Consider the following 72089-nt stretch of genomic DNA (forward strand, 5'->3'; position numbering starts at 1 on the left):
TCTAACAAATATACTATACTAGCCTTTGGGCATATCCACGTGCACGTAGGAATAGTAATAACGATGTTGATTGTATAGAGATTACTTTACATCAGTTAAGGTTATCGACGTTGAGTGATTGAGCAAAATGGCTCTCCCTCAACTAAGACACGAGGATGATAGTTTTTCAAGTGGTTTGATGACATTGAGTTTTCTATGATTTTCAAAGTATTTACAGAAATTTTTATTCTTTATGTTTTATAACTATTTCTTAACCCTGAGACTTAGTAATGCATGATTATTCAGTAACTATGTTTTTATGTTATGCTTTTAGCATATGCAACTTTTAAAGGAAGTCACTCACTAGCCATAATTAGCTCACCTTTTCCAAAAGTTTTCTTACCCCTCAAATAGTGGTCAATTCCCCATAGCCTAGTTGATCTCAGTCTACCTATGCTCAAAGTTTCTAGAGAAGTTGAAGAAGTTTAGTTGGTTCATTCTATTTTTTTAAGTAACAAACTATCATGTACATATTAGGGGGCAAGGGTAAAATCCTAGATAAAATCGCTGTTGAATAAACTTATGTGAATTGTTTTGACTTGTATATATTTGGTGTGTGCATTTGTATTAGTTGCTTTGGTCTGTTGGAAATCTAGGTGAATGTATGTATATCAATTGTATACCAAGTACAACAGATGTCATGAAGACAAGTTCTATAAGTGAGGTAGGGCAGTAGGTGTCATAAAGGGTTGACATCTGTTGTTTTCATACTTCTTCTTAGGTTAAGGAGAGGATTTAGGAAGGGGTGTGACTTCTATTTCTTCTCACCAATGAGCCTCCTCCAAGGACGATAGATTTGAGCGAACACTTAACCATCGTGCAACCTTAGACCACATTAGACCTATCTATTTAAGAGCATAGAGATTTTTTTTTCAAATTTTTCCTTCAAATTCATCCACATGTGAAGATGCTTTGAAGTTCGACTATTCTTCTTCTCAAAATCGATTTTGTTTTTAATTTTGCGTTTTATTTATCTATTTTAGTTCAATAAGATGAATTGAGACGGTATTTTGAAGATTTTATTTGATTGTTTCCTTGAAGATTCTTCTTAGTTCAATTTTCTTTTTTCAAAATCTATCTCATCGATTTTGTATAGAAATCAGTTTTTTGATTTTCAATGTTCATCCTCTATAATTTCAATGGATTGTTTCAATTTTTCATAAAGCTTAATTTCTCTTCTAAATGATCATCCTCTATAATGGAAATCTAGCTATAAATCTCTTGTATTCAATTGAAAATTGTTATGCATATTTTGTAAATAATTCACATTTTTTATCTTAATAAATTATAGTGAAATTACATATTAAAATGTGAAATAAAAAGAAAAAAGAATGTAATCAGATGACAATCAAAAGAAAATCATATGGCAACATTAGAAACTACTAACCAATTGACAAAAAATATAAGATACAAAATGTGTAAAAGTAAAAGAGAAGAACTAATGTTCAGGTAATCAAAAGTGAAATAAAAATAAGATAATAATCAATATAATTGCCAATTAGTATCAAATCAAACAACAATCAGATAGCAATCTATATCATTAGCAATCATATAACAATCAAATAAAAATAAAAATAAAATAGCAATCACATAGCAATCAAATTCTATATGGTCAGTGAACAGTGAGGGCATTTTTTACTTTCACTTTCAATGCCTCACTTAAATTGGGTTTGATTGACTGATTTTGCTATTTTTGCAAAATTTATATTGTGTGGATATGAGCCTAATTTTTATAACTTATTTTGGTATTCTTGCAAGTTGCAACTGGCCAAGTGACAAAAACTTTAACACATGTCATTAAAAACTTACTTTTGTCAACGTTATATAGGTGGCATCAACAAAAGGTAACTCTTCATATGTTCAATTATTTTTGGCGTTGGGAGTAGGGTTCTATGTCACCGCCTATTTAGTTTGGTGTCGGAAAAGACTCTCCTAATAACCTTTTACCGATGACTATCACAATTATGATTGAGCATGATAGAACGAAAAACTAAGCTGACTGGCCGAACTGAAGGCGGTCGGGCAGAGAAGAGAAGGGGCTTGAGTGGTGTTGGTTTGAGAAAAATCCAAACTGACATTTTTTTAAAAAGTTTTAAAGTGACTAACTGACTGACCAATGGCTGGTTTTGCACTCCTCCACAGTCGAGGTTAGCTCGAACATTTACTAGATCGACCATAGTTGGTTAGGAGGCGATTTGGTCGAAAAATCGACTCCAACCAACCGCTGCACACCCCTAATCACGCCACGCACATCTTGGCGTGTCGGGAAAGACTTTTCCGATTCATTTTAAACTTTTTTCGACAAATTTGTATATTGGAAAAAGCCTCTTTTCTTGTAGTGTTATAGTCACATAGAACATCCTTCTTCAACTTATGATCATGTTATATTTTCATCTTCATTTTAACGAAAGTCGACAAAAGTTTAGGAATATTTAGAAAATTTAACCTAATTTTTTCTAGTCAGTACGGTTAATAAATCATATGAACAAGTGGGTAAGAATGTCTATTCCATCAAATACATAAAACATATGATATTTTAAAATCGATTAGCAAAATGTATTTTGATGTCACATCATTATTATTTTGCCAATGATGAGATTTTATAACATTTCAAAAAATAGAGAAACCATTGGAACTTCAAAAGAATAGAGACAAACAAAAAATATAGGGAAATTCTTATTTTAGTCGATGAAGAGAGTACTGTTATCTATATTTTTTTTCCTTACGCCATCGAATGTTATTTAACATGCATTCACATTACTATAGTAATTTACAATTATACGAAAAATCTTGAATATATTATATGTTTTTTCTTCATACTATGAGTCATAAATGGTTCAAATACCATTTTGGTCACTATATTTTGAAGTTTTTCAAATTCATACGATGTTTTTTTAATTATTCATTTTTAATTCATGTATTTTAAATAAATTTTAAATTTAGTTCCCACTACTAATTTAACTATTGTTGATTTTTTAGAAAGTTTTAGTTATCTATTAACATTATTACTATAAATTTTGAAAACATATTTACATGTATTTTCTTACATAAAAATTATTATTATTTTAATAAAAATTAACTTTGAGAGATTAAATTTAAGATTTATAGAAAATGCATGGACAAAAATTGGACAACTGAAAACGTAATGACTAAAATTGAGCAAATTTCAAAGATATAGACCAAAATGGTATTTTAACATTTTATTTAACTGTTTTAGTATGAGAAAAACCTAAAATTAAATGAAAATGTTTTTCTTTCTTTTGACTAAATTAGTAATAAATACATGCAATACAAGTGAAAATGAATTTTTTTTTAATAATGTTTTTCTAATAATTATTAACAAAAACAGGTTGGGTGGACAATCATGCAGCATTGACTAGGTAATTGTGGACGGGGTCCACGATTACTCAAAGTCGTGTACCGGGTACACGACTTAGTGGTCCCTTAAATCACTCGTGGCCCCTTCCTCTTCCTCCCATTCGAAACCTTTCTCCCTTTCTTCCTCCTCACTATCACTGGTCGCCAACTCCACCGCCGTCCCTCGTCTCCGATCTTGTTGCTGCTACCGCCGTGAGCCAATCTACCACCTGCCATCTCCAATATTTGTCGCTATCCGCCTTAAATAAAACCTTTTCTTTATTTTTTTTCTAAAATATGAATTTATATACTTTGGTTGATTTATAGATTTGTTTATATGATTTATTTTTTTCTAAGATTGTTTTATTTGGGCTGATTTATAGATTTGTTTATATGATTTTATATAGATTTGTATACTTGGGTTGATTTGAGTTGGTTTATGTATACTTTATATATTTGTTTATATGATTTTTTTTTCTTTATTTTTTTGTTTTTATTTGGGTTGATTTAAATATATACTTTATAGATTTGTTTATATGATTTTTTTTTGTTTTTTGTTTTTATTTGGGCTGATTTAAATATATATTTTATAGATCTTATAGATCTTAGATTTGGGTTGATTATTTTTTTTCATTGGACTGTTGAATTTTTGTAATGTATACTTTATAGATTTTGTTGGGCTGATTTTATTGGACTATTTTTGAGTGATTTTGTTTGGCTATTTATTCGGTTGATCTAAGAAAATATTTGGATTTCTTAAAAAGAAGAAACAATTTTTTTTGTCACATTAGTATATTTTTTTGTCAACTATAACTGTTGAAAAAATTTGAATAAATATGTCGATGCATCTTGAAGATTTAGTCATTCTTGAACCTGGAAATGATGGAGATAGTGATATTGATGTTGAACTTGATGAATTATTTGGAAACGATAGAAGTGAGGAACATGATCTTGAGTTGGTACCATCAGATATTTCACCTAAATAAATTAGAAAATTACTAATTCAACATGTGAAGGAGGGTCAACTTTGGAGGAAATGATTATATGTGTAGATAATTCTAGTTTAATACAGAAAGGAATGATATTTAATATCAAAAAAGATTCACAACTTGCTGTAAAAAAATTATGCGTGACGGAATGCTATGAGATTATTATAATGGAATCAAATCAAGATATTTGGTATGTGAGATGCAAACAACTGAATGATGGTTGTGATTAGAGGTTACGGGATGTCGGCGTAAAACTCATGGGATGTTCGAAATCACCAAACTTGAAGGAGAACACTCATGTTTGTATTCAGAATTGACACAAGAACATTTATTGCTTGATTCAAATTTTATGAGTATTGAAATCCAAAATTTGGTTAGAGCTGATTCTAGGTACTTGTGGCCCTACTCCAAGAAGCACATAAAAAACAATATGGCTATAATGTTAAATATAGATGGGTGTGTCAAGCCAAGAGAAAAGCATTGATTGTTGTGTTTGGTGATTGGGAGAAATCATATTTAGACCTTCCATATTGGTTGAATGCTCTTGTTCATTACAATCCAGGAACACGATCGGATTGGTATTTCCTTTCATCCGATGTGCTAGGTACGACTATTTTTGGACGAATTTTCTGGTCCTTCGGTTCTGCAAAAGAAGGGTTTAAATATTGTAGACCATTAATCCAGATCGATGGAACTCATCTCTACAAAAAGTATAAGGGAAAATTATTGACCTCTTTATCTATTGATGCAAACGGGCATATATTTTCCCTTGCTTTTGCTATTGTTGAAGGTGAAAATTCGTCCAGATGATCATGGTTTTTGTGGGCATTGCATGAATATGTTACCCATTGAGATGGATATGTTACCCAATGAGATGGTATTTGCTTGATTTCGGATAGACATAAGGGCATTTTTGCTGCAATTAATAATGAGAAAATTGGTTGGAGTGAATGTAGAGCGTACCATCGATATTGTCTTCGCCATGTTGCTAGTAATTTCAATACGAAATATAAATCAAAGCAATTAAAAGATTTGGTGTTTAAGGTAGGAAATCAACACCAAAGGCGCAAATTCATTCGGTGCATGAAAGAGTTGAAACAATTGAACTCTAAATGCCTTGAATATTTTTGTGATATTGACTTGGAAAAATGGACCCAATCACATGTTGGTGGGTACGGCTATAGGTGGATGACAAGCAATACAGTTGAATGTATAAATGGTGTTTTCAAATGTGCTAGAATAATACCAATTACTTCTTTTGTTAGGCTAACATTTTATCGCACAATACTGTATTTTGAAAGTCAAAGACAAGAGGTTAGTGAAGCACTCGACCATGGGGACATGTATACAGAATATGCCATGAGAAAGCTTAAGAGGTGGGAAAAACGAGCATCTGCACACATAGTGACATCTATTGGTAGAGAAACTCAAACTTTTGAAGTACAAACTGGTATAAGTATGATTTCTTCCTATAAAGGACAACACACACAAGTTTTGAGCTTGAAAAAAGAAACTTGTTCTTAAATAAGTGGCAGTCATTCAAGATTCCATGCTCTCATGTAATTGCAGTTTGTAATTACACGCATTTGACATACATACCTCTTATTGATGAATGATACAAATTGTCCCATTTCAAGCGATGTTATGAAGGTCGCTTCCATCCAATAGAACACTCAAATTATTGGCCAAAATTATCATTTACAAAAGTTCGTCCGAACAGGGTCGGCCAAAAAGTACGCGCATTCATAATGAAATGGGTTGGTGAGAGGCAAGCCAAAAAGTTTGATGTGTTGGGATTGATGTCCTAAATCTCCTGGTAGTCTCGTAGTTTGTAAACATTCTATAAACATATTGTTATTAATAAAATAAGTGTTAATTTATAAACATTTACTCAATCCATTAAACTAATATCCGTGGTTATTTTATATAACTTAAGCATGTATGTGGAGACATACAGGTGGATCATGCCTTAAGTAATAACCTAAATGGTCTGTAGTAGATGGATAAAGGAGGGAAACCTTATTCTGGTGACACTATGGATACGGCCTGCTTTGTAGATGTCACAAGTGTTGTAAAGTGCTACAAATGGTCTGATCTTGATCATTCATGTGGAGACATGCGAGCGGGGCTATTCTTTACAAAGAGTTTGTATAAGACCAGACACGAAATAATTAGTCTCTTTACATAACACCGTTGATAATTGAGGCTTACATTTCACTAGAATGACCATAGGTGATATGATCTTAATCTTTAGTGAGTTGAGAACTCCTGCCTATGAGGGCGGTCCTTTGATTTGTATGGGTGAGAGTAGTCAGATTGTCAACTCAACAAGCCTACCGTTTCGTGGATTCGTCTGATTGGGGAGTTAGGAACTCAGCTACACAAGATGGAATTCACTCCTTCCTCGAAGCAAAGGTAAGTAGATAAATTGCTCCCTTAAAGGCTGATTTCGGGTCTTAAACATAGTGGTCACACCCTCTCTTGGGAAGAGATGATTCAGTCATAGTGGGATTATGACTTATTGTTCATTAGAGGAATCAATGGCACCTAAAGAGTTAGATGTAACTACAGGGGCAAAATGGTAAATTGGTCCAACTGTACTTATGAGCGATTTGTGAAGGGTCATCACACTATTGATTGGTTATATGGACAAAGAAATATATTTGTAGTGTGAAGACTGCAACTGTCGATCTTTAGTGGAATGTCCGACAGTTAACGGATGGTAGATGTCGTGATTAAAGAGTTTAGTCATTCATTCACGTATAATTGGAGCTTCATGCTACAGATCTATAAGGTCCCCTTGGTAGCTCAATGGGTTCAAGTTGAGTATCAGATTTTGGGTTAGTTTGAAGTGTTCAAATTGACAAGAGAAAATTTGATTATATATTATATAATTCAATTAATTCAATTATATGTGATATAATTGATTTAAAGTATTTGATAGATTATTTGATTTGAGGAATTAATATAAATATGATTTATATTAAATGCCATAAAATAGAAAATGAACTATGGTTTATATGTTACATATGATGCAATATCAAAACTATAGGTTATAAATATAATATGATAAGTCAGTTATTATATTTATTTATAATATATTAATTATGTGATAATTAATTATTCTTTTTCTTAATAACCGAATTGATTGGGAGGTTATTTACGGTTTATGATAACTGTGAGATAAAAAGGAAAATAGTTTTCCAAATCACAAGATGATTCATTCATATCGTCTCACAAAATAAAAATTATCAAGTAAAAGAGGTTTACTAAACGATAGTATCTCACAATCTAAATGATCAAGTATCGAGTTTACTATACGATAGTTACTCGTTGCTATACAATCGAGTAGCAAGTCTATACGATAGGCTTCTTCTTACTACACAATCGAGTATTAAGTCTATACGATAGACTTCCTTCTTCTATCGCATACTCAATCATTTACTCGATCGTTTACTTCCTTCATTCCTCTTTCCAAAGTCATATAGAGCCCACAACTTCTGGATTCTCACACCGAGAATACCAAGGTAATCTTTGTAGTGATGTTCAGTTCTGTTCGAAGGTCGAGGATCAAGTTATACTCGATTGTGATCGAGGTTCATCTAGTTGCTCGTTGAAATCGAGTTCTGATCATTGCGTTCGAGTTCATGTTGATGGACGCATTGCTGAACGATCGAGGGATACTTAAAGAAAGGGTTTTTCAAAGGTATTGCATACTCTATCCCTTGTTTGTTCCTAAAAGAAGCATGTTGTAATTTACTTGTTATGCATAATCTGTTTTTCTAGACTGTAAATGTGTGTATTCTTTCTCAATGGAGTTTGGAACGATCCACTTCCGCTCACTGGTTCTCTATTTAGATTTCCTTCATGATGTACAATTTTCAAGGGAGAATGACATAACAAGCGTACTTGTCCACAACGTACATTAGGTGCTTCTTCTTCTAGTCATTGAATTTTTTATGTAATTGTATTTTTTATGTACTTGTGTTTTTAATGTAATTATGTTTTTTATGTAATGAATTTTTCATGTAATGAATTTATTTTATGCAATTCATTCTTAGGAAATAGATTTTGTTATGTAATAGAATTTTTTATATAATATAATTTGAACTTCTTAGGTAATGAAGCCCGGTCATTCTAATCTTATACAACTATATCAACAAAATACCATCGTTTACAATCAATATGGGATAGGTCTTCTACAGTAGTTTTGGATTATCGGAGAAGGGAGGTATCTACACAACATAATATCCCATTTGATCCACGTATTATTCCCTACGTTGAATAGGCTAATTTTCTTGAGGTTGCACATATCGGATTTATCCAACTTGATTGGCACCTCATTACTGCTTTAGTTGAGCATTGGAGACTAGAAACCCACACATTTCACCTGCCTAATGAGGAATGTATGATTACGTTGCAGTATGTTGCCATTCAGTTTGGGTTATGAGGGGACGGATAACCTTTGACAGGTACATTACAATATGATTGGTAAACTATTTGTGATGAGCTTTTGAGCGTTCTACCAGATGATATGAAAGACTCAAGATTGAGTATCCCGTGGCTGGCGTCCCAATTTTCAAAATTATCTCCCAATGTCGACGACATCAGCGTACGTAGGTATGCACGAGCATACATTATATAGCTTATTGGAGGATTTTTGTTCGCTGACAAGTCAAACACTCTAGTACATCTTATATTTCTCCCTCTACTATCTAATTTCGAGCATGCTGGTACGTACTCGTGAGGTGGTGCCTGTCTTTCATGGCTTTATAGAGAACTTTGTCGAGTTATCAATACACAAGCGTTGGAAATAGAGGAGCCGTTGATACTACTATAGGTATGGGCTTATGATAGATTTCAAATTATAGCACCACAAGTCCAGTTACAGGCTCCAGGTCATCATTCATTTAGTGCCAGGTATTATTTCATTTATATATTTATTCCATTATCATTTTATGTAAGAATATAAATCAATTGTATTTTTCTATAATTTTAGATGGAGTGATGTATTAGCTGTCTTTGAACAATTAACAAATATGTTGCTAGTATACCGAAAAATATTTGACAAATTGATGCATAATCAGGTAACAAATATATATATAAATGACTATTTAAAACATTTGGTTAGATTAATTAGGTGTATAATTATCTTCTTTTTCTGTCAGACTAATTGGACGTCATACACGCAAGAATATTTGGTCATTACTACCTAATTACTATCGTGATGGTCAAGACATCTGGTTGACCGTAGCCCTCTTATATGCTTCCATATAGTAGAGTGGCATCACCAGATCGTGTGTTGAGACAGTTCGGTCTGCGACAAACGATACGTTGTGCTATACACTCATAGACTACACCACATTGATTTGAGAGGTAAGCACGACCAAGACTAGCGTCGAATTCACGCAGAATATATATCCTACTGGAATGCACGACATGATCGTTGTGCAAAGGAAGAAATAACAAATAGATCAGCTGTATCAGATGACTACTTTTCTTGGTATGATCCAATCACGAGGCAATTTATCACACCCGACGATGCTTACTATTACTGCATGGTAAGAAATTTAAAATCAGACATTTTCCAAATATATGATATGAATATTGTTTAATATTAATTTTTTCATCGTATAGAATAATTTTATCGAAGAAGTACAACAATATCCAGTACAACACGATTTACCAGAGAAACTATTATTCAACAAATAAGACAACTCAATGTTGCTGACATTGATTGAAAATGTATTCATCGTAGACGAAAACGGCAACAGGGTGAAGCTAATTTAGAGGCACACGAATACAACCCCCATGTGGGGTAAGGGCCAGAGGGTCGTCTTAAATTTCATGTAAACTTCTATTTTCAAATTAAAGAGCTAATTGTAAATCATCTTTAGTATCATGATATATTTATTTATTTGTAGAGTGATGTTCTATTTAGTGAAGTTACAATTTTTTTTTAATATGAGCGTAGAATAATTAAGTTTTTATTGCAGATTAAATATATAATTAAGTTTAGTTAGGAAGGAATTTGTTACTTAAAAATTAGAAAAAGAACAGTTAAATTGATTTTAAAAAAGAAAAAGAAAAAAAAAAGGAATCGTGGACTGGGTCCACGAGAACGTGCTTGACCAGTCCACCGACTGTACTAACGTGGTGCTGGATTAATGCCTAATCGTGTACGAGGTACACAATTTCCCTTCCCCACAAAATTACCATATTTTTGTCAATACTTTCCATTCTCAACTATTTTTAAAAATTCTTTCCCATCTACCCCATTTTTGTCACTAATTTAAAAATGCACTATATTTTTAGACTTAGTCCATGAAAATGTCAAAATAATTTTAACTTAATATTTAAAAATAATATTTAATTTTACTATAACATATATTTAAATGTTTTCTTTTCTAAAACTAGAATGCAATAAGCAAAACAAAACGACTCATGAATTAATTTTGTTTTGAAAAAAAAAAACAATCTAAGACTGAATAAAGCATAAACTTTTTAAAAAAACATACTGTTCAGCATTATGAGAAAATTATTTGTGTATAATTCGGAGCATCATAAATTCCAAAACCCATAGATTAATGTGGAATATAAATAATATTTGAATTTATTCTTCCCTCTAGGTGAATTTTTTTAAATCTTTTACTTTTCTCTAGTTTTTCCTCTCTTTTCTTTTAATTATTTTGTCTTGTCTTTTTTCTTTAATTAACTTTTTTTCCTTTAAAATAATGTTTTTCCCCTTATAACTTGGTTTCTATCTCTAAAATTCACTTTCAAACTTTCATCCTATACAAAGTTTTTAATAATTTTTTCTCTCCAAAATATTTATTTTACTTTATTTCACTATATTCTCTATTATTTACAATTTTAGGAAGGAATTAGGAAGATACCAATTTGATATGTATCCATCTCCACCAAAGAGTACTCACTCACATCCCATTGACATCAATTATGCCAATTAGACTCAACAAGTAAATACATTTAAAGAATCACGTCTCTTTATTGAGAAGTTACATCTCATCGACATTAGTTGCACCTATTGGACTTAATAGACAATTATATCGAAGAGTAATGTCTCATCCAAAAATGATAAAATAGGAATTTACTAGAAAATAAAATATTATTTTAAATCTAAATATAAGAACAAGGCAAACATAAATGTCATGTAGCTCAACAACAAAAAGAAGTTCTAAAAATTAAGAAGGCAAACACATTGTATTGTCGTCAACTTTTTTCTTGCAAGATAATTTAAAAACAAATCTAAATTATTCGAAAAAAACCCTAATATTTATAATTCTTTAGTATCTATTGGGGTCCTGTTATTATATTATTGTTGTTTTGAAAACTTATTAGAAAAATAGGGTAGTTTTGAAACTTATTAGAGAAATGTTGTTGTTTTGTGTGATCGAGGTTAGAAGTCGAGGGTTGAGGATTCGATGAATATGGAGGTCGAAGGTTGAGAACTCAATAAGCAAAGAAAGAGTGGGAGTCTAGGTATGCATGGAGGGTTGTCGACGGTTGAAGTTTCGACATACATAAGTCGAAACTTCAACCTTCGAAAGTCGAGGGTTGAAGTTTCAACTTATGTATGTTGAAACTTCAACCCTCGATAAGCTATGTCAAGTCACATCCCTGCTGCAAAGTCTGCCTCTGTTGTTGACCAGATTCCCTACATGCATGCTACCCTCCACAGCTTTAACATGCATGCTCACTGCCACTCAACCACCTCTTTAAATTTCCAACCCGTAGGTCGAGTGTCAACACTCAACCTACGTCCTTTTAAACCCTCTTCTCCCCTTCATTTTTGCTCACTATCTCCTTCATTTTTGCTCACTGCCTCGTTCATTTTTTGTAGCCTCATTTCCCTTGCTCACTGCCTTCAAAAATCAGTCTTCGAAATCATCTTCCTCTCCTCCCATTTGCTTTCTGTTTCCATTTCTCTTCTTCTTAATATCTTTCTCCTCCCATTTTTTAACTCACTGCTTTCCATTTCCATTTCTCTTCTTGTATTTCGTTTAATACAAATTATTCTCACACAACCCTTGACCACAAACTATACTAGTTCGTTACTCTACTAAATTTTTATTTTTTAAGAATAATTATACATTTTATTTTTGTTCTTATATTTTTTTTATAGATTCTAATTTTTTTTTAATTTTTTTGTAGTTGTTGTCAGATAACAAATAACAGGAAAAAATGGTGAACGTTGTCACTTTGAAGGAAAAAAGAGAACTATTGTCGAATCTGTGAGTTGAACTTATGATATTTGAAAAGTTTAGTTTATTCTTATGATGTTTGGTTTCTTTATTAACTTTGATGTTTATAGTGTTAAAATGATTAGATTATTGTTATGTTTAAGAAGTTGATATTTATAGTTTAATACAAAATTATTGTGTTCGTTAACAAGTTTAGTATAGTTTCAAAAGTTTAATATAGTTTGAAAAGTTTAGTTTATTTATATGATATTTGATTTCTTTAGTATTAACTTTGATGTTTATAGTGTTAAAATGTTTAGTTTATTATTATGTTTAAAAAGTTTATATTTATAGTTTAATACAAAATTATTGTGATAGTTAACAAGTTTAGTATAGTTTAAAAAGTTTAGTATAGTTTGAAAATTTTAGTTTATTCATGCGATATTTGATTTCTTTAGTATTAACTTTGATGTTTATAGTGTTAAAATGTTTAGTTTGTTGTTATGTTTAAAAAGTTGATATTTATAGTTTCATACAAAATTATTATGATAGTTATTGTGATTTTTTTAATATATTTCTTATGATATTTGATTTTCTAGTATTAACTTTGAAAATATAGTTTAAAATAGTTTGAAAAAGTTTAATTTAATTTAATTTTTTATTTTGTATTAAATTTGAAAAAATAGTTTTAAAAAGTTTATCTCATGTAATTTGAAAAGTTTAATTTGTTGTTATGTTTAAAAATAGTTATAAAAAGTTTAATTTATTGTCATGTTTAAAAATAGTTATAAAAAGTTTAATTTATTGTTATGTTTAAAAAGTTGATATTCATAAAACTTATAAAGTTTATGTTTATAAACTAAAAACTTTAATATTTTTAGTTTAATATAAAATTATTGTTATTTTTTAATATACTTCTTATAAAAAGTAAAATTATTGTGATTTTTTTAAAAAGTTTAATATTTTTTAATATACTTCTTATAAAAAGTATAATACAAAAAATTGATGTTTGTCTTTTTTTTTTTTTTTTTTTTAGGAAATGGTAGACAAATGCTTGGGATTTTGGTGTTTACAAATGGTAATATGATTGATGGTATTGATGGAGTTGACTATGACCAATCACCAAGTGGGAGTTTTAGCATAATGTGAAAATTGTATTTGAACAATTCATTGAAATGATTGAGATGTTACTTAGTGTAGATAGATAGAAATAATATATAGACATTCTAATCTAGAACTATCAGGATCAATAAGGTTTATGTCATTCTCTATTTCGAATGCACAAGCTATGAACTTGATGTTCTCAATGGCAATGTCATTGCCAAATTTAGTGCATTTGTATGTAAATGTAAATAGGATAGGGGTGGATCCTAATACATCATTTAACCAGGATCCAACTCAATGTATCAATCCTGATCCGGAGTCAGTTGCATCGCCATGTGATAATGAAGATATGGCGGCAAACAACCTGTACAGAGACTTCATAATTGAAACGGATGATGAATTTGAAGAGTTGAATTTCGATGGTCGTGAACATGAGATGCTTTCAGATACATTCAATGATTTGGATATGAATGTACTGAATAGCATTCAAGAACATGACCCAATTGTAGCCCCTGTGGAGTTGACAATACCCAATTGTATAAAAGAATGATTTGTCAAGACAAGGAAATGTTACAACACACGGTCAAATGTTTTGTAATAAAATGTCACGCACCATATGAGGTTGTTGAATCTACACCAACGATTTGGACAATTCGGTGTAAGAAGTGGAAAGAAGATTGCAAGTGGAGACATCGTGCAATAAAGAAAAAATCGCATGGCTTGTTCGAGATCACTAAGTATGATGAGCAGCATACATGTTTTTATTCAGAACTAAGTCAAAGTCACGTGCGATTGGATTCATCAATGATTGCACTGGAGTTCTGTGACACCGTAAGAGAAAAACCATCTATCAGTGTTGCACAACTGCAGTCTGACATCAAATCAAAGTTTGGATATCATGTTCCTTACCATAAGATATGGGAGGGCAAAAGAAAAGTGTTGGCTAAAGTGTTCGGTGATTGGGATGAGTCTTACAAATTATTACCCAGGTGGTTTTATATGGTTAAGCAGACCAATCCCGAAACACGTGTAGAGTGGAGAGTTAAAGAAACGCTTACTAAAGGTCATATTATCCTAACTTCTGTATTTTGGGCATTTGGTCCTTATATAAAAGCTTTTAATAAATGTCAGGCGATTATTCAGATAAATGGTACACACTTGTACGAAAAATATAGAGAGAAATTGTTGATTGCTACATCAATTGACTCGAACGACCATCTTCTTCCACTTGCGTTTGTCGTTGCTGATGAAGAGTCTGCAGACTCATAAGGATGGTTCTTGAAACATCTGAGAGAAATTGTAACACATGAAGAGGTATGTTTAATTTCAGATCGACATGCCGGTATAATCACAGCAGTGAACAACCTAGCAAATGGTTGGACGGGACTAAAATGTCACCAACTTTCTGCTTACGACATATTGTCAGCAACTTCAATAAAAAGTATAAATTTAATTCATTGAAAAATTATGTTTATCGTGTCGGGTGTCAATTTCAAATTTGAAAGTTCAATAAAGCAATTGAAGATATCAAAGGAATAAATCGGAGCTGTCTGAGTTTTTTTGACAACATTAGCTTAGAGCAATGGACTCAAGTACATGATCGAGGATTCAGATATGGGTGGATGACGACAAATCTATCAGAGTGCATAAATGGAGTCCTCAAAAGAGCTCGAATGTTGCCTATAAATGCTCTTACTCAGATAACATTCTTCAAATGCATGAACTATTTCGAGAAAAGAAGAGAAGAAATAAGGGAGTCATTGGAGCGTCAAGATAAATACACCCAGTAAAATTATTTTTTATATTTATATATATGTTACTAACAATTTATTTCAAACATATTTTATAATACTAAGTGGAGTAAAAATCTAGGTACGCACACAAGAAAATAAATAAATGAGCTGCAAGATCTAGTAAACATAAAGTATAATCATACGATCGGTATAAAGGTGTATTTCATGTGAAGACCGGATGTCATAGTCTTAATGCCAAAAGAGGAAACGTTCAAATATTGAGGCTAAACAGGTCCGAACGGTTCTGTTTATGTAACAAGTGGCAAGCATTCAGCATTCCATGCTCGCATTTTATGACCGTTTGCTCACATTTTAACATGAACTACGAAGATTTTATTGAGGACTACTATAAATTGTCAACGTACGCTAAATGTTACTCTCCTCAATTTCAACCTGTATCGCATGAAGATTACTGGTCACGCACCCTAATATGCCCGTCTTACATCCTGATCCATCGTTGTTGAGAAAACCTGATAGACCGAAAAGTTCACGTTATCACAACGAGATGAATTGGACAGAACCAACCAATTTTGTAATGCCATAATCGAAGGAAGTGTCATTCGTTACTAAGATGAGCTCCAGATAGTTAGGGATTGAAAAATAAATAATTTTTTTATTATATCTTCATTTTATTGTATATTCAATTTTTTTATTATAATTTATTGTATATTCAATTTTTTTATTATAATTTATTATATATTCAATTTTTTTATAATAATTTATTGTATATTCAATTTTTTTATTGTAATCAATAAAGTTATACATTATTCTTTTAATTGAGAAATAAATACTTCTTTTATCATGTTTATTTAATTAAGTGTAGATACTTTTATTGTATATTCAATTTTTTTTATTATAAAGTTGTACATTATTCTTTTAATTAAGTTGTACATTATTCTTTTAATTAAGTTATACATTATTCTTCTAATTGGAAAAAAAAAACTTTATTTTAATTGAGAAATAAAGATTTTTTTTTTCTTTCAGATCATAGCTTTAAACCCAGGATCTATTGATCTTGATGTTTTGTATGACCAGTCCATTCATCGATCATCCGTTGTATGGCGAGATCGTACTATTGGAGAAATATCTTGCAGGCGTCGAGAGGCAGTTCTCCAGCGCAATATCCCCCTCCACCCTCGAATATTACCGCTACTGCGCACATCTGGATTCTATGGGGTTGCCAGATTGGGATTTATTCAGTTGGACAAGCATCTGATCATAGCCTTGGTCGAGAGATGGAGGCCCAAGACGCATACATTTCATATGTCTGTTAGAGAGTACACTATCACTCTACAAGACATAGAAGTGTTGTTGGGGTTACTTGTTGACAGTGAGCCGGTCACTGGAGTGATGTACGATGACTGGTCACAAGTTTGTCAACTGTACCTCGGTGCGACCCCACCTGCCAATAAGATTAAAGGATCGAGGTTAAGTTTGAGGTTAGGAACACAATTCCATGAGCTCACAGATGATGCAGACGAGGAAACCGTCATAAAATATGCGCGAGCATATATACTACAAATGATGGGTGAAAATTTATTTTCAGATAAATCAAGTCATTTTGTTCACTTGATGTTCCTACCACTATTAGCTAACCTCCATGATGCGGGGCGGTATTCATAGGGTGGAGCATGCTTGGCATGGTTGTATAAACAACTATGCAAAGCAACAAGACCTGAGGTTCGAGAGATAGTTGGGCCTCTCATACTTTTGCAACTATGGACTTGGGTGCGATTTCCAACAATGGCTCCACAGTTACAACATGTTAATGACGCTCAGTTAGTTGGACGAGCCTAGGTTCTCGATAGGTTATTTTAATTCAATTTAATTTTTATATCACTGATCTAGTTAATTTAGATTCTAAATTATTAATTTAAAAATTTAAGTGGAGAGACAAATTTTTGTGACTAGGATAGCCACACATGTAGTCTGCCAATATACATACATTTTTTATTTGTTTTAACCTAATCAGGTACATTACACTGAACCTAATTGATTATTTTATACACATTTTTATTGTATTTGTCTTTAAAGTTCTCTAATATAATATTTTGTGTTTCGGGTTATTTCGGTTCTCTAATATAATACATTACACTGAACAAAATTATTATGCATACTTTGCCTAATTTTTGTACGAATGGTCAAAACATATGGCGAACGATGAGTCCTCTCATATGTTTTCATAGTGGTGAGTGACATCTTCCTGACAGGGTGATGAGACAATTCGATTTTCAGCAGGATGTCCCATCGCCTTATAATACTGAACCCGTATTGCATGATATTGACCTAAGAACTGGAGATTGGTCCGAAAAAGCTACACATTTGGTAGTGCGATGGCACTATCGTGCAAGGTTTATTGCAGTGGGGTTTCTCTTGAACAGTTTGACACTAATGTCACTCCAGAATATATTCATTGGTATAATAATATCACAAGGCGCTACGTCACTCGTCCAGGAGAAACTGTGGGTCATCTGGTAAATGAAAGAATATTATCTAATTATTTTAAATTTAAATCTATTTTAAATATTGTCTAATTGTCTTATAATTAATAGAGATCGAACAATAGTAGACTCCGTGAGGTTGTGAATGATCCAAACCAGGTTCTTGCTATATGAGTGACAACCAAAGCTATATGGAGAAAATACATTATATGTACGATATACCTATTGTTCCTCCACCAGCTCCTAGACGTAGAGGACCTGTTCGGGAAGAGGATGAGTTTGATGAGGTTGCCCATAATATGGAAGAGTTGCTCCTTATGATGCAGACGCAAAGTCAAACTGATTATGTTAGTTCGATGATAATAATGATGTCAGCATTTGGTTCAGGATATTATGACTCAGAGGCTGGTCCTTCGTTTTCATACGTGCATGGACATGGTCGGGGTCGTAGAGAGCATAATGAATATTTATATTATAAAGCGCCTGCAGAGGTACCAGAGCAACATCAAGAAGAACCTGAGCAACCTCAAGTTTAAAGTCGACGACGACAACTATCTCGAAATCGACGACGTCCGCCTTGTGGGACACATTGATTTTTGTAATTATTTTTATATAAATGAGATATTTTAATTTACACTTTTTTATTTTATGAGATATTATTTTTTTAATTTATTCTTTTTAGAATTTAAATAAAATAATAAAATATAAAATATTTTTAAAAATTGTTTTTATAAAATAAAAAATTAAAAAAAAAAAAAGAAAGGAAGAAAAAAAGAAGAAGGTCGAAGGTCAAATTTTGAACCCTTGAGTTATTAAAAAAAAACAACAATATTTTTCTAAATAGTTTGAAAACAACCATATTTTTCTAAATTGTTTCTAAAGTACAATATCCTTTTAATTTTTCCATCTATTGGTTAGAACAAATAATATGAAAAAACATGTAAAAATAACTCACAAAAGCTTATTTGAAGTTTTTCCTTCTATTTTTTTTTTTTCAATTTTGTTTTTGAAGAACTTCCCTTCTAAAATTTTAGGTTGGATATATGTACTTTTTTTTTTTAAGGGTAGAAAGGACAACTTCAATATATAAAATAACGTTAAATTTGAAATTTGGATAGAAGATTTTTCGTGGGTGGCCACTTATATATCAAGAACATCAAGAATTTTGTCTAAACAATTTCCTTTTATTTCAATTTTTATTTTAAGAAGAAATAATTATTTATTAATAAGTTAGTTTTGATCTAATTACAAATTTGATCCCTACGATTTGAAAAATTTTAAAATTTAGTCTTTATGGTTTTAAAGTTAGAATTTAGTTCTTATGATTAGATAAAACCTCGTAAATAATTCTTAAAATTTTCATACAATAATTCCTAATTTAGGGACTACTTATGACAGTTTCATCAAATTATAAGGACTATATTCTAATTATGAACTATGGAGACTAAAGTATAACTTTCTCTTGGATTTATGAATCAAATTTGTAATTTAATCTTTAATTTTCAATTTAAATACATTATTAATGATTGTTTATAAAAGAGGTTGTCCTTTCATTAAGCTCAAATTTTAAAATAATTATCCTCCCCCCTCCTTATAATTTTAATGACAAAATAATTGTGTTCTTTTTTTTTTTCCTCCAAAGTTTACTGTCTTTTAGGCTAACAAAGAATTATCTATACGAGGTAAATAACTATCTTATCATATCACTTCTTTTTGAATTTTATGTCACATAATTTTTGTTTCAATCTCATTCTATGTATCCTAACTTTATATTCATCTTTATGTTATTTTTCATTTTATAACCTTAACTATTTTTAAATTTTAGGTCAAGTATTTACCATTTAATGAGTCTATTCATTATTCAAACATTTATAATTTAAACTTATAAGAAAAGCATATCCATTCACATTTTGTTATCATAGGTAGGATAGAAAATCGAATCCTAAATTCGAAGTCTATAATACCAAATTTTATTCACAAATTAGATTTTATCATAAAAACTTATGTTTTCATCTCAAACATTTAATATTTAAACTTAAGAGTAATGCATATTTCTTCAAAACTTAAATTTCACCATAATACTTTATGTTCTAAATTTTTTTTAACAATATTTATTACACTTCTCTTCTGACTAGTTTATAATCTATAACATATATAAATGAGTTATATACCTAATTTATCTTTCACATTTTTATGAAGGTGATTGTTCGAGTCAAGATGTTTATTAAAAGTATCAGTGTGTCTGTTTACATATATGAGTATGGTCGAGACTGTCAATGTAAAACATCACGATCTAACTTTTAAAATATGCTTACATGGACAATATCGAATTGAAACTCAAATTTAATTTCAATTAATAATAATATTTTAATAAACGAGGTGGTAACACGTGCATTTTCATTATATTTTAATAAGCAAATTGTTCGTGGATATTTTTATTTTTAATTATATATATACTTTTGACATTAGAGGAAATATGTTGGATATTATATAAACTTATTCAAATTGAGAAGCTGTAGGCAAAATGAACGAAGCGACAGGACAATTTGGTACTTTGCTTCCGGCCTGTACGAAGTTAAGCATTTCTTGATTCTATACGGTCTGCTACGAATCTTTTTCTTTATTTATTTTATTCAATTTGTTTATAATAATTTGACTTATTATTTTCTTTGAACTCTTAAACTTATTGTATTTATTTATTTAAAAAGTTTAGATATTATATTTTACGTTTCTAACTTTTAATTTTTTTTTTCTTATTTAAGTCAAATGGGAAGTTTACTAACTAAACAATTAAAATTCAGTCGGAAAGATCTTTGCAACCTAAAAAATATCTAATAAATAGTTGAAGTCCGTTTGATAATTATTTTGTTTTTTTAAAAAAAATTAAACCTATATCATTTATATTTCTTACAATGATTTGCATATTTTTTAAGTATAATAGTTGAATTCTTAGCCAAATTCTAAAAACAAAAACAACATTTTCAAAGCTACATTTTTTAGTTCTCGAAATTTGGTTTGGTTTTTTAAACCATTGGTGAAAACTATATAACAAAATGAAGAAATTTGGAGGTTGAAGTAGTATCATAAGCTTAATTAACAAAAACAAAATAGTTATCAAATGGGGTCTGAATATTTAATTTTTTTGTTTAAAAGTCTATGAATTTTCAAATTTTAATATGTTCTTGAACTTTCAATATTGCACTTAATAAACCTCTAGCATATGTCTAATACGACCATATCATTTCAATTAATTGTTTAGTAGTTCTTTGAATTTTAAAGAGTATCTAATTGTTCTCGTCCTTGACACAACATTAAAGTTACAAATACCTACTTGATACAATAAAATTAAAAGCTTAAAGAGTTTATTATAATTTTATTAAAATTTTAGAGATAAAATAGACACAAAACCTACAAATTTAACGTCATTTAGGGGACTTTGTTATATACTTTTTAAGACTTAGAGGACCAAATGGACATAAATATGGAAGTCCTTTATGAATTAAATTTGTCATTAACCTATTTAATATTTGATAACAAGAGGTTTAATATCAAGAGACTAAAAAAAACTACACTAATTATCTTAAACATTAATTTCTTTTTGTTGTTTTTTATATCAAGAATCCATCCTCTATTAAACTTCAAATCTCAATCAATTTTTCGAATTTCATCTCAATTAATTAAAATATTATATTTTTTTAATTAAAATATCAGATGTTCAAATTTTTATCCCATATATTAAAAAAAATTAACAAAAAAATAATAAGTTAGTATTAATTTTGGAATACTTAATTTACTACATGTATACTCAAGTTCAAACATCTACTTTTTTTAGTAAATATATAAAAACATGTGCAATTTGTTAGGTTCATACTACATATATAATTTACAAGAAATTAACAAGAGTGATGAAAAATAAATAGCAAATAGAGAATAAAAATATTATCAAATGAGGTTTGAGTGATGTAATCAATTTCAAATCCCACCAAACACATATATTATATGATTGATCAAATTAATTAGGCTAAATACTTATATCCATTACATAACTAGTGTCATTTATTTATTTTTTTAAATACAACCTAAATAGTTTTAAAATATGAATGTAAGCTCATGACAAAATAACACTATACACAAAGTTTGAGAACATTCAAATTCATATGATTGCAATGGAAGCATTGAGAAAGACAAGGAAATAATTATAAATATAAAAAAATATATATATATATATAAGCATTTAGATAGTGGTGGCTTGAAGATATAGTTGGAGCTTAGCATGAAACAGCTGTTTGTTTGACCTTTTTAAGATTATTTTTTATATTAAAACATTAATGAAGCAAATTAAGTTTTGGATACTAAATAAAAAAAAAGTGATTAATAATAAAATTAGGAATTGGAATCCAGAAAAGAAAAACTAATTGCTATATGAAAATTTAATGAAATGTCATTCTCTTCTCTTGTGCTTTATCCACCAACTCCAAGAAGAGTGATTAATTAGTTCCATACACTTTTCAACCCACTTAATGCACCTTACCAACTACATATGCTTCTCTTAAATTACACCCATTTTTGTGATTCTAATTTAAATTTTTAAATATGAAAACCATTGGATTTTGGGCATGTCTAAATACAAAATCTAATGAGTAGTATCTATATATTCTACTCTATAATAGGATTGCTTTTTTTTTTTTTTTTTAAAAGACCCTTTTCTTTATGTTTTTGAAAATATATATATACATTTTTCAAATTTATCTCAAATACTATCCAACAACGCTATAACTTTACATATCATTTAGTCTCCCAAATTTTTAAGTTTCGTCTTTCAACTTTCAAAAATGTCTATTTTGATATGTAAAATTTTTTTATTTATTCCATTTTCTTGAATTTGAAAAAAGTAATAATGTTCGTTCCTTGTTATATTTATTTTTTTTCTGTCTAATATTCACTTTTCAAAATGCATAAGATATATCTCACTCATATGACCTTGAAATTATATATTTATATCAATATTTTATTACACATATCTCAATTATATGTTTATATTAACATTTTAGTACACATACTTCAAAGGTAAGGGACCAATTATTTGTTTTTAAAAGTTCAAGGTCCAAAATAGAAATTTGAAAAGTTTAGAGATTGAAACAAAACAAGCTCGAAATTCGAAGAAGGATTTAAAAATCATAAAAAATAAATTGATATAAAGAAAATACTTGGATATTAAAAGTATAAATTGTTGAAACTAAAATCCAGAATCGAAAAATGTACGTGACTTTCACGTGATACCGATAATGAATTCATTTGAAAGGGAAAAAACGTGATCTACAAAATAAAAATAAAAAATCAACACACTGGTGTGATGCTTAACACAAACATACTGATGCTTAAGTTAGAGAGTAAAATAATGTGGAAGTTAGGGGAGTTTGAGAGTATGATTTAGGTTGCCTCGCTATGAGTTATAATGATGTATTTATAGAAAGAGTTGACCTAGATCTTCTCTCATCTCCTTTGTTTCAATTATGGGAATAGAAATGATATCAATAGAATATTTCATAATATGATAAGATAAATATACAATTTTATTTGACTGGTCAAGACATGTTGGACACACCTCATATGTCATTGGGCTCCTTTGAGGTCGAGTGGGTGGTTGGCCTTGAAGGTCGAGAATGAGCCGAGGGGTGGGTTGTCCCAAACGCTCAACACCCTTCTCTGGGTCAAATTCTTTTTTGTCTTGACTTCGTTCCACTTCGTTCAAAAATTTCCATGATATAAATGATTATTTTGGGTTCTTTTTTTTTAAAAAAAACTATTGTATCTGAAATATGTTTTGGAATCGTATAAATATCAATTCGATAAGTATATTTCTGTTTTAAACTTGAGATAATTTGTTGGTTTTCTCTTAAAAATCATTTACTTCTTTATTCTTGAAAAATGTATTAATTGCACAATTACATTTAATGAGAATCATATTATAGTTTATAATGTGATGAACATCAAAATTGTAAGGTTAAAATTGACTGACCTAGGTAAATATAAAAAGTAAAAAGAAAAGAGGTAAATAGACAAAAGGTATAAGAATTGGAGCAATTGGGAATAATAGAAGTTGAGTTGAGAGGTCCACTTTTAGTTTGACCAATTCTTTTGGTGAAGGATAATGAAAAGGAAAGCAATTCTTCCTTTTGGAATAAAAAAATGAAAAGGAAAGAAAATATTTGTCGGGTCAAATAGTTCATGTCCCCTTGAAATTTTGTCTCTTTTAATGGTGGGTTGAACCTATTTTTTTCTTCTTAAATTTAAAATTTTATTATAAAAAAAATTTGAAAATGCCCAAAATCTCTCCCCCTTATGAAAAAGGCACCTTCCTAACATATATTTGGTCGGTTACATGTGGGTCATACAAGCCTTTCTCATTTCCCCTTTGGTTTATCTTCTAAACCTTTAACAAAAAAATTATAAATTGACAAGATATGATCATATATGTTGTATTGGTAGGGTGTTTTAGGTGAGATTCTAGTGTTTCCCTAAAGTTATATATATATATATATATATTGTCCAAAATTCACACTTCTCCTCGCCTAATTTTAATAGTTCATTTTGATAATCTGACATTTGAATAAATACAAGTAGGTAAAAATTGATGAATGCACACTTTTAAAAAATAATCTTAATAATATAGTGAATCTAAATTGATTAAATTTTTATGACAATTTAGCTGTTTAATTTATAGAATAATAAGTCTCACACAATATTTTAAAGACGAAATGTGAGAAAGGATATAAACTATAAAAAGTGTACGTCCGATTGATTCTTAAACCGATTTTATGTCCAATAGGTTCTTAAATTTTTAATTCTATATATGTCTAAAAGGTTCGTAACCTATTCAACATTTTTTAAAACTTATGAACCTATATATTAGACACAAAATAAAAAGTTTAAATGATCTATTAGACAAAATTTAGTTGTTATGTAGTTATCTATATAGTTAAATTTACCATGATTTATTAGCTTAAGTTTTTTGGTCAATGGTATAATTTTAACCTAAACAATATACATGTACCAATATGTTCTATTTTGTAAGATTTATATATATAGAGTGTGTTTGGTTCACCAACATGAGTTTGATTGAGTTGATAAAAATTACCAACTCAATGTTTGGCCTAGTAACTTGTTAGTGGAGTTGAGTTCGTTATTTTTACCAATCCACCTCAACTCTCCCTCCCCTCAATATTTTCAATGGTTCCATCCATTATTGGCACCGTCAATGATTACCACTACCACACTCCAACGACATACTTCGACGACCACCTTCGTGCCGCCAACTCAGAAGACCAACTTCAAGCTCCAACAACAATTCCGATGATCACCTTCACACAAGCAACTCCAACGACATACTCTAACAACCACCTTTGCACGGCCAACTTCGATGACTAACTCTCGACTCCAGCAACCAACTTCGACAACAACTCTAGTGACCATCTTCGCACAAGCAACTTTGGCAACATACTCCAACTACCACCTTTGCGTGGTCAACTCCGACGATCACCTTCGCACAAGAAATTTCAGCAAAATACTTCGATTACCACCTCTGGAGAGCCAACTCCAACGACCAACTCCAAGCTCCGGCAACTACTAATAAAAACTCCAACAAAGACCACCTTCAATGATCAACTCCAATGACAACCACCTCTGACAACCAACACTAATATTCACCTCAGGTGACCAACTCCAACAAAGGCCACTCTAACAAGACCCTTAATGACAACTCTATTTGATGTGGTTTCGTACATCTTTTTTTAGATATCTGTTCTGCCTCCATTTAGTCTTGATGTTTCAATCTAATTCATTCTAGACCTTTGAAGGTATGTTGTATTATGTTCAATTTTAATTTTATTTGTATTTAGCTTCATTTCTAATCTAACTATAGTTTGTTATCTTGGGTCCAAACTAATTGCATATTTCTTCCAACAATTAGTTTGAGGTTTGTTACTTTTAAGTTCAAAATCTATTGTTTATAATCTAAATTCCGTTTAATTATTAGGGAACAATTTGTAATGTACATAGTGTTATTCATTGATATGCATTTTTTCTACATGTACATAGATATTTTTTGTGGACATTATTATTTAATTTGTAAATGGTAAATTAGACTTAACTATAAATACTAACCATAAAAAATATTTTATCACAAACTTGTTTGCAAAAAAACGATTTCATTGTATTGGTATAAGATGTAAAGAATAAGATGTTAGCACAAAAGAGGAAAAAAACCACTAACCATAAAACTTGAGTTTCATATTTCAGAAATGGGAAAAAACAAAAGACAAAAATTGCTTCTTTTTTCTTTTTATTAACATTTATGTTTGAGTTAAAATTGAATGAGTGTTAAATTGAAGGTTAAGAGTAGAGAAAACGTTCATTTTATTAGAATATAATATGTCTTTAGAGATGTAAATAAAATTGTTATGTAATTGAGTGTTCATATTGTGTGGTGAGAATATGTTACATTTAAAAAAAAAATTGTTCAATTTTTAAGTTTCTTCAATGTTCATGATTGAATGCTAAGTAGTTATGAAAAGTTTTTATTTGTTTGGAATATGTTTGGTGTTTAGGAATGGAAAAATATTCGTTATGTACGTAATTAAATGTTCAAAAATTGAATTCAAAATTTTATATATAGCAGATATTAACTTGGTAAGAATTTATTATATTTTAAGAATGAGAAAAAAAATTAAGCATATGTTAAAAAATTTAGGAAAATGTGTATAATTGGACATTAAAAAATAACAAAAAAATAATAATAACTCCAAGACAAAATCAATTTCGTTTAGAAAAACTACACCAAATACCTCTACCCAACTTCACTCTACACCTCAGACACATACAATTTAACTACTTTGATCCCTAGATAATAATTACTAACTCAAATCAACTTAACTCTATGCACCAAACTGAAGGAATTGAATTTCACAAAAGCGCATGAACGTATGTGCTTTCGAAAGTCGTTTTGGAAAATGAAAACAGAAAAAACATACAATTTGCAGGATAAACAAAATATATCTTAGCATGCTCTTAAAGGGGAAGAGAGAATTTAGAAGACTAATCCTTGAAGACAATCTTCAATGTTTTCTTCTCGAACGAACTCCCGGGTCACAAACTCTTCGTATGGTGAAAAAATTCCTCCAACTTGAAGCTCCTTCCATGAACTCGATCAATACCGAGACACCACCACTGACCTTCCTTACTATTCTTAGGACAATGATCAAGATGGTGAGATCCTTCTAATTTTTGGAGTATCAAGGAAAAAGAAGGGAGATTGAGAGTCGAGAGATTTCTTTTTCAGATAAAATCAATTTCCTCTTACATTGAATGTCTTTTATGAGATGATAGATGATGGATGATGGAGAGGGAGTTATAACCCCTCTATTATACCTAAAATAACCCCAGAATTATTCAAACTTTATATTATGTAAACAATATATTAAATCTAATTTAATATATGGTTAACTTATATTAATTAATTAACAATTGATTAATTAATAATCAAATATCATATATTTATTTTAATTCCAATCATATTCAAATGAATCTCATTTATATTAATTTTAATCTATAGTAATTATATGAATCTCATTCATACAATTAATATATGAATCTCATTCAAATATATTGCTCTCATATAATGAAGTGTAATTTTGAATCTCATCCAAAATTAACTTTATATTATAATATATCTATATACATTAATTTGAATCTTATTCAAATATTTATCTTTTTTTATATATAGTATTAATTATAAGTTATAATTATAATTAACTATATATTATAATGTACCAATATACTTTATAATTTATATTAATCGCATTAATATAATTATACCTTTATTTTTCTTAAATAATTTGAACAATTCAAATTATTCCAAAAATATTTGTTCCTTGTTTTAATCTTTTGTGAGCTAGCAAGGGAACCTAATAGACCTACAGATTATAAGCTTCAATGATACAAGATTAATTAATTAAACTCTTTAATTAAATTAATCAACATTCATTAACTGTAAGTCACTCCACTAAAGATCCACATCTGCACTCTTCAAACTATAAATATATTTATGCGTCCATGAATATAACTAATCGACAGTAGGTCGACCCTTTATAAATTGCTCGTAGCTACAGTTGGGTCAAATTAATATTTTACCCATATAGTTACATCAACTCCCTAAGTATCATTGATAACAAACAATTCTTACTCCAACTATAAAACATTCCCACTCAGGCCAGTGAGATGGTGAGGCCTCATTGTTCAATATCTAGAATTAGCTATTAAGAGAGCAATCCATCTACTTACTCGAAAGAAGAGAATGAGTTAATTTCATCTTGTGCAGTCTTGTTCCCAACTCCCTACTCGGACAAATCTCCAAAATAGTAGGCATATTGAATCGGCGAATCTAGTCGCTCTCACTCATACAGATCAAAGGATCACTCTCATAGACAAAAGTTCATAACTCACTCAGGATTAAGGTCAAGTCACCTGTGGTTATCCTAGTGAAATGTAAATCTCTCAAGTAGTGGTGTTATAAAGAGAGACTAACCATTTCCCGGTTCGGTCTTATACAAACTCTTTGTATAAAATACATCCACTCACATGTCTCCATATGAACGATCAGGATCAAATCATTTGTAACACTTTACAACTATTGTAACAATTACAAAGTGGGTCATATCCGTAGTATCATCAAGATAAGGTACTCAATCTTATCAATATACTATAAACCATTTAAGTTATCACTTAAACACGATCCACTTATATATCAATCAGATACATATTTAAGTTACATAAAATAATATTGGATCTTTCTTTAATGGATTATTGCATATATAAAATAATCAACCATTATTTTAAATAACATATAACTACGAGGCTTTAGTACATACATCCCAACACAAACACCCTCATATAAATTTTTCAAGGGAGCAATTACATATATGACAAATCTAACACAAAGTAATAGCAAAATCCTAACATTATATAAAACTGTTAGCAAATATAACACTATTTTAACTTCTATTGAATAATTATTGCTAATTGAAGTCTATTAACTAATAGATTTATTAATTACTCTAAAGTCTATCACTAATAGACTTATCATATAGAATTACTACTTATTGATGATAAACCTACATCACTAATTGAAAGTCAATATACATGTCTATCATTGATTATTTACGTGCGCTTGTTTGTCATTATGTTGGTTATTTGTATATCATATCAATAGAATATAAATATGACATATAAGAATAATGAATGATATTATTTTACTTCATTTATTATTAGATAATTTTGTGAATGATTATTTTTTTAAAAAATTTATTATGGATACACATTATTAATAAAATAGAAGAAAATATTATATCAATAATATTTATTTTTTTTTTTTTTCTGTTCGTTTTTTATTTACTATTAGATCTAGTACTTTATCAGTTAGGAGAAAATAGTATACATATAACATTTAACTTTCATTTTCAATTTGTCATATTTTTTCATTATTCATATATAATACCAAATTAATAGGACTAAAAATGGTATATCAATGGATATTTTACCTTTAATATATATGTGTGTGGTTGTTTGCATGCTTAATTGGTTTATCACCAATACATAATATGAAAGGAGAAAAATAGTAAAACAATGAAGTTAATATTAATAACAAAATAATTGATAACAAATTACTAATAACATTGTATCACTAATATACAATTTTTTATGCATACATGAGATAGATTTCTATCAATGATGGACATTATATCATTGATAAACATCAAAATGGTCCATCAGTAATAAACATGAAAATATTTCATCAGTAATAGACATAAAAACAGACTACTAAACATATAAAAATGGTTGCTAATAGACATAAAAAGATAATCTATCAATATTAAAAAGCTATTACTAATGGACCTTTTAATGGTCTATTAATAATAATATACATAAAAATTGTTCATTAGTAATAGCCTAAAAATAGTTGATAAGTGTTGGACATCTATCAATGATAAATGTCGAAACGGTCTATTAGTGATAAACATAAAAATGCATGATTTGTCAGTAGTAAAAGTTAATCTATTAGAAAAAGACTATTAAAAATTAAAATAGTTTATCGATGTAGAATCTATCATCAATAGACTATATACATCAATTATTTATTTATATGACATATTGGCAAATATGACAATCAATCTTGACATCGTTAAGCATTTGGGGTGAATTTTTGTTAAAGTTTTCAAAATTGGGTCTATCCATTTAATTTTATACCCGATGAAGCTTATCCATATGTTATTTCATTCCTTGAGTCAACGGGAGAAATATATAAAATATATCTTAGAATACTAATATATGTATATAAATCTAATTTCTTTTCTTCTAAATTTTTACATTTGGTCTCACATGATTGAATATTTAGCTTTTTAATTAAATTCTATATATGGATTAAGCCAATGGGACGCTGAGGGCGGCTAGATTGCATCACCCACATGCTTTTCTAAAAGTGTTGCCAATGACAAAAATAGATTGCTTTCAATTCCATGAGATAATTATCATTTGTTTTTTTTAAGTTTTAGGTAAAATACTCTTTTACCCATTTGGATTTTTATTAATTAAAAAATAGTTAAAGTATTGTTATCATCAAGATTCAAAATATCGATGTCCATGAAAATATTAAGGTCTCAATTTTATGGAAATATCGATATCGATGGAAATTTCATAAATTTTTATGGAAACTGATGAAAATTAATGAAAATTGTTATAATTAGTTAATGAAACTTTGATTGTGACCTAATTAGACTATATTTAACCATTTTTATCATCATTTTTATAAAATAAGATAATATTTTGAGGAATAGTGTAAATATTTGTTTAATGTCGATGTGAGAGTAAAACTTTAACAAGAAAATGGATAAATAATTACAAAATAATACCAAAAACTGACAATTAATTACAAAATTAAAAGACATGAAATGTCTGTATACAAAATAATTGTAAATTATTTATTATAAAACCTACATGTCTAATACGAAAAAGATAACCTTGAAGCATCAAATCCAGAATCTTGATAATTCTGGTAGAAACTACAATATTACTCCCAGGTCATCCTATATTGAAAATATTGAATATAGTTACATAAATGAAAATTATAGGACTAGTATGGCCAACATATAAATATCTCATTGGTTGATCATCTTCCTCCTTCATATGGATAATAACTATTTGGTGGAAAGTTAGGATGGAAATGTTATCGTCAAGTTTTGAAGGACCATCATAATTGAGTAAGATTAATTACCTTGACTATAGTTTTGTTGAGTATTACTACTGCTTTTGACGTAGTTTTCTAAGTCTTTTTCTTGTAAATGAAAACATTAGATGGCAAAAGAAGCAAAACTTACATCAATTCAATTTTGATATGAAATGATGTGAAAATTCAATGTAAATGTTTAAATGAAATTAAAAATAAATATATATTATTATAATTATTTTTCTTAATCAATTTTGGTTTCTTATGAAAGCTTTGAATGGTAAAAAAAAAAAAAAAAAAAAAAACTTACATCAATCCAATTTTGAGGTGAAATAGTGTAAAAATTCAATGGAGAAAGGTTGGAATGAAGTTAAAAATAAATATCTATTATTATTTTTCTCAATTTTGTTTTTTTAAAATGAAAGCTTTGGATGGTAAAAAATAAAACTTACATCAATTCAATTTTAAGGTGAAATGATGTGAAATTCAATGGAAAAGGGTTTGAATGAAGATAAAAATAAATATAAGTTGTTATTTTTCTCAATTTTGGTTTCTTGGAAATGAAAACTTTGGATGGTAAAAAACAAAACTTATATCAGTTCAATTTTGAGGTGAAATTACACATTAATGAGTGAAAATATACAATTCATATAATCAAGACAAGTTTATAAACTTTAAAAAACTTCCATTGAAATTTCAATATTTCTCAAAATTTCAATTGGAAATTTCAATGGAAATTTTGAAAGTTAAAAAATAGGAGAAAATTGAAATTTCCTCCTACCAAAATTTCAACCGAAATTTTAAACTATGATTATCATGTATAATGGTGGTTCAAAATAAAAACATTATAAGGGAGGACAACTATCTTCAATGGTAAGAGGCCTTTTATGGTAGTTCTAAAAGTAAAGTCATGAGGGTTTATACCCAAAGTGGACAATATCATACCATTTTGAACATATGTGGAGGTCCACTCCTAACAAATTGGTATCGTAGCCATGCCCTATCAATAAAAATCCTCAATGATCAAACAAGATATAGTCATCTTCAGAGAATTCATTTGTGGTTAAGCCTTCAGACGACTAGTGTACTCATGTATAATTCGAATGGATGACTACTCCGTGGTTGAGTTAGCACAGAGATAAGATGACTATTTGAAGGAACGTTTGGTGGTCCTTTGTTCAACAGGAGGATGGCCAGTGTGCTCATGTATAATTCGAATGGATGACTACTCTATGGTTGAGTTAACATGGAGATAAAATGACTATTTATAAGAATGTTTGGTGGTCCTTCGTTCGACTGGAGGAGGGTGAGAATGCGATCAAAATCTCATCTTGGTTAACTATCTCCAAGGGTTTTTTTTTTTTTTTTTGTGGTTCCGAAAATAAAATCATGAAGATTTATACCCAAAGTGGATAATATCATACAATTGTAGAGATATGTAGAAGTCTGTTGTCCCTAACAGGTAAGTCATCTAACAATTTTAACGTCACGGTAAAGTGGAGAAAAAAGTTAAATATATTAAAAATATAAGTTGTTGGATTGAAACTTATTAAGAAACAGAGTCTAAATTTAAAAAAAAAAAAATCCAAAAACATTAGAAACCATTGCATATACTTATCCAAATTGCATGCCAAGAGACTATTTCTCTAATTCTACTCTCAACTCCCTTCTTTAAATGACATGTATAAAATAATTATTTTAAATGGTAAAACTGCAAGAAATATTTTCAAATATACCATATAAATGTCATTGTCTATCATGTTAGATACTGCAAAGTTGATAGACAATGATAGACACTGATATTTTGCTATATTTATAAATAAGTGGCTCATTTTCTACCTTTGAAAATTGTCCTTTTTATTTTGTATCAAAAATAAAATAAAAGAAGAAATTAAATGATTTTTTAAAGAAAAAAAATTATTAGTTTAAAAAATTACCACATCTCACTCATATAAAAGAAGACGTTACTATCTAACAACTTAAATTATATTCGATTCTAACTACAAAATGACTTAAACTACTTAAGGGTTGTTTGGGGCGCATAGTTGAGATAGGATGTTTGGAGTTCATATGTATGTATTTGGGGTGCAGAGTTATTTGGTCTGAGTTTATATGTCTGTGTTTCGGGTACAGAGTTCATATATTTAAGTATCTAATGCAGTTTTTTGAAACTTTTTTATTCAATAATTCTACCCATCTTTGTTTGAATAAAATATATATCACAATTTTTTCTTTTAATTTTTAAAATTTTTCTTTTTTTTTCTTTTTTTTTCTTTCTTTTTCTTTCTTTTTCGGGCAATGAATAACAATTAACCAATTACATTTCTTGTAGAAATATGTTTAAATAAAATGAGAAACCAATGTGAAATCGAAACTATAGATTCTAGCTAATTTTTCTCCTTGAATTTCATTATCATCTTTTTTTTTTCTTCTTCTTCCTATTGTTGCTCTATATTTTTACTATGTCATGAATTTTTTTTAAATTAAATCTCCCTTATCATCGTAACAACCAATGGAATGTCACCACATTTCATTACAAGAAAAAGGAGCTCCCCCGATGCCTAAATCGATTGTCGGGAGATAGAGTTTCTCCCGACAACGTAAAGGAACTCCCGACGTGTAAAGAAGTGCATTGGGTAGGAACTCCCGACGATTAAAGAAGCTCATCGGGAGTTTCCAAGGAACTCCGAATGCATGAAGAAGTTTGTCGGGAGTTCCTAAGGAACTCTCTGAAGGATCTCATACCGAGAATTCCATGAGCGTGTTCAGATCGCTCCGATCTCACCATGACCAAAATATAAACAGTATACATTCATCACATACAGTTATGCAAATAAATCTAATTATCGACATGCTCAGAACAAGATAATTAACAGGGAAAGGGTTTCATACCAGTTGAAGACTATCTTCGAACTTTAGAACCCCAACGCAGCGAATCCCTCCAACAGATCTACCAACGCCCGGTGGGAACGTCAACTACAGCAGCATGATCAACGCGAACACGAACGCTGCAACGGGGACAACACTACCACTAATGAGCCCCGGGTATTCTCGGAGTGAAAACCCAAAGGGCGGGCTTTGATGAATTTGGTAGAGGACGGAGGACAAACAAATTATGTAGGCGATAAGCAAGTGGGAGAGAAAACAGTACTATCGTTTAGCAGAAGTGCTTATCACATAGAGGAGCTACATGATCGTGTATGAAATGTTGAACGATCGTTTAGTTAAATTGAGAGGTGAACGATCATTTAGGCGGAGAAGTAATTATCGTATAGGCTCTCGGGCGATCGTTTCACGAAATCTTTTTGGGCAGACCAATGAATATTGATTGCACTATTCAAAATGAAAACTTTTTTTCATTTTTAACCCATCGGTTACCATTAACCAACGCTGCCCACTACCCACGTCTGAACGTGAAAAAAGGATTAATTATCATATAATTAATCAATTAATTAATTAATTAATATAATCATATTATATTTATATCCTGTAGTTTGATACCACATATCTACTATAGTATTTTCTCCTCTACTTGATATAAATCATATTTATATCTAATTTTCTCCAAAATAATGTATCTCATACATTTAGCCAATTATATCATATATAATTAACCAGTCCAATTATATAATATATAATCGAACTTCCTCTTATAAATTTGAACATTTCAAATTCTAGTTCTGGACTTTTATCCAAGCTACCCAGGGGACCTAATGGACCTATGGCTCGAAGCTCCAACTGTACGTGAATAGCTAACTAAACTCTTTAGCTATGAGATTCACCATCCGTTAACTGTCAGTGATTCCACTAAAGACTAACAGCTGAACTCTTCTTACCACAGATAAATTTCTGTGTCCATTGGATATAACCAATCATGAGTACGATGACTCTTCAAAGATGCTCGTAAGTACAGTTGTGCCAATTTACCATTTTGTCCCTGTAGTTCAGGAGTTCCTGAACTCCCGACGCCCGTTGGGCAGCGTCAGGAGATCCCATCTGGTAAAAACCAGATCCCCTTCCCCATTCCCCTTCTTCTCCATTACTCCAGTTTTGGTGGATTATGGATGTTATTGTGGATTGTGGATGTTATTGTGAATTATGGAATATGGATGTTATATGTAATTAATATTATGGATGTTATTGTGAATTATGGATTGTGGATTGTGGATATTATTGTAAATTGTAGATTATGGATGTTACACTTTCTGCAATTTGGTGGATTGATTTTTTTTCTTTTTAATTCTTAAGGTTAGGGATTTAGTGACTTGCTTGATTAAAACTAATAAAAATGTATTTCAAATTTACTATGATGTTTGTGAGATGTTGACACGTGTATAAGTAAAATGATACATCACATAGTATTCACCTTTGTTAATTCAACTAACTTAACGAAGGAAAATTAATCTTTATACCCCTAAACTCTATACCCCTAAAAACACTTTGGTTTTCAAACCAAAACAATAACATTAGGGGTAAAAAAAGGGACCCCTTTTACTTATTACATAATTTTGAACATAGCTTAGGGATAAACAAATCAATAACATTAGGGGCAAAAAAAGTCAAATCACCTATTAAAGATTATTTAAATTTTTAAATTCTTCGAGCAAACTTGGAATTGTTTATTAAATTAATCAAAATTTATGCTTAATAAAGACTGTACTTTATCCTCTAATCCAGGTTATTGTTTTGGATTACAAGTTGGTCAGAAAAGATTTATTTTTAAGGATAAATAAAGAATGGATTAAACTAAGGAATAAATTATCAGTGGATTATAGAGAAGGAGTATCCCAGTTTTTAGATATGGCGAAGTTTCATATTAATGATTCTGAACGAATAAGATATTCATGCAAGAATTGTATGAATTCAATTTGGGAAAAATTAGATATTGTGGAACAACATCTATTAACATATGGAATATCTCCTTCATAATGTGAATGGGTATATCATGGAGAGTCAGTAAATTTATCTAGAGGTTTTGAAAGTCATACAACTCATTCAATACAAAATGTTGAAGTAGATAGTATAGAGAGTAATGTTGTTGAAGAAAATGAGATGTTGAATCTTATAAACGATCTACAAGTTCCAATTGAAAACAAAGATGCAAATGAAGAAGGGATTGAGAATGAAATATCCTTTAATGGTCAAGAAAGAGATACCATGAACTTATTCGAGGATTTAATGACCGAAGCACATAATGAACTATACCCTGGTTGTTTGCAATTTTTGTCCTTGAACTTTTTAGTGAAGTTGATGCATATCAAAGTTTTATTGTAGGATGTTGTTCGGAGATTAAGTTGGACGATTATTCAAGATGTTGTATTCCAGACATTGTTTTCTTTTCTGTATTTATTGACGTTATTTTTCTTTTATTTCTTCCATGTATTTCTGAAAATAAATTTCTTTTATTTAGTATCGACTTTATTTTATTGTAGGATATTGTAAATTTTCATTTATTTGTTACATTATGGACTTCGTTTTCTTTGTTTTATTTATTATGTGAATCTATTTGAGTTGGTTAATGATGCTTTATAGGTTATTCAGATCTGGAGACTTACATCTCACCTAAACAGCCATAGGTGACACGACCTCAATTCTGAGTATTTTGGGAACTCCTGTCTTTGAGCGTGGTCCTTTGATTAGTATGGTGAGAGTGACCAGATTTCCAACTCAACATGCTTATCTTTTTGGGGACTTGTCTGATTTGGGAGCTGGTAACTCAATTACACAAGATGGAATTCACTCCTTCCCCAAAGCAAGGGTAAGTAGATAGATTGCTCCCTTAAGGGCTGATTCCCGGACTTGAATATAGTCGTCACAGCTTCTCTTTAGAAGAGAGAACTGAGTCATAGTAGGACTATGACTTATGTTCATTAGAGGATTCAGTGGTACTTAAGGAGTTAGATGTAACTATAGGGGCATAACGGTTATTGGTCGAGTTGTATTTACGAGCGATCTGTGAAGGGTTGTCGCATTGTTGATTGGTTAAGATGGAGACATAATATATTAGTGGTAAGGAGAGTTCAGTAATATATTTGTGGTAAGGAGAGTTCAGCTGTGGTCTTTAGTGGAGTGTCTGGCAGTTAACGAATGGTGGATCCCATGACTAAAAAGTTTAGTCAGTTATTCACATACCGTTGGAGCTTCGAGCTACAAGTCCATAAGGTCCCCTTGCCAGCTCAATGGATTCAAGTTGAAGATTAGTTCTTGGTGTTGATTTGAAATGTTCAAATTGACAAGAGGTAATTCAATTATATATGATATGATCGGTATGGTGTATGAGATACATCAAGTGGAGGATTAATGTAAATGAGATTTACATTAAGTGCCATGAAAAAGAAAAAGAGCTATAGTTTATATGTTTCATGAGATTAAATATCAAAACTATAGGTTATAAATATATTATGGTAAGTTAGTTATCATTTATATTTACAATAATATTAACTATTGGGTAATTATCTCTCTTTCTCTAATAACCAATTGAGTGGGAAGTTATTATTGGTTTCATGGTAACCGTGAGATAAAAGGAAAAATGTTTTCCTAATTTTAGTAATGCTTTTGTAAAATTGTTAATTTGAGATTTTTCACTTTCGTGAAGTTCTTACGAAGAAGTTGTCAAGTAAATCAGATTTACTAAGCGACAGCTTGAAGTTAGCTAAACGATCATACACAATAAACACTCAGCTAGACGATGAGCTAAACGATCGAATAACTTTTGCTAGAAGATCGCATAGCTTTTCCTAAACGATTGGGCATCGACCTATACGATAGGTTGTTCCATCTCCCACTTGCTCAATCGTTACACGATTGTGTTTCCTTCGGTTTTCTGCCTCTAACCAAGTTCACACAGAGCCCACCCTCTGAATTCTCACACTGAGAATACCAAGGTAACCTTCCTGGTGGTGTCTTACTCAACACTGTCGAGGTTCTGTGGAGGCCATTTGCAGTGTTCGGGGTGTTTGTGACCTTGGCGATCGCTTAGTTCAAGTGCATGGTGTTCGTGTAGTGTAGTGGTCATATTGGATGAATGTTCATGGCTATGTTGTTGTGATCGAGCATTTGTGATCAAGAAACTTGAAGATGAGTCTACAAAGGTGTGTTGATTCTTGTCCTTGATCTATTATATAGCATGCTGTAATTTTTGTATTTCGCATAACCATATGTTTCCGTTTGGGATTGTAATTGTAATGTTCATATACGATCGAAATTTGGAAAGATCCTTCCGCTGCTCATGGAAATCCTCGTGTCTGATTTCCTTCATTTTCCACCCTTTCTCGGTGATTTGTGGCGTCGGGAGAAGTGTAATTTCTTGTAGTGTTTCTTCAACAGTTTCACTTTCGTTTCCTTTAAATGTGGAGGATCAGAGAAAAATCTCTATTTTTCACTAATTTTTACTGGAAAATGTTCCAGGAAAAGTTTTTTCATTTTAGGGGTTTTTTTGTTATATGTTACATACTTTTCAATTACTTTCATACTTTTCGTCTAAATATTCTTAGCATTCATTTGATATGTGAATTCAATTAAATAAAAATATTTTTTTACAAATTTTTACGTATAAATATTACACTTAATATAGACAAAATAATATTTTTTATATAGTCAACAACCTTACAACATACTTTAACAGTCATCAGTCTTATAATAGTCGGAAGTGGTTGTCGAAGATGATTTTTTCTGGATTTTGTAGTTGGAGGTGGTTGTCGAAGCTTGAAGTTGGTTGCATGAAGGTGTCTTAGAGTTGGTTGTCGAAGTTTATCATCAGAGATGGTTTTCGAATCACGAAGTTAGTCGGGCAAAAGTGGTTGTTAAAGTTGATCATCGAAGATGATTTTCGCTGGTGATTGTATTCGGAGGTGACTGTCGGAGCTCAAAGTTAGTCGTATGAAGGTGGTATTAGAGTTGGTTATCGGAGTTTGTTGTCGAAGGTGGTTATCAAATCCTCGAGTTGCTCGCTCAAAGGTGATCATTGAAGGTGATTTTTATCGGAGTTTGTACTCGAAGTTGGTCATCAGAGTTTGTTGTCGGAGCCAATTAGTCATCGAAGTTGGTAGCGTGAAGATGTTGTCGGAGTTGGGTCACTAAAGGTGGTTGTCAAAGGCCAGAATTGATTGTCGAAGTCCAGATTTCGTCACTGGAATTGTCATTGGAGGTGGTTGTCGAAGCATGGAGTTGGTCACCAGAGTTGTCATCAGAGGTGGTTGTCGGAGCTCGGAGTTAGTTCTCAGAGTGTGACAATGGCTGATGGGTAAAGCCAATTGTAAACATGGGAAGAAAGGAGAGTTAGGGTGAGTTGGTAAAATATACCAACTCAACTCCACCAACATTTATAGTTGGTGGGCCAAACAATGAGTTGGTATATTATACCAACTCAACTCAACTCAAGTTGGAGAGCCAAATACCTCCTTAATAATATCTTTTATCCAATACACATAACCCTATCTAATCAATAAAAAAGAAACCAATTATATAGATCTTGTTTGTTAACCATTTTGTTTTTTGTTTTTGTTTTTGAAAACTAAGTCTATGGACACTACTTTTACCTCTAAATTTCTTTGTTTGTCATCTATTTTTCATTAATAGCTTAAAAACTAAGTCAAATTTTGATAACTAAAAAAAGTTGTTTTTAAAAAGTTGTTTTTTGTTTTTGGATTTTGGCTAAGAATTCAACTACTGTACTTGAGAAATATGTAAATCATTGTAAAAAATGTGGATAAAATGAACTTAATTTTCAAAAACAAAAATAAAAGATCAAATGGTCACCAAACAGACCATAATAATACAGAGAAGACAAAGAATATCCTTCTTTTGTATTGTGTAGCTCCCTCTAGATATCAAAAACATTATGTAACGTATTTTATATAGTTCACTAAGATGACATCACTGTCGCCCATATTATAATCACAACCACTGATTCCAAGCCGTGTGGATTACTTCCATAAGATGAATATAATATACCTTCATCAAAATTAAATTATATATTCTAATTAGATATCTTGTATTGTAATATCCAAAAAGTTGTGGGGTCCATTCACAAATTGCCAAAACTTCTGCCACCTGATTGCAAAACCGCGTCCCTCTACAGTTCCCGTCTGCAATCTTCCTCTTCTTCTTCTTCATCCCCTTCTAATGCATATACATTTTTCTCCATCACTTTCAATCCCCATTTTTTAAAAAAAAACAATTATTTTTTAAATAAAAGTAATTTTACAAAATAAATAAATCTAAAAGCTTAGCTTTTGAATGTGCTTAAGCAACTACTTGGAAGCTCACTCTTGCCATGAGAAGTGTCCACGTTTCAATTGAAACTCATAAATTCATCAATTTATTTTCTCATATTTTTCTTCTCTATATATACTCTTAACTCCCTCACTTACTTCCCCAATAATCAAAATTACACAAATAGAGAATTACAAAGGAACAAATTTGTTACTACATACATTCATTACATATATTGTTTTTTTCTTTTTTGTTGCATGGGAGAGCCTAGTTCAATGGGGAGCCATGGCGCAGCAACATCGAGCTACCGTGGTGTTCGAAAGAGGAAATGGGGAAAATGGGTATCGGAGATTCGAGAGCCAGGAAAGAAGACGAGAATTTGGTTGGGGAGTTTCGAGACACCGGAGATGGCGGCAACCGCCTACGACGTTGCTGCCTACCACTTCCGTGGTCGTGATGCTCGTCTCAATTTCCCGCATCTTGCCAACTCTCTCCCTTTCCCTCTTAGCTCCACTCCTGATGATATCCGTCTTGCTGCCCACGAGGCGGCGTTGCGGTTGCGAACAACGCCCGTTGTTGCGTCAGAGGGTGACGAAACTTTCGCCTCCCGTCTTGCGCCAGTCACTGTCCGATTATCGCCAAGCCAAATTCAGGCGATTAATGAATCGACGTTGGACTCTCCGAAGATGTGGATGCAAATGTCGTCGGAGAGTTTGCTTATGGATGAGTTTTCAAATGGTAGTGTGTTTGTTGATGACATGGACGATGAGATGTGGGAGAATATGCATAATGATTCATTGTGGGATCCTTAGGATGATTGGGTAATACTATTTTTCTTTTTCTTTTTTAATTAAAAATAGAAAAATGACACCATTTTTAAAATAATATGAATTTGGGTTGTGTGTTTAATTAACTAAGTATACTTTGACCATAATTAATTAATTAGATTAAGCAAGGTGAATTTATTAAAAGTAGGTAGTTTAGTTAAAAAAATTAATTAATAGGAAATAATTGATTTGGAGTCAAATCAAGGAAAAGGGTTCTTTATCTTTTTTTTTCCCGTTTCCTCTTTTTATTGAAGAGAAAATTTAAGGTCTCGTGAGTAATTTTTTCAAAAAAAATTATAATATAAATATCAATTTAATTATTAAAAAATATATTTTTTAATTTCTCTCACATACATTCAACGATCTGAAAAGTGGTAGTGTTGCACTTGGAGATATGGAACAATAAAATGGAGAGATTGAGTATGTTTTTGGGTGAGAGCCAATTTGTGTCAATTCATGGAAAAGGAAAAGGAAGGGTTTTGGTGAACCCAAATTTGGATCATGGAATTTGGGTCTTTTTCTAATTTTCTTTATGGATTATTGAGGTTGTGATGAAGATATATAACTTGAGACATCAATGGGGCCCATATGAATCACACTTGTAGTTAGAATATTGGCTACCTAATAGCTATGTATGTGTGAAAAAACAAAGTGTGTGGAGTGTGCTTTCTGTCCAATCACATTTGTATAATATAATATATGTTAATGAAGTTTCATTATTACATTTACAATATTGTGGCCTTACTTCTTTCTCTCTCTTGTTTCTTTGATGAGATTCTCTCTCTTCTTCTTTTCATTAATTTTAAGCTCAATTTTTATAAGACTAATCAAAGAATATGAGAAACCACAAAAAAAGGCTTTGAAGTAAAAAGATGAAACAAAACATTTATCAATTCTATTAAAAATTATTCCTTCTTGTTTCTTTCATGTGTTAAAAAGTATTCCTAGCCTTTTTTTCAAAAACATTTTTTTTCTAATAGAAAAAATTAAGAACCCGCTTAGATTGACTTTCTAAGTGTTTATAAACACTTTATTTGTACTTATAAATACTTATTTGAACACTTAAAAAATCAATTCAAACACACGATCAGTTTTCAGACCATAACCATCATCAGTTGACCTCGTGGTAAATAAGGAAACATTCCCTTGATATACAGCTAAAAGGTCATGGGTTCAATCTTTAGTGACCACCTACCTACACTATAAGAAATATCACTTACAACAGCTTTAAAAAAATGCTATGGTAGACTTTTCATAGCGTTTTCAAAATGACGTCGTAGCCATGTTATTGAAAGTTCATGCCTTTCCATAGCGTTTTTTAACGCTTTAAAAATACTATTTTGATAGTGCATATATGATACTATAAAAAAAAATTATAATGTAAGAAAAACGCTGTTGAAACATTTTGATAGTGTTTTTTATAACGTGATAAAATCGCTATCAAAACCTTTCAATAGCATTTAATCCACACTAAAAAACGTTATTGAAACGTTTTAATAGCCTTTTTTCAATTCTATAAAAAATGCTATCAAAATTTTTCAATGGCATTTTTAATCACATTGTAGAAACACTATCAAAATGTTTTCGTAGTGTTTTTAAAATGTTGTCATAGTGATGTTATTAAAAGTCCCCGACTTTCCATAATTTTTTTGTGCAGCTATTAATATCACTATAGAAAATTGACATATTATAGCTTTAACTCAATGTTATTGAATCATTCATTGTATTGGAAAAAGTATCATCAAAAGTTTTTATAACAATAAAAAAATGCTATAAAAGACATTCTATAGCGATTTTCAACATGCTATTGAAAATTCCTTATTTTTATTAGCATTTTTTTTATCGTAATGGAAAAAAGCTATAAATTATACTACATTTTCAAGCATGAATTTTAATGTTAATGAACTTTATATAACATTTTTTGTAATACTAAAAGTAATGCCATAATTGATCTTTAATAGCATTTGTTAATAACATTTTAGATTTTACAATTTGTTTCACAAATATTATTGTAGAATTAATTATAAAATTCGCTTGCCCATATTATTGTCTAAACGAAGAAAGATGTAATTCACATTTCATCCAAATCTACAATCATAATTCTAACCAAATTCTTCAAATTTATAGCATATAAAAGAAATAAAACACTATATTCATTAAAAAAAAAAAAATTGATATAGTCATCAAAAGTATGTTCAACAAAATTATGACCTAATAAAAAAATTTGTAAATTCTTAACCAAATAAATGACTACATATATAATCCCAAAATGTTAATACAACCAAAATATGTTTAGATTATAGCGATACCAAAATTCTCCTACACAAAATATGTAGCTCCGATATTTGTCGTTCAATCAATCACCTAATAAAAAATAAAACAAAATAGTTTTCATATATCATCATGATCTATCTATAACAATAGATTAGGTAATAAACTAAATAAACACTTAATTCATAAAGTAGTAGCCAAATTTTCTTACATAGTTTGACCTTATCCATTGGTCATGCAACAGTAGTGCCCACAACATCGTCAATAATAATAATATCAGATATAGGCCTCCATAAGAAGGAATTTGGTATTTTTACCATACCCACACACGAACTGCATTTGGGCCAAGAGGTATGTGATGGATAAGGATTGATGGATCATTGGAAGACCAACTACCTTCAGCAATGACTTCTCCTGAACCAACCCAATCTTGTAGCAAACACTTATGAGGAGTGTTGATAGTAACACTCTTTTTCACCAATAATATGGTTAGAAAATTTTCAAACATTAATAATTCTAAATACTAAATGAATAGAAAAAGTCATAAATGAATTTATCTATGGGGAATTTAGAACTGGAGTTGGATTATCTGCCGATGCTAATACTCTAATAAGATTATTAGAATTTTGTTCCTTCAGTTTTTCTTATAGAAACAACATATTCAAAGTTTTATATAAAATACAATTTCAATAGATAAAGAGAGTTGAGACAAATTTACCTTACCCCTTATTAAGGAAGCTACCACGCTTTTCAGTTCATCTACATATGTTGTTAGGTTGTTACATTTTCTTTCAAGAGATGCAATTCTCTTATCTTTTTGAGTTGATGTAGACAACTTTGATCTAGTTACATTGAATCCTAATCCTCGTACATGACCATGATCGGAACCAAAAACTCTACTAATTGCATCATCAATTATTTTTTCAATGTGCTCCTAAGAAAAAAATGCATGAAATCGTTCAAATGCCAAGAAGCCAATGAGCCATTGGGGAGGGGGGGGGGGGGATGCCTACTTGAACAAAACCAAAATCGTTCTAAATACTAAATCACTACCCAAATGCCAACAAGCCAATAAGAGATCAATTAAACAAAACCAACTCAATAAAGCATTGAGCAGGGGGATGCCTTATGACAAACACGAATTCACAACATTTAGAAACTCCTACTTGAACTAAATTACTACTCAAAATGCCAACAAGATATTACTCAAACAAAACCAACTCAATAAAGCATTGAACATTAAAAAAAAAGTTCATTTAAAGGGGGAGAGGGTGCAGGATATCTTATGATGAACACGAATTCACAACATTAAAAAACTGCAGATATGCCTTATGACTAACCAGAGTTTCGGCCACTTGGGAGTTAATGGATTTGTCATCTTTCTTCACATGTGTTTTTGTCCAAACATCTACTCGGATAATTGGAGTTGGAGAAGAAGAATTTTTCTACACGGAAAAAATATTTAGTTGTATATTATCTCTAGTAATAATTATAATAATGCTATTAGTATTACATAAATTTTTACCAAATCTTCAGCTAGTCGAGCATAGCTTCTACGACTACACATGTGTGGAAGTTGCTTTTTTTTTCATCTCCTTAAATTTCTTGCTTTTTGCATGAAATCATACTTAAACAAAGTATTCAACAAAGGTATAAAGACTAAACTTGTTTTCATATCTTGAATCAAATAAATAAATTTACTCTATAATTATTCACATACCTTAAATTTTGCACTTGTTTTATCTTGGATAAAGTCATTCCAATCATGTATTGAAGAAATGTTAACTGGCTTTAGTTTAATCAGCTCATTGTCATTTGAAGTTTGTCCAATTTTACTCACTAGGCGAGATTTACTTGCTCTCTACAGCTCACCCATCTTTTTAAACAAATATTTCTTCTGTCATTCTTCATCAACATTATATCGTGCCTAAAGAATAAAAACATTTACGTAGTGATATGTAAGAAAGTTTGAATTTTATTCATTATATAAATATATAATTATTTATTACATACTTGGATAGAATGCCACAGTACTCCTTTTTGTCTCGTTGAAAGTTTCTTCCAAGTTTCAACACTCACCGCACCACTTCTCTAACAAGTGAACCCAAAAATGAGGACAACCCAATTGATGTTTGTCCAATAGGTTATCCATAATTCATTGTACCTTACATTTAATTTCATTTTTGGCTCCACCGCTATTGTTTGCATTTTGGTCTGACCTCTCATCTTTTTGGTGTCTAATTCCTACAAGTCTCCTTGGTACCCAACCTACATGTTGTAGGGTAAGGTAGGTTATCCTGTGAGATTAGTTGAGATGAGTGTCAGCTAGCTTTGGATGCTCACGAATATATTTTTAAAAAAAAGTTGTAGAAAATAACAAGGTTTTTAAGTGGGTTTTATTGGGGTTTTTTTAAAAAAATTAAAGGCCCAATGGTATTATCGTAATTATTGAGCAGTGGCAAACTTGTAATTTTTCCTTCTTCTCCAAAATTAGGGCCTTTTTCGTGGGTCTCCTTTTGCTAAAGAAATAGTTGCAGCCACCTAAGGAGAGTTGGACTAATGCAAAACCAAAACGAGAGAGCCGCCTAGGACACTAATCAGAGGCCGCCGGTGGAAGTAGATCACGATCGATCGGTGAACGTGGTGCTTGCAGATCAGCGAGCAGTGTGGGAGGTTTCCATCAGGCGGTTTGGTCTTGGAAGTTCATGGCGTGGGCGGCAGTTCGGGCTGTCTTGGTCTGGTCTGGGAGGTTAGCCGATCTGAGTAGCACGCAGTTCGGTTTCACCGTGGAGGTTGCTTCCAGCAGCAGTGAGAGATACGTGCGGGCCTGCGCGTGATTCGTCGGTCAGAGGCGATAACACACTGTTTTGGGCTGTTTTGCAGCGGGTTGTTCTCAGTTTTCAGAGGCGACTTTGTGTGCGGATCTCTCGGTATCAGTGCATACAAAAATTACAGATTGGTGATTTCGTTGATTATCTGTAATTTGTAAAATTCCTTTATTACTCATTAATAAATTAATTTAAGTTGGTTCTCAAAGTGGATGTAGACCAAACTGGTCGAACCACTATATATCTTGGTTTTTTTATTACTTTCGATTTATTTCTGCTGATTGTTTGCGTTTTGTTTGGCCATCTAAGTTAGGTTCAGAAACTCTCACAAGTGGTATCAGAGCTCTAGTTGATCCAAGGAGGGTGTGTGGTAGTGTATGCTGGCATATTCTTTGTTCATGAATTTTTTGTTGGAATTAATTTTGACAGATGGCTTCGATGTCTACACGGTTCGAAGTTATTAAATTTGATGGAAAAGGTGATTTCGGGTTATGGAGGAAAAAGATTAGGGCTATTCTGGTACAACAAAAGGTAGCCAAAATCTTAGACGAAGATAACCTTCCACCAAAAATTACAGAAGCTGAAAAAAGGGATGTGGATGAGATGGCCTATTCGACGATAATTTTGTATCTGTCAGATGGAGTGCTTAGACTACTAGATGAGGCTACTACTACAGCGGAGTTGTGGAAGAAACTGGAAAGTCTTTATTTGACTGAGTCCTTGCCAAATAAATTATATCTAAAGGAGAAATTCTTTAGATATAAGATGGACTCATGTAAAGGCTTAGAAGAGAACCTAGATGAATTCCAGAAGATTATAGTTGATCTCAATAACATCGGTGAGAAGATGTCGGATGAAAATCAAGAAGTTATTCTTCTGAATCCTTTGCCAGAATCGTATCGAGAAGTTAAGGCAGCTATTAAATATGGACGCGATTCATTGTCCATGGATATGATGTTGGATGCCTTGAGAACGAGAAATCTCGAGATTAAAAAGGAACGCAAGGATGGAGAATTACTCATGGCCAGAGGCGGAAATGAGAAAAAGAACGAAAAAGGAAAAGAGTCGAGATCCCAAAGGGGAAAACCAAAAAGTGTTTCCTATGTCATAAGAAAGACACTTTAGAAAGAATTTCCCTTTGAATAAGAGCAAAGAAGCATCAAGTAGCAAGCATACAGGGGATTCTAGTGCAGTAAATATTACTGATGGGTATGATTCAGTAAAGGTTTTGATGGTGTCCAGCAGGGACATTCAGAATGCTTGGATCATGGATTCAGGGTGCACGTTTCACATGACTTCTAATCGAAATTTCTTGATTGACTTTCAGGAAAATGATGGGGAATCAGTTCTGCTTGATGATAATAGTGCTTGTGATGTAAAAGGAATTGGGTCAGTTCGAATTGCAATACATGATGGTATGATCAGAATTCTTACAAATGTAAGGTATGTTCCAGAACTCAAACGAAATCTAATTTCTCTGGGCGAATTAGATAGAGCAGGTTATTCTTATAAATCTGAGAATGAAGTTCTGAAGGTTATCAAGGGTTCTTTGGTTAAGCTGAAGGGGACCTTGAGAAATGGTATTTATGTGTTAGAAGGTACTACAGTTTCAGGTAGTGCTGCTATTGCATCTGGGCAAGAAACAGATAAATCTATGTTATGGCATAACACATTAGCTCATGTGAGTGAAAGAGGTCTGCAAGCTCTTTCACAACAAGGTTTGAACTCCCATTTTGTGAACATTGCATAATGGGAAAGTCTACCAGAGTGAAGTTTGGGAAAGGGAAACATTCTACCAAAGGAATTTTGGATTATATTCATTCAGATTTGTGGGGTCCTACACAAATACCTTCTATCTTCACTCAAACACATTCATGGATTACACCTATATATATTGATGACCTAAATATATATGTATTAGATTTGTTAAAAAAAAATGCAAGTGCACATTATTAACAAGTATAAAGTAAAAATATTTAGAGTATTGAATCCTAGAGACCGTTTGCAAAATTTAGTTTTGAAAGAAAGAAAATCTCAAATTGAAATAGAAAGTGTTGGGCTTGAAATGCAGAAAAACAAGCCGAAAAGCCGACTGAAATGAATAACTATCTGTTGTCATATGAAATGATATTTCACATCTATATGTTTTGTTCTGTTATGGTACTGTGGATGTTTTGACAAATGAATTGTACTCTGATTATCACAAAAGATCTTCACTATGTTCTGTTTAATCCGAAGTCACTTAGGAGACCCTTAGCCATAGGCCTTCCTTCACTGCTTCTGATAGTGCTATGAACTTTATTTCAGTAGTAGAAAGGGCTACTACTGATTGTAAGGTAACCTTCCAACTTAAGACACACCTTCCAAATAGGAAGATATACCCCGATAATGACCTCCTCTTGTCTAGATCTCCTTTATAATCTGAGTCTACATAACCAACCAGCTCTGGTTCACTGTCTGATAGCTGTTGGTACTTCAGTTTAGCATTAGTAGTACCCTTTAGGTACTTCATAATCCACTTTGTAGCCTCCCAATGTCTCTTACCTGGATTAGCCATGTATCTACTCACCAGGCTAGTAGCATAGGCAATGTCAGGTTTGTAGACACCGTTAAATACATCAAACTTCCCACAACTTGGGAATAAGGAACTGTTGACATGATTTGCTGATGCTCAATGTCTGAATCTTTAGGTGAATTCTCTGCTGAGAGTTTGAAATGGTTGGCAATAGGGATAGATACTGCTTTTACCTCTGTCATTTGATACCTTTTAGCAATTTACTGCAGTATTGTGACTGATCAATGCTTAGAATACTTGTTTTCATGTTTCTAATAATGTCAATGCCAAGTATTCTTGTTGCATTTCCCATGTCTTTCATTTCGAACTCCGATTTCAGTAGATCTTTTACTTTATTCAACTCTTTCATTGTTGCTCCTGCTAGAAGCATATCATCCACATATAATAGTAAGTAGATAGGATGAGTATAAGACTGTGTATTTATATAAACACAGCTGTCATAGGAGCTTCTATAGAAACCATTCTTCTGAACAAAGTCACTAAACCTTCTGTTCCAGCATCTTGAGGGCTGTATGAGGCCATAGATAGATTTTTTCAGTAGGCACACATAATCTTCCTTCCTTTGACCTCATACCCCTTCGGTTGGCGCATGTAGATAACTTCCTCTAGAAAGCCATGTAGAAAATCTGTTTTGACATCTAGTTGCTCCAGTTCTAGGTTGTTTTGAGCCACAATCGACAATAATAATCTGATAGAAGTCTGTTTTACCACTGGAGAAAAAATCTCATTAAAATCAACACCTGACCTCTATGTAAAGCTCTTAGCAACCAACCTAGCTTTAAATCTAGGTCCTTGATCATTAGAAAACCCTTCCTTCAGCTTGTACACCCATTTGGATGCAATTGGTTTATATCCTTTTGGCAAGGATGTTAACTCCCATGTGTTATTTCTCACCAGTGAATCAATCTCTTCATTCATAGCTTCTATCCACATCTTAGTTTTAGAACAACTCACTACTTCCTCAAAGGTTGAGGGTTCTGCATCATTATACAAATCAGTAGTATTCAAAGCTAAGTAGTCTTCATACCTTGATGGTGGGACAATGTTTCTTCTCTGCCTATCTCTAGCTAGGTAGTAACTTCTCAATTCTGGTTCTTCTTGCTCAGTAACAATAATAGCATCTTCTACTTCTTCTCCTTGATGAGGTAGTTGATCAAAGTGTGATTCAGAGCTTGAAGGATCAGAAGTAGGAACTAGAACTTGCTCCACCTCAATTGTATCACTCTTCTCTTGATGTACTGAAACATTAGGGTTAGTTTTCTGCATACATCTCTTCTTCCCTGAAAATTACATCTCTACTAGTTATACATCTTTTCTCAATAGTGTCCCACATTTTAAATCCCTTAACACCTTCTATGAAGCCCAAAAACATACACTTCACAGCTCTGGTAGCTAGTTTCCCTTTACTCAGATGAACAAAGCCAGTGCAGCCAAACACCCTTAGGTTATTCAGGTTAGGTGGTGTTTGGTCCATCTTTCTTCAGGGGTTAGAAGGTTAAGAGATGCATGAGAGTATATATTTAATGTATAGACTATATATGAGGCTGCCTCTGCCTAAAACTTCTCAGGTAGTATAGCATCAGATAGTAGGTTTTTCACCCTCTCCATTATTGTTCTGTTCAACCTCTCAGCTACCCCATTTTGCTGGAGTGTATACCTAACTATCTTGTGTCTAGATATGCCCTGTTGTCTGCAATAAACATTGAACTCTTTTGCACAATATTCAAGCTCATTATCTATTCTAAGACACATAATATGATGGTTAAACATTTTCTCAACCATAACTTTCCATTCTTTAAACTTTTCAAAAACTAAATCCTTAGATTTAAGAAAATAGATCCAACTCTTTCTTAAGTAATCATCAACAAAAGTTAGAAAATACCTAGCACAACTCAATGATTGAAAAGGTGAAGGACCCCATAGGTCTAAATGCACATATTCAAGGATGGCCTTGGTTGTGTGCTGAGCCTTCACAAAGCTCTGCCTAGTAGCCTTTCCTATTACACAATGTTCACAAAAGGATAGGCTCTGATGTACTCTCGTAGGTAGAATACCTTGGTTGGCTAGAGCTTGTAGACCTTTGGCACTAATGTGTGAGAGTCTCTTGTGCCATAGGTCTCCTTCAGTAGGTTGATTATGAGTCACAATCAAAGCAGAGTGTACATGATGAACACCTTGCACTACATACACTCAATTTATCTTCACCCCTCTAAGGATAGGCTTACTGTTCTTCAGCACTTCACAATAACCTTCCTTGCCTCGGTATTCACAACCAATAGAATCAAGCATGCCTAGTGAAATTAGATTTCTCTTCAGTTTAGGCACATGTCTGACATTTCTTAAGAGCTTGATTGTTCTATCTTCTCGTTTCAATGAGACTGAACCAATCCCAACCACAGGACATGAGTTATTTCCCATGTAAACTGAACCTCCATCCAATTCTCTGTAGGTACTAAACCAGCCCTTGTGAGGTGTCATGTGGAATGAACACCCTGAATCTAGAACCTAATCTAGGTTCTTATTTGCTTCTTCTTCTGCCCTGCAATTAGTTGTAGCCAAAGCATCAGAATAAAAGTAAGAAACCTCATAAACTGAGGCTTCACCTGAATGATTTGGTTGGACTTTGGGTTGTGCTGAGATTGCTTATTTTTTTGCTCATTTTTCCACTTCAATGTTCTGCAATCTTTGATTAAATATCCAAGTTTTTTACAATATTTGCATCTGACCTTCGACTTCTCTTTTCCTCCTTCATCATTTGAGCTCTGTTTGCCTTTCTCCTTGTTATTCTGTTTTGACTTTCCTTTAACAAACAAGCCTTCTGCACTAGGCTTGTCTTCTTTGCTTGTAATGAGCTCCATTTCTCTGATTTTAAGAGCAGAAATAATTATATCAGTAGTAATGGAATCTCTCCCATATTTTAAGGCTATCTTCATTTCTTTGTAGGATTCTAGCAATGAGTTAAGAAGCACAAATGTTTCATTGTCTGCCCTAATTTCTTCTCCTTGAGTCTTAAACTCAGTAGTAATTCTCTTGAAATCATCTAGGTTCTCTTTAATGACTTTGATGCATTCATTTTAAATGTAAAGAACCTTTCCCTTAGTAAAAGTGTATTAGGCAGATTCCTTGTCTCATATAACTCATTTAATTTGTTCCACATCTTGTAAGTTATCTCCTGATCAATTACCTGTCTTAGGACATTATCAGATAAGTTCAAAACGAGTGTTCCATAAGCAGTTAGCTCCATATTTTCTTTTTCTTCTTCTGTTATTGTACTTGGCAGCTTTGCTGGATCATCTAAGGCTTTGTGTGCCCTCTGTTTTCCCAAGATAGCCTTTATTTTGGCCTTCCACAAACCAAAGTCGCCTTTTCCATCAAATTTCTCGATGTCATACCTTGCAACTGCCATTTCTAAATTGAAATTCAACTGAAAGACTTCAAGATTATTGCTTCTTTGAATCTTGACTAATCTTGAAGCTTTCTTGCAGGCTCTGATACCATTTGTTGGGCTTGAGATGTGGGAAAACAGGCCAGAAAGCTGACTGAAATGAATAACTCTTTGGGCCTTGAGTGAACGATGGCCCTTGAACGAATACCAGATACCACCTTATTCCTTCACACAAACACAATATAGCATGCTAAAGCACAATTCGTGTGATGAAAAATCTCGACCTTATACTTTGATGGTTGAGAATAGAACTTCAAACTTCTGCTTGAAAGGCGCTTCGAATTACTAATCTTTTCTTTTCTTTTTATAGAGATTAACCTCTGCGAATTCCGACAGCCTCCCGGTGTTCCTCTCTTTTCTTTTATCTCGTTCTTTCTCAGTAAAAAGAACGAAAGAAAAGAAAAGAGAGGGACGCCAGGAGGCTGCCGGAATTCTCAAAGGTGAGGAGTCTTCGATCGTCTAGGCGATGGAAGGTAAAGTTGGGGTCGTCTAGACGATGAAGGCTTTACTAAAGATCGTCTAGACGAGGTCGTCTACACGATGAGAAATAAAGGATCGTTGGCTAAAAGCTAAACGATCGTTGGCTAAAAGCTAGACGATAGTTTGCTAAAGCTACACGATCAGTGGGTCAGGGGCATACGATAGAGGAAGACGATAAGAAGAAGAAGAACACGATCGTTTACGTGGTTTGGCCAAGGAAGGCCTACATCCACGGAGAAGCTGACGAAGTTTTTATTCAAGATTGCTTCAAGATAAGTGTAGTCACTCAATTACAAAAATGCTCTCTCTCACTCTACAAAATTAGTTATGCTAGTATTTAAAGGTAGTTAGATTTGTAACAAATTCTGTAACTGAATGAAGTTATTTTCACTTCTGTATAATAGAAGGTAACCAAGTAAATAATTGAGATTGAGAAGAAGTTTTGGTAAGTAGAAAATAAAATGAGATTAAGTTAAATTTCAGCCCTTAAATAATAGTTCACAAATTTAAACCACAATGCAATTGCATTACCCCTAAGTGACAAAAAGTGATAAGTTGTAAGGACAATTATGGGGCATTTTTTTCCACATCCATATATTTTGATTTTCAATGAGTTTAGCCCATATTGAAAGAAAGAAGAAATATAATGCAACTAGAGAACAAATGAATAAAAAGACAAGATAACAAAAATAAGAAAAGTTAACAATTCTGATTTTGTAAAAGTTAAAAGATCGTTGGATTCCACCACACGACTAAAAATTTATATATATATATATATTACTATCGATGATATCAAATATATCGACAACAAGTCAATGATATGAGATAAAATAGAGTTGGTTAATCTCTCGTATCATCGTTAGAATTATGATTTTGGCCAAAATATGAACAGTGATGTCCAACGATATTTTAATTCATAATATTAACATGTCATTCACATGTTAAAATTATTGAAAGAAATAGCGAAGAGAATATATAAGATTTAAACTTTAAATTCACAAACGTACAAACAAATGTTTAGAATACTCAAACCGATGTAATCTTAAGAGTTTGGAAACCAAACTTTAATATATTATTCAATAATTTTGTAGAAGTATAGGAGTTGATATAAGTTTACATTTATGGAGTATAGAATTAGGAAAACAAAACAAATAAGGGTACGGAGGAACATATTATAACTTGTTTACAAAAAACCAATAACTACATATAATTAATTGAAGTTAAAGATATATTTAGTATGCAAACAAAATGTTTAATCATGTTTTTTTTTTCTTTTTTGCTCCTAAATTTTGTGCTTTACAGCTCTCCAAGCATCATTAACTCCCTCACCATACCAATTAGAATAATTAAGAACTTGAATATAATATCCATTTAAAATAAGGAAAAAAAAAGTCTAAGAAAAAAAGAGTATTATGTAATTATATAATGATGTTGAACTTGAAATATCGATGGCTGATTAATTTTCAAATTTCCACTTACCGACTGCTAAACGCGCTTCTTTTAGTTTATCCTCTTCTTTCTTCTTCTTATACTTATAAACATTTAAGAGATATTTATCAAAGATAGCTGCTTAAATAATATCTTTTGCCTTTTAACTTTAAGAACCATTCCTTAAGAATCATATATTCTGTGGCCTCTCCTGCACCTCATTAAGATAATTTTATTTTTTATAGAAATTTTTTTAAAAAAATTATTTTTTATGTGTATAGGAGATGGAAGAAGCGGAACATTATGCATCTAAATATTAATTTTATCTTAATTAATCATTTTAGTTGAAATTCTTGAGTTTTTTTTTTTTTTTTTTTTTTTTGTTGGTACAATCTTCTCTACCATTAGTAAATTTACCTGAATCGGTTTCCATGAATATGTCATGAATTTTGTTAAGACATTTTTTCAAGTATTAATTTTTTTTTTTAATAAATAACACTATGAACTTTCAATTTCATTGAATTGAACTTTAAATTAAACTTGAATTTTGTCAAATTGAACTGTATACTTTTTTAGTACAATTAAAATGAGGGGATTCGATCTGACCTTGTAGTCAGCAATTGAACTTTATATTTGAATGAATAATTAATTACTTTCTTTTCAAAACTAAAATTAAAAGTTCGTGTATTAAACTCCTTTGTTAGGTTCAACCCGAAAAAGAAAAAACAATCAAAATTACGTTGTAAACCAAACAATGAAAACATTTTATTCTAACCACAAAATAAAGTACATAAAAATGCTAAACTAACCTAAACAAAATCCAACCAAATTAAAACCAACTTAATAAATTATAAATATATTTTCGTCCAGTCACAACATCGTTCATACAGCCATCAATCTTGAAAAATTGTCAAAATAACACTCTCAAGTTTCCACTTTTCAAAACTAACACATTTTTTTAAAACGTATTAAACTAATTTTTCTTGATCCATCTCAAGTAAGATCAACCACCGAGGTTTAGTTAAGAAATTAACTTTTTCTAACTTATTGATTGTCTTGGACCTTCTCAGTACATCTTAAATAGGTTACACACTGAGCTTCTACTAATTTTTCTAAATTTTATGTAAATCTTCCCAAATTTTATACCAAATCTTACATATTTTCAGTTTTTTTAAAATTCAATTATCTTTACCAAATATTATATTAAATATTTACGTAGTTTTTCAAACCTTTAGCCCAAATTTTGTTTCCATGGTATATGAATTTCCAAATTATCCAAATGGTTTTTATGTGATTGACTTGTGATATTTAACATTTGAGAAAATATCAAATTTTGCAAAAAGTTAAGTAAGATATAAGAAATATATAGAATCTTTGTTTAATCTGCCCAAGAATTCAATGAAAAAGCCAAATATATAGAATTTTGGTGTTAATCTGCGGAAGATTAATGTAGATTTTATATATTTTTCATATCTTGCTTAATTTTTTTACAAAATTTAATCTTTTCCAAAATTTAAAAATCAAAATGCAATCATTTGAAATCCATCTAGATAATTGGTAAATTTATTTGAAAGTTTGAAAATTTATATAACTGTGGGAACAAAAATGGGTCTAAAGACTTGAAAAATTATATAAGCATTTCTTATAATATTTGGTAAAGATGATTTAATTGGGAGAAAATTTGAAATATATAAGATTTGGCATAAGATTTGGGAAAATTATATAATATTTGAAAAAAATAGTAGATACTCAGTGAGTAATATGTCCGAGATATATGGAGAAAACTCATAACAATCTATATAAGTTAAAAAAACAATTTTTTAACTAAATTTTGATAGTCGATCTTGCTCAAAATGCACAAAATAAATTTATTCAACGAACTTTCTAGTTCTGAAAAATGAAAAATCGATGATGTTATTTCTGACAATTTTCCATAAACCTTCTGAAAAAAAATGGATCCTTAATTAAAGGAATGTTATTTGAGTAAACCAAGTATCAATTAAAAAGTTTGTAAATACTAGATTACTCCACTAAAATGGACAAAACAATATAGGTAGATTAATATAATTTCTCGTAATAAAATATTGTAAAGAAAATTTAGAAATGGGCATAACAATATTAAGATACAATATGGTACAATGTAAAATTCGATACATATTTTAACCTATTAAACTATGCTCTCATCATCTCATGACTATAATAAAACTAAATTCACCTTTCAGTATAGTAATCAAATTAAAGTCTATTTAACTTTAGTTTTTTAACTCTACAATCTTATACATGATCATAACCTAAATAATAATAATAATAATAATAACATATTTTCTTTTTTGGTTTTTTTTCTCTAAAGAACTAGTGGGTTGATAAATGTAATCCCATTTGAATTGAAAGGTTAATAAAGAGTATGATGAATAAATTATGTGGCAAGTGAGGAAAACAGCTGCAAAGCAACAAACATGAATGAAAATAAATAAATAAATAAATAAATAAATAAAGGAGTTTTCTTTACAAAGATCCGACGTTTGACTTTCTCAAGAGAGGCAAAAACAAACGACATTATTTCACTTTTGACTATCAAATATTAGCCAATGAGAGGAAGACATGTGTCAGGCCCTGAAATCCTTAAGATTCTGAAGGGCCCACCAAGTGCGGATGTCGGTGGTAAACGTGCAGAGGTTCTTTGCATTGCTTTGCTTAGGGTTGAATCCGACAAAGATTGGGACAAAAGAAGTGATGGAGGAGAAAAGCAAATGAGTTTTGTTTCTTTTGTTTCTTTTTTTTTGTTTTTTTTTTTGTTTTTTGTCCTATTTAATATTTTAGGTTTCCTTAAACTCAAAGTTTTTAGGTCAAATATTAATTTATACCCTTAAATCGTTTATATTTTTTAATTAATAATTATATTAATTTTAAATTTTAAATTTCGTGGAGTACATTAATTTATACATTTTTTCAGATTTTGGTCGACAAATTTCATGTGAAATTTATAATTTGTAGAAACTAAATTCATAAATTTTCATAAATAAATTTGTTTATAATCATTTTTACAGTTACGTATAAAAATTGTTTATAGGCTAACTGCCACACTTTTATTATTAAACTCCTGGTCAATAGACTTATCCAGATTAGGTATGTGTTAAAATGTTCCGGTTTATCAACTCTTCCTGTTTAGGGTTTTCATTTCGATTTTCTAAAAGTCTGTACATGAGACATTTTTGGTGAGAAAGATTGGATGCAGGAAAGAGTTTTTATTGGGTTAATTGGGAGGTCATTGGGCGCCCTGTGAGGTTTGGTCTCTTGTGAGATTTCATGTTTCTCGAAACTATTTTGTAATTATCCTCTAAGTATCATTTTACTTAAGGAAAACTCTTCTTTTAGGGAGTTGTTTTGTGGACTTGAATTTTTGTATTATTACATTCTTTTTCAACCAAAGTTGTCGATTAAAAAAAGTATTAAAATAAGATTTTGTTCACGCTGTAATAAAAACTCCAGAAATATTTTTATGAACAATCAAGCTTTTCTTCAATAGTAGAACTATTGAGAAGAAGAAAATTGAGTGGATTAAATTTATTAGAAATATTTTTATTTATTCTTAAAATAAATATAATTCTTCCCAACTTAAGAATAAAAATAACAAATCTTAATATAATTTACAATTTTATTTAAAATAAGCTATTAGCCAAATAATCAATCGGGTTCTAAGCTTAATCACCGTTAGATTCGATTTAACATGTCGTTGTGATCAAACAACCACTGGGAAGACACGTGGCATGCTTGAGTTTACCATTTATTTCTCCAACTTTCAATTTAGAAGCATATATTAATTATTTAATCTCATATAGAGTACTTTTACTTCAATTGATATTATAACTTAATTTTGTACTAGTGTTTTGATTTAATAGTGAAATTAATAAATAGGTCCAAAATTAATGTTGAAAGCTCTTCATGAAAATAATTCAAAATGTAGGACATAATTATATGATATAGAATGGACTACTCGGGTAAAAAATACAATGGTGCTAAATAAAAACACAAAAAAAATTGCAAAAATCACCTTTAAATGCTGGCAATTATACTATTAAACTTTCAATCGTAAAAATTAAACTCTTAAAAGGCATTTGGCATGTAAGTTGGAAATGTGAGTAGCTCATTCATCTTATGAGGAGTATAAGATCTCTTGGTTTTTCCAATATGAGATTCTCAATATATCTCCTCAAGATAGTGGCTCTTTTGGGTTCACCATTTTTTTATTGGATCTTAATTCTTTTTATTAGACCGAATGTCCGTTTGGGCTTTATGGGCTCGGATACCATATTTATAATATGAGATTCCTAAAAGAGATAGGTGACTACCCACAATGGAAGCATCGATGTCCCAATTTTATTTTACGAAACATATGAACATACAGAAGACAGAAAAATAAACATTTGTTTTAATTAAGCATACAATTACACATAAAATAAAGAGGAAGAAGGGATCAATAGATCATCACTTACCTTTGAAGACTGAAATTCTTCACGTTCCCACTAATTCATGAACACAACGAACTCTTCAAACGGTCTAAAACACAGCCAGAAAAATCACAGCAACAAATCTTCAAATTCCAGACACTACCACCCGAAAACCTCGTTATTCTTGAGGGGTAGAGAATCTTGAGAGTTTTGTGGACTTCAAGACTAATTTGGAAGGGATGAAGATATCGATTCTTTTGAGAGAGCAATGCACACACATAAAAAATTATGTTGTGTTATATTAGAGTGTAAGGAGAAAAAAATTTTCTACCCTTCCCACTTCCATACATTAATCAAAGAGAGAATAATGGGGGAGGGGGAATTATCAAATAACTCCCTTCCTAATAACCAAATTATTTAATTAAAAAATTTATTTTCTTTAATTAATTTAATATAATATATATATATATATATATATATATATATATATATATATATATTAAAACTATATGTTATTTCCATTAATTACACCACATTGTTCAAGCTCCAAGATAGCCTTACCTATCTACTACAAATAGATTATATATAAATTGTTTGTATAATACAATTACAAACTACAAGAATACGAGATTTAGGGCATCAACCTCAATAGTTCAATCTCAAAACCAATTGACAATGAGAGGAATAGTTCATCTATCTTATAAGAAGTATGAAATCCCTTAGTTTTTCTAATATGAGATTCTCAACTGTGAAATATTTTATTGTATTTAATTAGTAGCTAAATTGAAAATTTGTTTAAATTTGTTATATTAATTATTTTAATATAGTTAAGTTTAAAATAAACTAAAAAATTTAGAAGAATATTTATTTTTTGAATTTTGAATTAGATTTCTAATTAAATTATAATTTTATTTAATTTATTGTTTTAATAATTTGATTTTTTGATTTTACTAGGCTTTGAAATAAAATTTCATAAACCTTTTTAACTTTTAACTAATTTAAAAAGTATTGATTTTTTAACCATGATATGCTAACTTCATTGAAATAAACTATTATTTTAATCGTAAATTCAATTATTGAAAAATTCTATTTTTTTTTTTTTTATCAAATTACATTGAGGAATAAAAAAGTTGTAAAGTTTGAATTTTAGTTTTTATTTGGCCTCTAAATTGTTTCCAACATTTTACCCTCATGTTTAAGACATTATTCTAAGTCTTGGAAAGGAAAGAGAGAATTAAAGAAGATAATCTAATAATAATAATTAAAAAGATAAACTCCAAAAGAAAAAAAATTAGATGAAAGAGAAAATGTATTTTAAAAAATATTATTGTAATTAAACCAATAACCTATTGGAATGACTTAGGAAAAATATCTTTCAAAAATTCATTTTAATTTAAATATTGTTGATAAAAACCTCTTGAAATAAAAAGCGCATGTATTTGGTAACTCTTTCTTTAAAGTATTTTTATATACACATTTGTTTAATTTGTTATATATCTAAAGTGTTTTTATTAATGTTTTATAAGATTGGCTGGTAGTGGTCGCGCGTAGTTGGTGGCCGAAAGTTCGTCGACGGGTCGTCGAAGGTTGGTTGATAGTAGTCGTTGGAGAAGGCAATCGAAGTTGACCAACGGCGGTCACCGGAAATGGTGTCCAAAAGTTGGCCAGTGAACTCCCTAGATAAATTAGAAATAAAATAAAATAAAATAACCCATGGGTTTGAATAGATAAATACTATTAGGAGTGTTCAAAAAACCCAATGACCCAAAAAAATCGATCAACTCAACCCAACCTGTGCGGTTTGGGTTGGGTTATCAACTCATTTGGGTTGGGTTGGGTTGGGTTCAAATAAATGAAAATTTTATGGGTTGGGTTGGTTCATGGGTTCACCTAATATAACCCAATATAACCCAAACCAACCCGAACTAACCCGAATTTATTATTAACTTTTATATTTTTTTTATTACTTATAATTATTTATACATATATTGATTTTAATTTTATTTAATTCCAATATTTTTTAAATAATTTATTCTTCAACAACTCCTAAAGTAGTTTCTTTACACTTGAGAAAGAAAATTTTCACTATATAAATTGAAATTGAGTTGTTAATCTTAATTAAATGTATGAAAATAACTAAATTAGATTTTTACATATTTACGTTTTGCTTCTTTTTAGAACAAATTTTAAATAAATGACCGATTAACCCGAACCAACCTAATCCAAATATTTAATGGTTGGGTTGGGTTAGGTTCATTTTTAAATAAGGATTATTTGGGTTGAAAAAATTTACAACCCGAACAATTGGGTTGGATCTAAAAAGTCTTTCAACCCAACCCAACCCAACCCATGAGTACCCTTAAATACTATTCAAACCCATAGGAAAAGAGTGTAGGAAGCCAAGACATTCTAGATTCTTGCCCCATTAAACAAGAGTTAGACTTAGCATGTCTAATCCATCTAAGTCCAACTCTTGAAACAAATACCCCTTAACTATATAAAAAATTGTACTTGTAAACCCCGAACCCTAGTTTCCTTACTTAAAGTGTGATAATTAACGTGTTAATCAAGATTAAGGAAAATGATGGTTTCGGCATTCTACTCGTGCAATTGAAGTGATTCCAAAGTCATCTGAAAGCTGAGTAAGTCTATTTGATGAAGTAGGGCTTCCGGAAGAAATCTCTTAAGGAATTGAGCTGGAGATTGAAGAATTTGCAGGAAGGTTGACCTCTTGGGTGAATCTGGGCAAGTATTAAAGATTTAAAGTTTTTGGCTAAACCACGAAGAATCTCGAGCTCAAATTTTAAGGTATGCTTGTTAAGACAATGAAGAACAAGTTTGCAGAAGGAAATTTCTTAAGAAAAGATTTGAAAATTAAGTTATTTGAATTATAAGTTGAATATGGAATTTTAAACAAGCAGTCAGCTGCTTAGGTTGAGCAAGCAAGTAGCTTGAAGGGCTAGATGGTGATGCTGGTGAACGTACGCACTAAGAGCTAAGTTACGTGCAAGGAAAGCGTTGGCGCGCAAGGATGCGCTGAGTAGCGTTGGACCGTGCAACGCATGCTGAAGCCGTAAGCACAATAGAGCGTTGTGTAGGAGTTGGACTATGCAACAGAGTGAGCGAGGCTGTGTAGGCAGGCGTGTGAGGCTTTAGGTGCAAGGTTGCGCTGGAGTGTGTTGGCACGCAACTGGACGAGTGTATAAGGCATGTGTTGAGCAAAGAGTTGTGCTGTGCGGGCGTGTGCTGAAGGCTTGGACACATAAGGCATGCGATGGGTGCATAAGGTGAGCGTTGGTGATGCAAGATTGCCGCATAGCCAAGACTTAAACCTTAAGGGAATTTCTAAGTATTGGATGCATGAAAGGTATGCGTTGAGAAGAAAGTACCCTATTTTAGACTAAAAGTGAGCTTAATTATAGAAGTTAGTCTAAAAAAGGGAGACCATAGCTAGTAGCTTATGTATGTTATTATGTTCACAGGGTTGACACCAATAGGAGAAGCTTATCAATACTAGGAGGATTGACCAAGGCTGTGAGTGACTATAAACATTTTATAAATGTTTTGAATGTGTTAGTTAAAAGTTTATTCTCACACTAGCTTTCCAAGAAAACCAAGTCTGGAAAGGATGCTAACGCATGTTAGTTTTAAAAAGAGAATTTCTACAATATGTTTAAAATAATGATGTACTAGGTGATATGAAGCATGAGTTAGTTGTTATGTGCTATGATACCATGAATTCAGTAAGCTTTGTTAATGGAAATATTTACTTAAAAGTTATGAAGAGCTCGACGCATGCTAGGTTATAATATAAAGTATGATTTCAGTTAATGAGCTTTTAATGTTTATGAGCATGCGTTAAAAACAAAGTTCTCATGATACTATGTTCTATGACACCACGTTTTCAGTATGCCTTTCTATGAAGTATTTTCTTATAATGTATGAACAACTCAATATTGAAGTACTAGAGCTTAGTTTTAGTTATGATCCTTGACGTCAGGATCCAGGTTAGCTATACGTGTGCGTATGTCAAGTATAAAGATTTAGGATGGAGGGCTAAGCAAAAGGGTCTCTCCCTCATATGATGATCAGTTGTAAGGGATGGCAAAAGGATCCGCACCTTAGCGTAGTTTATGGTTGGGAGTTGAGCAAAAGGGCCTCTCTCTCAACTAAGAATTTATTTAAATATATTTTTAGGTATGATATGTTTTAAAAGGTTTTATGTAAAGACCAGGTTTATGGTTGGGAATTGAACAAAGAGGTTCTCTCTCAACTAAGGTTCAAATCAGCTATGTTTTTTTTAAAAAAAAAAAAAAAGAAAAAAGAAAATGTTATGTTTTCTTTTACATACATGTTTGCTTGGTCAATATTCAATTTTTAGTATTCAGTTACTAGTTTCCAGTTTAAGTATGAGATTTATGTTTTAATTTAATCATTCACTGGCTAGTAGCTCACCCCGTTTTTAAATGTTTTCCCTCCTCAGGTAGTGGTCATCTCCCTAGAAAATAACTGCGCTGTTGCTTTGCCACTCAAAGACTCCGACTAAAAGTAACTCATAGGTGTTGACTCTGTTAATGTTTGTACACATGTTTTGGTCAGATAGGGACTAGTTTAGTATATTGAGGCCCATTGAGACTTGGGTTGTATATGAGTTGTACATGTAATGTAATTGTAAAACCCTGTTGATGTTAAAAGTGTTAAAAAGGTTTAGTTGCTTAATGAATGTATGATTATATCCAAGGTTTCCTAAATAGGTTAAGCAGTTCAGTTAGGTAGTAAGTGCTCAAAGGGGTTGGTAACTATTGTCGTCATATTCTCTTCCAGGTTGAGAGGGTAATATGGGAGAGGGTGTGACGAGTTGAAATCAGAGCATAGGGTTTTGGGACAAAGAAAGAGTTTATGTATGAGTATAGGTCCCTATAGAGAGTCCATAACATGTGTACAACATAATTAAATAAGATGCCGAAAAAAAGTGGCAGGCGGAGCAAGCAAATGACGGATAAGGATCCTGACCCTACTGTTAGAGATATGAAGGTATGAGGGGATCAAGTTCCAAATAAGAGTATAGGTAGAAATCTAGTAGTCTAGGAAACGACTTTGGAAGGTGAGTCGAGTATTCCACAGGTGGGAGCAGATCCTCAATTAGAGGATAAAGCATTCAATAGGATCGCCCAAGGTTGGCAATATGTGTAAGATCCATATAGGTGGATCCAGAGAAGAAATACGGTATTGAAAGACTCAAAGCCTGAGGTGTGATAATGACTGAAGGTGCCTCAGGGTGCTGCCAATCTCACAGACGCTGATCTCTAGTTAGACTCAATCGGAAAATATGTTAATGTAATAAGATATCTAGACGACCGTGGGGTCAGGTTAACAGTGTTTTAATTAGTGAAGGGAGTAGAGAAGTGGTGGAAGATCATAGACACCAGAAGGAATAGTTCAAAAGTTATGACCTGGCCAGAGTTCAAAAAAGTCTTTAAGGAGAATTATTGTCCTAGTTTATTCGAGAAATTAAGAGAGGAATTTCACAAGTTTACATCGATTGAGGATATAAGAGTAATAAGAAAGTAGTAGTTTAAAGAACCAGAGAAGAAAGGATAGCATTAGTACAGGTAGAGGAAAATACCTTTAGTAAGGGTATTATAAAGGAATCCTGGAATTGAGGAAGCTAAGTGGAACACTGGAAAAGGAGCGAGAAGTAGAAACTCCCATTTATTCAGTTGTTGGACTTAAGTCAAAAGTTCACTGAGTTGTCATAATATGTTCTTTCGATCATAGCGGAGAAAAAAGATAGATGCATAAGGTTTTAAAAGAATAAAATAAAGAAAAGATTGAGGAAGAAGGAATTAGAGGAACTTAAAGGTTCACTTGTGGATAAGTTGAGTAAGTTAATATTAGGGTAGCACAGCGGTAGAAAAAGGTTATGAAGTTTTATAAAAAGGTGGATGTGGAACCTTAACCCAGAGTAGGTTCGAAAAAATTTCGAGGATGAAATTTCATAAGGAGGAAGTTAATTGTAAACCTCGAACCCTAGTTTCCCTACTTAAAGTGTGATAATTAACGTGCTAATCAAGATTAAGAAAAAGCAAATAATATGTTTGTTGGGAAAAACTGGATGAGGGAAAAGAAGGAAAATGTTCAAAGTATGGAGACCATTAGCAAGGGAAAAATTTGCTAAGTGCGGAAGGTAAAATAGCTATGCGTTGAAGATTGTTAAAGTGTGTGGCAATCATGCTCCTAAAAGGTTAGTTGAGCGTTTGGTGGGAATGTAACGTGGATAAAATAGTTAAGTGTTGATCCAGTGAGATGCCATGCATTGGCCAAAGTCCATGAGAGGTTAGATGGGCAAGGGTGTGCGCGCGAGGGCATGGAAGCCTCAGGCATTGATGAGAATGAGTGCTGGACATGTGAGGTAAGGCGATGATAAGTTGAGGTTGCACCGAGGATAGGCGCGTATGCATTGGCGAGTGGTGCACAGCTAAGCATGACACAAAGGGTAGGCACCATGCGTTGATGAGTGTTAATGAAAAAGTGAGGCTATTTGCTAACCAAGCCTTGCGATGAAAAAGGTAGGATGCCTTAAGTGATATGGCCTATGTGTACGATGATCTTGAAGACTAGGTGTTGGGCGCAAGGGAGGAATTGCCGCATGCGCTAGTCAAAGTGGTGTAGGCATCCAAATGAAGTTATGCATTGGTGATTAAAAAGAGACTTTCAACTTAAGCACTGATTGTTGGGGCTAATTGTCAAGGTTAGCAGGGTTAAATTCTGTTTATAGATGGAGAAGGCAACCTAAGACTTAAGCTGAGCATGTAGATTTTAGTATAAATAAAAAGGGCTGACCTTAGAAGGATAGTTTGGGCATTCTACTCATGAAATTGAAGTGATTTCAAAGCCATCCGAAAGCTGAGTAAGTCTAGTTGATAAGGTAGGGCTGCCAGAAGAAATCTCCCAAGGAATTAAGCTAGAGATTGAAGAATTTTTAGAAAGGTTGACTTCTCAGGTGAATCTAAGCAAGTGTTAAACATTTGAAGTTTTTGGCTAAACCACAAAGAATCTGAAGCTCAAATTTTATGGTAAGCTTGCTAAGACAATTTTAAAAAGTTTGTAGAAGGAAATTTCTTAAGCAAAGGTCTGGAAATTAAGTTATTTGAATTAAAAGTTGAATTTGGAATTTTAAACAAGCAGGCAGCTGCTTAGATTGAGCAAGCAAGCAGCTTGAAGGGCTAGATGGTGATGCTGGTGAATGCACACACTGAGAGCTAAGTTGCGTGCAAGGGAAGCGTTGGGCGCAAGGATGCGCTGAGAAGCGTTGGACCGTGCAATGCATGCTGAAGTCATAAGTACAAGAGAGCGTTGTGTGGCCGTTGGACTATGTGGCAAAGCGAGTGGGGTTGTGCAGGCAAGCGCACGAGGCATTATAAAGGAACTCGTTTTACATAGAACCTATGAGCATAAGCGGATTGCCCAAATCCTATTTCGATTGAAAACAAACATTTATAGTAAAACAGTATAGATTATGCATCATACATAAATTACAACATGCTTTTAAACAACAAGAAAAGGTGTTCAAGTGATTATACCTTTAAAGAACTCTTCTTCACGTAAATCCCTCGAACTCCTCGAATAGTAATGAACTCTCCTCGAACAAACAGCAACTAGAACACTCGAACCAAAAGTGTAAAGGACACAACCATTTGGTTTCCTTAGTATTCTCAAGGTGAGAACCTAAGAGTGATGGGCTCTGACTATTTTGGTTAAAAGGGAGTTTAGGAGTTTGGAGAAGGAAGATGATTGAAGGAAGAACACACTCTATCGCATAGAGAACCTCTCAATCGTGTAAATTCTGGAGACTATCGTATAGGTTCTTAATTTCGTGTAGAAGACTTAGGAAGAAGAAGAAAAACTATTTTTCTTTTTATTCCTTTTTCCATAAAAAACCACTAACCTCCCACTAAGGTGGTTAGAGAGAAAAATGGATTAATTATCTAAATAAATATTATAACAAACTATTCATATTATATTTATAACCTATAGTTTTAATATTACATCATATACAATGTATTATAGTTTCTTTTCTCTATTTTATGGCATTTAATATAAATGATATTTATATTAAATTTAACAACTTTGAATCTCATTCATAGAAAATATATTTGAATCACATTCAAACAATTATTCCTCCAATTAAATAATAATGTATCAAATACATTATGTCAATTATATCATATATAATTGAATTAATTTAATTATATCATATATAATTAAATTTCCCCTTATTAATTTGAACAATTCAAATTAACCCAAAAATGATTCTCAACTAAATCTTTTTGAGCTACCAAGGGACCTTATGGACCTATGCTTGAAGCTCTAACGGTATGTGAATAATTAATTAAACTTTCTAATCATATTATCCACCATCTGTTAACTGTCGGACACTCTACTAAAGACCAACAACTACACTCTTTGCACTACATATATATTTATGTGTCCATTGGATATAACCAATCAACAGTATGATGACCCTTCACAAATTGCTCATAAGTATAGCTGGGCCAAATTACCTTTTTGCCCCTGAGTTACATCTAACTCCTTAAGTATCATTGATCCCTCTAATGAATAATAGATCATAGTCCCACTTTGACTAAACTCGTCTCAAGCCAGGAGAGGGTGTGGCGCCACATTATTCAAGACTCGGAATCAGCCCTCAAGGGAGCAATTTATCTACTTACCCTTGCATCGGGGAATGAGTGAATTCCATCTTGTGTAGGTGAGTTCTCAACTCCCCAATTAGATGAATCCCCAAAATGGTAGGCTTGTTGAGTAAGTAATCTGACCACTCTCACCCGTACAAATCAAAGGACCACTCCTCATAAGCAGGAGTTTACAACTCACTTAAGATTAAGGTCAATTTACCTATGGGAGCAATTCCATCTTGTTTTATTTGCTTTACCATAAACCAATAAACATAAAATCCCTGGTTATCTGTATGTGACTCAAGCATGTAAGTGGTGATATACAAGTGGATCATGTCTTGAGTGATAACCAAAATGGTCTGTAGTATATGGACAAGGGAGGAAAACCTTATCCTGGTAACACTACGGATACGACCCTCTTTGTGGAATAGTCACAAGTGTTGTGACTTGTCACAGATGGTCTGATCCTGATCATTCGTGTTGAGGACATGTGAGCGAGGGCTTCCTATACAAAGAGTTTGTATAAGATCTGACACGAAGTGTTAACGTCTCGTTATATAACACCGTTCATGACAGAGACTTCACTTCACTAGGATGACCATAAATAATATGACCTCAATCCTGAGTGAGTTGGGAACTCCTGCCATTGAGGGCGGTCCTTTAATTTGTATGGGTGTGAGTGGCCAGGTTGTCGATTCAAACCTACTTTTTTGGGGATTCGTCTGATTTAGGAGCTGGGAACTCAGCTACACAAGATGGAATTCACTTCTTCCCCGAGGCAGGGGTAAGTAGATAGATAACTCCCTTAAGGGATGATTCCGGGGCTTGAACGATGTGACGCCACACACCTTCTCTTGGCCCAAGAGGTGTTCACACATAGTTGGACTATATTGTATTGTCCATTAGAGGAATCAGTGGTACTTAAAGAGTGAGATGTAACTACAAGGGCATAACGGTAATTTGGCCCAGCTGTACTTACGAGCATCTGTGAAGGGTCATCGTACTCATGATTAATTATATCCGATGGACACAAAAATATATCTGTGGTAAGAAGAGTTCAACTATTGGTCTTTAGTGGAATGTCTGACAGTTAACAGATGGTGGATCTCGTGGCTAAAGAGTTTAGTCAGCTATTCACGTACCGTTGAAGTTTCGAGCCATAGGTTCATTAGGTCCCATGGGTAGCTTGGATAAAGTCAAGAACCAGTATTTGGGTTAATTTGAAATGTTCAAATTGACAAGAGGAAGTTCGATTATATATGATATAATTAGACTGGTTAATTATATATGATATAATTGGCTAAATGTATGAGATACATTATTTTGGAAGAAATTAAATATAAATATGATTTATATCAAGTAGAGGAAAAAATACTATAGTAGATATGTGATATCAAACTATAGGATAAAAATATAATATGATTATATTTATTAATTAATTAATTGGTTAATTATATGATAATTAAGCCAAATTTCACGTTTGGACATAGGTTAGTGGGCAGCGTCAGTTATTGTAACCGATGAGTTAAAATGAAAAAGGTTTTCATTTTGAATCGTCTGTCAATCATCCAAAGTGTTCGTGGGAGAGCACGCGTTGGGGAATTGTTGAACGATCGCTTAAGTGTTTTCGAGAGACTATACGATAGCTCTTCTCTGCCTAAACGATCGTCCATCTTGCGTTAAACAATCTCACCTCCACGATCGAATAGCTTCTCTAAATTGTATAGTGTGCCGATTTTACTAAACGATCGTGTACCTTTTCCTAAACGATCGTTCAGTAAATATCAACACCATTCTTTGTAATAAACACTTTATTAAAAGAGAAAAAGAGTTGATATTTACATTCAAGAAGACACTTATAGAAATTAAGTTCCTCTTTAAATCGGGAACTACATATACATCATTCAAAATGAAAAATTTGTTCTGTAAAGTCAACTAGAGACCTCCCACTACCATAGCTGGGACGACGTGCCTGGTTTCAACTTGCATCATCATCTCACCAGCACCAAGCTGCTGCCAAGAACTAATTCCCTAAAATGAAGAATAAACATTGTTAGTGGCCCTAGAGTCAATAATCTAGGAAGAATCATCATTTTCCACTAAACAAGTTTCTAAAACTAGTAAATCACATTACCTTGTTTGGTCTTTTTCTTTTCTGCCAAATATTTGGGACAGTTCCTCTTCTAGTGTCCATCCTGGTTGCAATGGAAACAATTTTCCTTATCAACCCTCACTGGTTGCCCACCCCTTGGAGTAGTAGGTTGTGGGTTAGCAGGTGCCTTCCTTTTACCACCCTTCTTCTTCTTCCACTTTCTAGTGTCGAAGGAAGAAGATGCAGACTTAGTTCCAGAGGTCAAACCTTTGTGGAACTTTTTGGATGATGAAGCAATATTTACTTCACCCATTTTCTTCATGCTATTTATTAAGGATTGGAAAGTCTGCAACTCGTTGAGTAGAGTTGTAAGGTTGTAGTCAACCCTGTTCAGAATAGCGTTGCTAACGAAATGAAGGAAGCTTTATGGTAACGATTCCAAAATAATGTTAACTTGGTTAGCCTCATCGATGCTCGACCCGTTCATCTCTGTCACATTGATGTGGATCATCATGTTGAGAACATGTTACCGAACAGATTATCCCTCTTTCATTTGTGAGTTGAAGATGTACTTCAGAGCGTCATGCCTGAGCTACACGAACGGTTATCCGAACATTCCCCTTAGGTTCATGATCTCACGTTCAGTGACCATGCTTCTTGGCCAAAACTTCGTTAAGGCTGGCCAAGATATACACCTGGGCCTTCTCATTCGCCCGTGTCTAGCGTTCATACGCTTCTCGAATGTTTCAAGCAACAGTAGAAGATGGAATAGGAGGACACTCCTCCGTAAGGACGAAGCGGAGATTATCGATGATTAAAATCGTATTAATGGTGTTTTTCCAACTAGCGTAATTTCCATCAGTTAACTTATCGGCAACAAGTAAACTTAAGGTCGCGGTAGCCATTTTTAAATTGCTAAAAAATGAACAAACTTAATTAAGTCTACTTGCATCATACCATTTTTAAAACTAATCAAGTTTTAGCAAAATAGTCTAGGGTACCCTAAGTTACATCTATTTTGCAATGATGCTTCAATGAAGCAGGAAAAAAGTCACCGTAGGGTGATCAAGTACCCCTTCACTGGAATGAGACGATCTCAACCATTAGACAGAAACAACTCCTTGTAACTGAATCTAATAGTCACCATTGTTCGGTCTAGAATTTGTTAACATCCTTAACTATTCTGTGTAAGTGTAACCCCTCATTTTAGGTCCTAGAGTCCTGCTCTAATGAGCCAACCTTGGGGAAAAGTCGATTATGACAAGAGATTAAAGCAACCTATCCATTCCTAGAGATCAAATAAAGAGTTGTGCAAAAACTGCCATCCTTTAGGGGGACATCCATGATGCCACGAGGCGATGCACAAAAACTTTATCCAACCTAATGAGAGAGACCAAGAGATATGTTGTCACATGTCCCGTTCCCACTTACTATGAACATTCTCTCCATTTACCTTGGTATTGACCTACCCAAATGCCACCCGTAAGGGGACACTCCCATGGTGCCTCAAGGCCGATGATAGACCTCACAGTGTGAAATTTTAGGGAGAAACGTGTAAAGGTTAAAGTGAAGTATCATATACCCCATTTACCTTCCATTGAATGCTTTACCTAGGGTTCATTAACTTAGAAAATCCGGCTACTGATTTTTAACTAAGTGATTTGTTTAATTTGCTAAAAACAACACTTGCTTTTGATGATTAAACAACTTTGATTTAAGTCTTATTAAACACTTTAACAGACTTTCATCAAATTTGCATGCATGTATCAAATCTATATAATTCACCTTTCCAGGTAGGTTCCCAGGCAGGGGTGCGACATTTCCATCGACTTAAGTACCCTAGCCTAGCCAGAACTAGACTTAGCCAAAAGGTCCCTTATAGATACATTTGTTACATATTTAATCTTTTTTTAGGAATCAATTTAATCCTATAAACTGATTTAAAGATTAAACTTAGATTTTTATTCTTATTAGAAATGTGATCTTATGTCTATCTCAATCAAATTTTAAAACACTTTTAAAAGATGATTAAAGCCTAAGGTTTGCATACAACTCTTTATTATTGATTTTAATTCTAATTTCATTTACTATAACTCTTATAGGAAATGAAACAATTAAAACCATTCAACATTGCTAGCTAGACATACATAAGTTATTTATAACATTTATAAATTAACCTAAGGTAGTGTCATGCTTCATGCAATGTTCATTCATTACTAATATATAACTTTTATATAATCAAGTAATGAACTAAGCTATAGCATACACTCCATACATACATTCAACCTTATATTATAACATTTATAATATAAATGATGCATGGATATGCTATAATGCATGCATATATTATATCTCTTATATTAGATGATGCATGAGCATGCTTTATGTAATTTAATTATGCATACTAATATATTATAACACTTATAATATAAAATGATGCATGAAAGTAAATGCATAACCTATGGTGGGTTTTAAAACTATATGACATACATTATGGCATATATAATAAACATACATCATATGCATATTTAAATAAAGTTGATGGACCGAGATATTATATCTCAAAATTGGAGAAAATAAAAAGCT

The 72089-nt window shown here is 31.9% G+C and overlaps 1 protein-coding gene and 1 pseudogene across 1 annotated transcript; one reads left to right on the plus strand and one right to left on the minus strand.

Annotated features, from left to right (window-relative positions):
• The first annotated feature begins 40431 nt into the window (after positions 1 to 40431).
• LOC120080347 (ethylene-responsive transcription factor ERF021-like) lies at positions 40432 to 41971 on the plus strand. Its single transcript, XM_039034990.2, has one exon. It carries the CDS (start codon positions 40671 to 40673, stop codon positions 41223 to 41225), a length of 555 nt encoding a protein of 184 aa, XP_038890918.1. The 5' UTR covers positions 40432 to 40670; the 3' UTR covers positions 41226 to 41971.
• Positions 41972 to 44011: 2040 nt separating this feature from the next.
• Positions 44012 to 49436, minus strand: LOC150035360 (uncharacterized; annotated as a pseudogene).
• Between the last annotated feature and the right edge of the window lie 22653 nt (positions 49437 to 72089).

The sequence above is a fragment of the Benincasa hispida genome, chromosome 6, assembly GCF_027475165.1.
Source record: "Benincasa hispida cultivar pf3 chromosome 6, pf3_genome.v1.1, whole genome shotgun sequence".
In the NCBI taxonomy this organism is placed as follows: Eukaryota; Viridiplantae; Streptophyta; class Magnoliopsida; order Cucurbitales; family Cucurbitaceae; genus Benincasa; species Benincasa hispida.

Excerpts from the sequence above, each read along its gene's own strand:
- LOC120080347 (XM_039034990.2), top strand. The coding sequence starts at position 40,671 with ATGGGAGAGCCTAGTTCAATGGGGAGCCATGGCGCAGCAACATCGAGC.